The sequence below is a fragment of the Nannobrachium achirus genome (genome assembly GCF_963921795.1).
Source record: "Nannobrachium achirus genome assembly, chromosome: 11".
NCBI lineage: Eukaryota > Metazoa > Chordata > Actinopteri > Myctophiformes > Myctophidae > Nannobrachium > Nannobrachium achirus.
The window spans coordinates 34,850,162-34,922,250 of NC_137820.1; the positions used below are offsets into that span (position 1 = coordinate 34,850,162).

The 72,089-nt window shown below is 42.3% G+C and overlaps 4 protein-coding genes across 4 annotated transcripts in view; 3 read left to right on the forward strand and 1 right to left on the reverse strand.

Annotated features, from left to right (window-relative positions):
* Window positions 1–18,681: 18,681 nt before the first annotated feature.
* Window positions 18,682–19,953, reverse strand: LOC308294303 (mitochondrial chaperone BCS1-like; the record flags this gene model as incomplete). The annotated part of the gene is made up of 1 exon (XM_080737030.1): window positions 18,682–19,953. The coding sequence occupies one exon, from the start codon at window positions 19,951–19,953 to the stop codon at window positions 18,682–18,684; it is 1,272 nt and encodes a 423-aa protein (XP_080593156.1).
* Window positions 19,954–21,794: 1,841 nt separating this feature from the next.
* Window positions 21,795–23,069, forward strand: LOC308294746 (calcium uptake protein 2, mitochondrial-like; the record flags this gene model as incomplete). The annotated part of the gene is made up of 1 exon (XM_080737568.1): window positions 21,795–23,069. One exon carries the CDS (start codon window positions 21,795–21,797, stop codon window positions 23,067–23,069), a length of 1,275 nt encoding a protein of 424 aa, XP_080593694.1.
* A 1,967-nt stretch (window positions 23,070–25,036) lies between these two features.
* bcap29 (B cell receptor associated protein 29) lies at window positions 25,037–33,408 on the forward strand. Its single transcript, XM_080737031.1, has 7 exons — window positions 25,037–25,077; window positions 26,980–27,105; window positions 29,064–29,180; window positions 29,815–29,915; window positions 30,496–30,643; window positions 32,464–32,564; window positions 33,374–33,408. The coding sequence occupies exons 3-6, from the start codon at window positions 29,089–29,091 to the stop codon at window positions 32,546–32,548; spliced, it is 426 nt and encodes a 141-aa protein (XP_080593157.1). The 5' UTR covers window positions 25,037–25,077; window positions 26,980–27,105; window positions 29,064–29,088; the 3' UTR covers window positions 32,549–32,564; window positions 33,374–33,408.
* Window positions 33,409–56,229: 22,821 nt separating this feature from the next.
* The window catches only part of pik3c2g (phosphatidylinositol-4-phosphate 3-kinase catalytic subunit type 2 gamma), a gene marked incomplete at both ends in the record, with an annotated part of 30,356 nt that continues 14,496 nt past the window's right edge, over window positions 56,230–72,089 (forward strand). The window contains 19 exons of the mRNA XM_080737032.1: window positions 56,230–56,310; window positions 56,630–56,860; window positions 57,431–57,516; window positions 57,750–57,871; window positions 58,828–58,942; window positions 59,670–59,781; window positions 59,991–60,061; window positions 60,750–60,813; window positions 61,062–61,187; window positions 62,880–62,910; window positions 64,184–64,367; window positions 64,686–64,808; window positions 65,004–65,132; window positions 65,704–65,818; window positions 66,153–66,286; window positions 67,016–67,204; window positions 67,730–67,823; window positions 70,906–71,000; window positions 71,384–71,564. Coding sequence (XP_080593158.1) covers window positions 56,230–56,310; window positions 56,630–56,860; window positions 57,431–57,516; window positions 57,750–57,871; window positions 58,828–58,942; window positions 59,670–59,781; window positions 59,991–60,061; window positions 60,750–60,813; window positions 61,062–61,187; window positions 62,880–62,910; window positions 64,184–64,367; window positions 64,686–64,808; window positions 65,004–65,132; window positions 65,704–65,818; window positions 66,153–66,286; window positions 67,016–67,204; window positions 67,730–67,823; window positions 70,906–71,000; window positions 71,384–71,564 — 2,283 coding nt within the window. The remainder of the gene's footprint in view (window positions 56,311–56,629; window positions 56,861–57,430; window positions 57,517–57,749; window positions 57,872–58,827; window positions 58,943–59,669; window positions 59,782–59,990; window positions 60,062–60,749; window positions 60,814–61,061; window positions 61,188–62,879; window positions 62,911–64,183; window positions 64,368–64,685; window positions 64,809–65,003; window positions 65,133–65,703; window positions 65,819–66,152; window positions 66,287–67,015; window positions 67,205–67,729; window positions 67,824–70,905; window positions 71,001–71,383; window positions 71,565–72,089) is intronic.

A 72,089-nucleotide genomic window follows, 5' to 3' on the forward strand; every position in this document is an offset into this window, starting at 1 on the left:
TACTGTGTAGATTCTATATAGTTTCATCGTTTGACAGCACAATCGTCAGTGTATTTTGGATTCATGTCGATTTGTGTTTTCAGATATTTAACCACTTGAAACGTCAATACTTAATAAACTTGACCTTTCACTCTGTACTTAGTCTGCTCTTTTTCCCCTCTACACCAAACATCTTTGCCAAAAAATGCCGATCTACTGCGAGGCGTTGTGAGCTTGTAGATGAGCTATTTTTGGCTAAAGTTCTCAGAATATGGACGCTAGGGTTCAAGTGGTTAATATAAAAAAGTAGGGGAAAAAAGGTTTCTATCACACAAAGATTTTGGAGGACCCCCTGTAGTAACTCTGAGGACCCCCTAGGGGTCCCAGACCCCCTGTTGAAGACCCCTGGTGTAAAGTAACTATGGACATTTTACTCAAGTACTGTACTTAACCATTTCAGTGCTCAGAATCACCACTAGAGGGCGCCCAATGGCCATAGAATCCACCATAGACATACGCTGTATATGCACAAGCCGTGCGCAGCCATGACGCGCCTGAACACTTTCCTTTGTGCATGTGCATGAACAGGAACAGAATGAAGTTAGCTTGAAGTTAGCTATTGGCTACCAAGCATTTTAGAAGCCCTATTTTCGGCGATTTAGCCGTGATTAAACCTTGCACACCTCATGGATATGCATGGAACAGAGAAAATGAGCTCTAAAGATCCTGGATTGCATTGGAGTGGATGGCAAATATCGGCGGCGCGACGCTCTCGCGGGCCGTGTAAACAGATGACTAGAACTAGTTCGGGATTGGCACCCTGAACGTTAACTCATCTGCCGCCCAGCCCGTTTATAAACGTTCTATTTTGCCCAGCTATTTACCGCCCAGCCCGTTTATAAACGTTCTATAGTCTTTTCATTGTTTTACAATTGATGGTGCTCTCGTGCTGCCTGTGACTTAATACAGTAGGGCAACATCAAAGGGAACCAGGTCATTCACGTGAATGAAGAAAAAAGGTCAAAAAACTGCATTGAAATACATGTTATCAGGCAATCCAAATACAACAGAGAGAGAGGGAGAAAAGTCTGCAGCTTTTTGAAACGCGACAAGCCAGGCTAGCCAGCTAGCCAGCTGAGGAGAAAAAAGAAGAAAAAAAAAGATCGGTTGGGAGGCTCGGTTGAGATTTGAATATAGGATATTTATAGTTAGAGTTAGAGTTTAGATAGTTGATTGATAGCCTAGAGATGACAGTAGAATTCGTTTAGATTTGAGTGTATTTAGGTGAAGACACTCTGTATTTATAGTGGGAGAGGAGGAGTGAATGTGTAGAAAACTTAACCAGACGCGCACTCACACAGGGGTGTCACAAGGGGGGAGTGCGAGTGGAAACCCTACACTAGGGCCCAAGGTGGAGGGGACATAATTATTTTATACTTTAGCTATTGAAAAATAGCAGATCTACAAGCTCACAGCGCGGCACTCTGCGAGCTTGTACATCTGCTATTTTTTAAATCCCCCCTATGAAGAACAATCATGGGGGTCCCGCAGTGAATCCTTGTAGCCAGGGCCCAGATTTTGGTGCGACACCCCTGCACACACGACACGATACGACACGATGAAAACCCTACCTTATACACTGTAACCTCCTCCCAAAGTGCAGTCATCTGCTGTAGTGGCTCGTAAAGCTATAATCCATGTGGCTGAGTACAGTTAGTAAACTCAATGATCCAACGCGAAACACCGGTGTTGTCCCTGTGTTGTGTAATGGTCATCTAGCCTCTGTCTGGACAAGAAAGAATGCACCCCGCTGAAGATCTCTCAAAAAGGGGTAAATAAAAAAGTTGCGCGTGCGTTGATCCAGCAAATGTTCCTCTGCATCGAAAGTTACACATCTGATCTGTGTGTGTGTGTGTGTGTGTGTGTGTGTGTCTGTCATTAGTTTCATTTTCGCTGAAATGTCTCAGTGTTTCATTAGCTGAGAAATCACGTGACATAACACAGGCAGGGGCGTCAATTGGGTATGGCAGGGGTATGCAGCTGCCATACCTTGGCTACAAGGGGAAATCATAAAAATGTACTTTTCATCGTGCCTGCACGAGGGCACGCGTGCAAGACACCAGTCATGTTGCCATACCTTAGCTTGTTCTGAACTGACGCCACTGAACACAGGTTGTGGATGTGCGCGCGCATGTGGAGTGTGTGTGTGTGTGTGTGTGTGCGTGTGTTTGTGTGTGTGCCTGAAATGTCATAGGAGGAGCTCAGGGTGGTCCTTGTGCTTCGCGACGTTCGCGCGTGCGCGTGCATGCGCATGCATGTGTGTGAGTGTGTGCGTGTGTGTTGAGACTGAGTACACAGTGCCACAGTGCCAATTATTGTCTTGAAACAACAAAATCAACCCAATAAGAGACTTATTCATGTTATTTCATAAAAAGCCTTTTTTCTAGCCTTTTTAAACAAATTAGGCCATTTGGGGCAGGCGCAGTAGTCGCTAATAAATTCATTGAAAAATCATCATGGAACATAAAACTCTTGTTTATTTTTTTTTATAAAGTATAGATTTTAATCTTTCCATCGGTATACTCAATTTGTTCATAGACATAGAAACAAATTTTCAAAATATTACATTACAAATGAGTCAAAATGCTCCAAAACCCTGACATGTTTTGGAAGAGTTTAATAAAAAACGTGGGGCAGGCAATGTGTTAATAAGGTCCAAACTATCGATAGGCACAATAAGAGTTAAATACAATTTAGATTATTATTATTATTATAATTCTTTTCCTTACTGGAGTATTTCCAATTTTCAGTACTTTTACTTTTATTCCACTACAGCTCACTGGCAGATATTGTACTTTTACCTCAATAAAAGGTTCAGGTTTGAAAACTTTCATATACAAAACATACATTAACCACCCTATTTTATGCATATAGGCTATTTGAAAATAGCTGATCTACAGGCTCACAGCGTGTCGCAATGCGACACATTGCGAGCTTGTAGATCTGCAATTTTCAAACATTTGAGTACTTTTACTTTTGGTTCTTTAAGTATATTTTGATGCCAACACTTCTAGGCAAACGTAAACTGAACCTACTGTATTTCCGTTAGAAGATGCAAGCTCATGACGCATCGCATCCAAGACACGTTGTGAGCTTGTAGATCAGCTATTTACACAACGCAGAAACTTGCAGGATGTGGGACCTTTAGTATCTTTTGCCTTCACAATAAAAGCTTACCAGCTTTATGACAAGGCAGAAGCAACATGGGAAAGGATTATGGAATCCGTGGCATTTCACATTAGAAAGTGGGGCAGGAAGAGTGGTCACCTAAACATTGTGGGCACCTCAATGTTAAATTGGATGAAATTATTGGTTCTATGTGGATTGTGTCAATAATGTTGACAAATAATGTATTGAAAAAGAAAGAAAGAACTAAACTAGTACATTTTTGGAACCATGAACCTTTAGTTCAAAACTGAATTGTGAACTGAACTAGTTCATTTTAAAACTCATGAACTGAACTTTGAACTAGTTCATATAGAAAGTGAACTTTCCCAACTCTGCTGAAAATAGATGATCTATATGTTGTGAGACCCATCCAGTTTTACTGGATCTCTTCTCCACTTGTCCCTACCTAACATGTTAGTCAACATTTTTGTTAGTTTTCATCAGTGAAAAAAGGTCACATAGTTTTAGTCAACAAACTTAACCATCATCTGCAGTAGCTTCAAAACGGGCCTGATGTAGAAACCAGTGCAAAACGTCACCATTCCATTGTCCATATTGTTTTACAGTCTATGATTCCAAAGAGTCCGTTCCGGGCTTCGAGACAACTCAAACCTTAATGGCAGCTAGGTCCACATCATCACAAAACTGTCTGTTCCAAACAAACAGTCCGTCCCGACTCCCGGGTGTTTTCCTGTCCATCGTGGCCGTGATGACATGCAGGGACTGCGTCTGGCTCGCTGACAAGTTACTCTGATCGCTGTCTGCTCTGCTGTGTCCTCAGCCTGAATGTCCCCTTGTGGGCTCACACGCACACACACATGTACACACGCACACACGCGCGCATGCACACCCGAATGTTCCTCTGGGATCAGACGCCATTGACAGCACATGAAAGCAGTGACATGGCCGGGGCCTCGATCGGCCCCGTAGATGACAGGATCGCAATGTTCCCCGTTCAAAAGCCTTCCCCCGGGACCAAGCAGGCAGAGATAAGACTCCGCCATTCAATATCTCTGTCACATGCTGCTGTGCTGCAGAGCCCAAATGCAGACAGGTGGGCCTAGGATCAGAAGCTAGGACTTTTGTTTAGTTTAATACAGGTGACAGGGGAGAACAAAGACATAAAGCACGTGTCAGACAAGCTAGGCACATGTGACACAAGACAATGACTGACTCAACAATGACTGACTACTAGGGATACAAGACTGATATACAGTGGTGGAAAAAGTACTCAAATTCTTTACTTAGGTAAAAGTATGCTACCAAGTAGAAATCCTCTGTTAGAAGTAAGTGTCTGGAATTCAAAATTGACTTGAGTTAAAGTACAAAAGTATTGGTATCAAAGTGGACTTAAAGTACCAACATTAGAAAGTAGCCTACTCATTACGTAGAATGTCCCTTTGACAACTTTTCAAATGTGTAAAATGTATAATGATCTGCTCTTTTAAAATGGCCGAAATGTATATGGCTGAAGTGGTTAATGTAGGTGTTGTAATAATTATCAAAATCTACAAAGTACCGTTACTGTAGTGGAGTAAAAGAACAATGTTTGCCTCTGAGATGTAATGGAGTAGAAGTAAAAGTACTGAAAATTAGAAATACTCCAGCAAAGTAAAAAATTCTACTAGGGTACTTACTTTACACCTTGACCTAGACACGACAATCAGTTTGAAAACTTCAATTAGGACATTCTGCATAACGAGTACTTTCTACTTTAACTCTTATTCTGCCAGATGTTGTTATTTATTATTGGGTTTTGTGCCAGCAAAAGCACCTTACCTTTGCGATGATATAGACAAAGGTGTATTGTTTTTTTTTTTGAAATGTTCTCTTAAAGAGTGTGCCGTGGCTCTACCAGCAGTAGGGGGCAGCCTCATGCAAGAATTAATGTGAAAATGGTCTCAGCTCGACGCTTGCTTGTCAAGGCTGTTCAAGGCTGATGAGTCGCTACAGAGCAATAGATCCAGAGAAAAACACATGGAACAGTGTTGTGACTCCATTGATGTTAACGTCCAGTTGGATTTTAAGAGTACTTTTATGGGAGCTGTTTCAACGGTAGACACCCGCGCGACACCTCAACAGGTTACAGACATCAAACCAAGGTACAAAAGAACGAGCCAAAGAACGTACAATTGGCATTATCGGGCCGTCAAAAATGGGGCGAACGGGAACGTTCAAAGCAGTATAAGAGTTAAGTATGTTTTGATACCAATACTTTTGTACTATTACTCAAGTACATTTTTAATTCCGGACTTTTACTTCTAATGCTGCACTCACACCAAAGTACCATTCAGCCAATGCATTTCAATGAGAATGGAGCGGTTTCATGCCAGAAGAGGATTTCTGCCAAAAAAAACAAAAAAGAAAACGCTCCATTATCATTGGAATGCATTGGCAGAATGGGGAATCCACTCTCATAGGTACGTTGGTGTGGGTGCAGCCTAAGGGTGCCCTCACACCAAAGTACCTGTGAGAGTGGAATCCGCATTCCGCCAATGCATTTCAATGAGAGTGAAGCGGTTTCATGCCAGCAGAGGATTTCTGCAAAAAACGCTCCCTTCTCATTGAAATGCATTGGCGGAACGCGGATTCCACTCTCATAGGTATTTTGGTGTGAGGGCACCCTAACAGAGTATTTCTACATTGCTGTATTGATACTTTTACTTAACTCATTCTGTGCCAGCGCCCTCTAGGGGCCAAGGAATGCCAGGGTATCTCTCATAGGCGAGCGCTTTAGCTTCCAGGACCTCACCTTCCAGGACCTCACGTGCTCACGTTCATGCACGTCATGGAAATGTCCCGGATGATAATGCTAACAGAATGGCTATTCCCATTTTGTCATCTAAAAGATCATTTTTGGGCGATTTCGCCGTAAATAAACCTCGCGCCGCTTCCCTAAAGACACAATCCAGAGATATAAGCCTTCAAAGATGTGGTCTTTCATTGGATTAGGCGGAGATTGGCGATTTCGTTCGCAAATAACGGCCGGCCGGGAGGTTGCTAGCTTTCGGCTAGTAGCTAGAAAAATCAGGCCAGGCTTCAGAAGGCCTCTTATCATTTTATTCATTTAATTAAAAAAAGCCGGACTACTTCGGGATCGGCACACTCGTGTACTCATCGGAAGCGGCGCCGAACATTGGGTGAACATTGGGGAGCTCAAAAAAAAACATTTTTAATGGAATATATCGTCGGACAGAGTAGAATGGCTAACTGGCTAGCGGCTAGCGAGCCAGGACCACCCACGACTCTACAAGCAGCTCGGGGTAAGTGAATTAATAAAAAAAAAATTGTATTGGATTGAAATAAAGCCGAACTAGTTCGGGATCGGCACAGAATGAGTTAAGTAAAACATTTGAGTGCTTTTTTTCACCATTGAACAGCAACAGGCTCACTGTACCACCGGGTCAGCTGTCTCCCAGGGTGTCTGCTGAGGTTGTGAGGAGGAGTCTGCAAACTCATTAACCCCCGGGAAAGCAACTGGCCCAGATAACATCCTGGGAAAAGTCTGGGTTTCCGAGGCTAGGTGTTGAGGGACTGTGCTCATGAACTTACAGAGGTCTGGGTAGATTTTTTTCTTTAATTTCTTTTTTTTTGCGACCTTCAAGTCGCAATTTGTATGAAATCGTCCAACTCATGTCCGTCCGTGAGTCCGTGTGTCACAAAACACACGTCCGTGTGGAAGGGAGTTCGACCTAAGGACATGTTATCCCGTGTGGCATCGCTGTGTCATCGCTGATTGGCTCTCACGATTTGACAGTGGACTAGAGTTCTCAACAGGCCTGAAAATTAAGGCCCGGCCCTAACTGGTCCCTAACTGGGCCCTAACTGGGTCGGCCCGAGGCCCTACCCGGCCCGACTAGTTAGCATACATTTTATGCCCTACCCTACCCTAAATGTCGGGTCGGGTTCGGGTATGGTTGGGTTCTCAATACTCTATCACATAGTAATGGTAATAAAAAAATATATTTTATTTTTTCATTGAGACCGAGGCCCTACCCGGCCCGACTAATAAGCATACATTTTAGGCCCTACCCTACCCTAAATGTCGGGTCGGGTTCGGATATGGTCGGGTTTGGACAGTATTTGAGAACTCTACAGTGCACACAGAGACACAGTCGGTGAGAGGATCGCCACAGATACACATTGCGTGCTCTCGCCCATCTGGAGGGCCGGGACTCATGTGTCAGGCTGCTGTTTCTAGACTTCAGTTCTGCGTTTAACATCATCATCCAGCTCTTGCCAGTAAGCTGCTGCTGCCCGGATTAACACCAAACAATTCTCATGCAATTCTCACCCAATTGTGCAATTGGGTCTAGGGACTCTCTGACTCATCAGCCACAGTCTGTCAGAATCCATGGCAATTCGTCTTCTTCCATCAGCCTCCACTGGATCCCCTCATGGGTGTGTCCTGAGTAGGGATGGGACGATATGAACATTTTATGTCACGATTATTGTGACCCAAAAAAATTGTGATTTACGATATTATCGCGATAACCAAAATATCCCCAACATCCATAATCCTGGGGTGTAATATTTGCCAAAAAATAGCAGATCTACAAGCTGCTTGTAGATCGGCTATTTTTTGGAAAAGAGATTTGGTCGAGAGTGAAAAAAAGACTGTATCAAGTATGTTATTTCCAGGTCCGTTTTACCAATATACCGGATATGCGGCTCGGAAAATAAAAGGTGAATTGATCCCAGTGCAAGACGGAGGACAATTTCACGATAAACACAGAGAAAGGTCAATCATTAAGTAGATTTTCTCCTTGTTTGTGTCTCTAAAAAAAGCCATTATAGTATGAACATTGTGGGAGTATTGTGTGGCTTGTGACAATACACAATAGGGTCCAATATTTAGTTGGTGAAAGGTTCAGAAGCTGTGTTCACGTTCACTCTCCTGTTGGAAATGAATAATCCAACCTGCTTCCTGCCTCCTAAAAAGGTGTCCACCTACGTCACGCGGATACGAGAAGTAAACCGGAGATGGCGTGTCTTGATATTTCCGTCTTGGGCTGTAGTACATCAGCAGGTGCTGTATAGGAGCACTGCGGCCCGCATTATGGAGGACCAGCACTCACCCGACCAGGGATGTGTAGAGAATGTTAGATAGGCAGGGGCTGACATTTCCAGAAGGGCATTTAGGTGGAAATATCGAAAATGGCAGAACTCCAAGCTCACAACACGTCACGCTGCAACGCGTTGTGAGCTTGGAGGTCGGCTATTCTTGGTACTTGATACCAAACTGAACTAAGCATAATCAAGTCAATACTGGAAATGTGGCGTAATGGCATGGATTTCTACAGAGAGAGGGTAATTCTTTCAACGTAAGATGCAGCTTCAAGTTCAGGAGAGTTTGGACAAGGCAATTCCCTTGCCTTCGGGTATAGCATGGAAAGGGGGCACTTGCATTTCTTTCACCATAGTCAAAAACTGAATTCATGGTCTGGAGAGGGAACCTTTTACAGAGGAATAAAAGGGCAGGGGCTCAAGCCCCCTTTGATTTCTACGTGTGCACGTGCCTGCACCCGACCCATAAACTGTTTGACCCGCTCCCGACGGGCAAGAGGCTGCGGTCAATCAAAGCCAAAACTGAAAGGCTCAAACACAGCTTCTACCCGGAAACTGCTGAACTCTAAGTCACAATAAATGCATGCACTTTCGCAGTTCTTCCTTGCTGTGCTGTTAATATAGTATGGCACGCTGCCAAGTTGTTTGTTTTGATAATTTGATGGACGCTACTGTTTTTAATTTGCTGGTCAGTTTCAATTCACTGCACTACAGGATGTTATGCTTATTTTGTATTTATGGTCAGATAGTTATTGTATTGTCCACTGCTGGTCCTGAGTATTTTTGTTTAATGTGCAAGCATGTAAATCAGCATGTGATAAGTTCCTATCACACAAAGATCCCCCCGCCCCCTCTCCTTAGTATTTCTTAGGACCCCCTATAGGCGTCCCAGACCCCCTGTTGAACTGTACACACACACAGTTTGGTTCAGCTGTTAGAGCTCTCATGCTACCGCCTGACAGCCTAGCTCTGGAGGCCCCGCCCACTTCCTGTCCGCAAACAAACATCTGTGAGCGTCCGTGTCGCCTGAGGCGTGGGAACACTGGGGGGAGGGGGTCCGCCCACGTAGGGGGGGCAGAGCAGTGACCCGCACGCACAAACACACACACACACACACACACACACACACACACACACTCACACATCAACACATCCGAATGCAGGCGCACACTGCCCCACGCACACAGCCGCACACAAACACATGCACAAACACGCATGCAAGCGCACACGCACGCACACTCGTCACCTCTGGCACCTTTTACAGTAAATGCATCATCGTGTCTCATTCCGCAGATTAGTTTGTTTTGCATTGTGAAGAACCATTAATACTGCACCTATCACAACAAATGCACACATTTATTAATAGTCCATGCATGCGTGAATGACCACAAAGACTATGATTCCCAGAGGAGCTGTGGTGCTGTGGTACTCAAAGTGGGGTCTGGGGAGCCCAAGGGTACTTGAGGGGGGTCCCCAGCTAAATTAGTTAATATGGCATCACTATCATATCAGTTTAACGACTTTAACCCCTTTATACACTTAAAACAGACAGTAGGGTACAAGAGTACGTTATCCCGGTGAGGGCTTGACTTTTTCAGTTTCAAAAACAGAAATTCCCAGAGTGATAGCACATGTTATAGAGGCTATTTTGCTTTGATATAACCTGTTTGATATGCATTAGACCACAGACCTCCATTTGATACAATATTATATCTCTGGGACCGCAATCGATGTGATAAAAGAGTACAAATGAGGGTCCATTTGGTTCCATTTGTTTACAGTGCAGTGGGGTCCAACGGACCCCAGTTTGAGACCCACTCATAAATAGAGGGTTGAAGTGGGCTGGGAGAAATTGTGGAGTCCTGAGTCCTGAGACCCTTCCTCATCAATCACACGCAAGCACGCACGCATATATGTACTCACGCACGCACATTGACCTTGTGGGGTTTTCTTGCTAAATTCTGCTTATTTGTCCACTCGGTGCATTTCCTTTGAATCGCTGTCTACAGGGGAATGGAACCATTAACCTCAGACACGTACGCACACTTGTGTAAGCACACAACACCCACTAACACCCACGCTAACACGTACACACAAGTGTGCACGTCGCACGTAACACAACACCCACAAACATGTGTGTGCCTGTGTTTTGGACTAAAACAACACTCTAGGGCTGTCCATTCTGTCCCCGACCACCAAACCTTTCGTCGGAAAGGTCCGGTTCAACTACAAAATGACGTCACTCGCAACTTCCGAAAAGCATTACCCCAAATTTGAGTTAGAAAAGATGCACGTCAGAAAGTCGGACCTTTCCGACGAAAAGTTTGTGGTTAATTGGAGACAGTATGGACAGCCCTTCAGTCCTTAATTGTGACCGAAGGTTGCAGTTTACCATAAGAAATGTCACAGCTTGTCCGTGTCTGTGTAGACGTACGTGTAGACGTACATGTAGACGTGTGTGTACACATTTTTACATGGTTGTTTCCCTTGACACATGCACTGTAACATCACAGGTGACATCTCATCTAATGTAGAGGCAAGCATGCCTTCCAAGTTCATAATTAATACTATCTAGTAAGTTAGTTCATAATACTACCTAGAAGATAATTCATTTTATTACTTCAGTAAATATTATTCATTTGATGATAGGGTTAGATCTATGAATAAATATAAAATAATAATAAATATTATATATATATATATTATTATATATAATATAAAATAAGAAGCACAACACCAGGGGAAACTAGTACAACGCTACAAGACCAAAACATTAGACATAGAACTACAACAAAATATCAGTGTGGCACACACTTCCTTTAAATCAGGGGTCTTCAATGTTTTTTAGGCCAAGGACTAGCTGAGAATAAGACGGAAGTCCCCTTCCCTCCTATGTATTGTGTAAAATATGTCATGTCCCACAAAGTTGTACTGTAGTTATAAATAGACACATGAGACACTTTCTTACATAATATTTGATAATTTGGCCAATTTGGTTTTAAGTGATGTGTCAGAATAGTTTGGTGACTATTTGACAAACACAAACATATCTCTGATATCACAGCATAACATAACCTTTTCTGCAGTTTGAAATAATGCTGTGAATAGAATATGGAGACTGCGTGTGGTGTTTTAGCATCATCTGCTGGACATTGTGTTAAAGTGCTCCTAGCTCGAGGTTATCTTAAAGCAAGAACATTTTTATTCAAAAACCAGTTGAACCCCTTGTATCCCTATTCTGGGCTTGTCATGATAGTCAAATGTGGCATCAATAAATTAATAATAATAACAAAAACAACAACACCAATAATTACACCATGCTATCACAAATCAGAAATGTGCTTAGAGAGCACCCTGCAAGCAAGCCCCGGTTGGGCCTCTGCAGGCTTTGTGTGGGCAGTGAGGGCGATGCCAGCCTGCACTTAACCTCCACAGGCCCATAGTGGGATTGCCCAAATTAGGCCCACAGCTGTTGACTCATCATGGGCTAACCATGGGCGTACTGTGGGCAGCCCGTACGTGTGAAAAGAGCGGAAAATGATGTGGGCTGCCCACACAAAAACTGCATTGGGCCCAAAGGTAGAACTATGCTATGGGCCTAAACGGGCGTACTGAGGGCAGCCCTCAAAATTTGCCGCTCTTTTCACCTTTCTTTATGTATTCATTTATTGTTCCCGCCTTTTCATTCACTACCACTGGACAGCAGCTAATGACATGAGGAGATGAACCAGTGATTTGGACATTTGGACATGGCTGCTATTTAATGGTGAAATGGTACAGTAAGGACCTGTTTTTGACATTAATATAAGATAATAGCCAATAAGATAATAAGATAAATAATTTTCTGTTCTTTCATTTCTCTTAGCATTGTTCACACAAACCACAAAGGGTGGATATTGGCATTCGCTAACTTAGCTAACTCAACTTGCTAACTTTGGCCATAGCTGGCCAGCTGTTGACCCAGTGTTACACCAAGTTATTATTGTAAACTTTGTGAGCTTGTAGATCTGCTATTTTCGGGTACCAAATACATTGTGCAATGGAGCATAAATAAAGCTTAACCTTGGTGTGTCAAATACATATCTAGCTAAATTAGCAAGTTATAAAACAGTGTGGCAACAAGTGAATTATTTGTTACCTAGCTATAGTTTGGTTTGTGTCAAAACTAGTGAGAAATGGCTGACAATTTGTGCACACTCACACACCATCATATGTTGCCCTAAATATTTTTCTGTTCCTTACTTCTTTTCCTAAAGTTGGATGAGTTTGTCAAAGATAACCATATAGCATACATGGAATCTGACTGAGTGGGTCACGTGTTTTGATGGTATGTACTGTAATAGGCATTTTACTGAATGCATTTTACTGAATGTACAATAGTACACATGACTGTTGTTGGCATTTATCTCATATTAGATAACCACATTATCCCTTTGAAACAGACAGCCTTTAAAAACAGCTTGTAAAAACAGTTTGTGTCTCTGTTAAAACAATATTTTGCAGAGCAATGGATTGACACAGAGTGCTTCTTTCTCCTGGATGGGGAAAGCTTGGCATCCCTCATACTGTATATCTCCTTGGGCCACGGCTGAAATTTCAACGACACCTGCTTGAGGTACACCAGAGTAGGTCTAAAGAGACAAAATGTGTTATTAGTTAAGGTATTTGGGGATAAAGGATATTTTTCATTTTTTTTTCATCAAAACTGGGAATTGCACATTTCATTATCTATCAGGAAGCTGGGGCCTGTAGTTAACTTCTGGTCTAAGCCATGTGACATGCATTTTAAACATGGATCACAGCAGTGGTTCTCAACCTTTTCAGGCAACTGTGACCCCACTTTGAACTGGGGACCCCAACAAAATAATCACATTTGAATTGATGACCCCCTAAAATATTATATTTGAATTGGGGACCCCCAAACCCTGACAAGCACATGGACTGTTTGATTCGGTTCCATTGGTAATTATTTTGAAAGTGGCAGATCTACAAGCTCAGAAGTTCAACCGCAAACTGGTGTTGTGAGCTTGTAGATCCCCTGAAGGGTCCTGACCCACACATTGAGAACCACTGGATTACAGGGTGAACTATACTGTATAGTAAGTGTATGCAGTGTTTTGTGTAAATGTTTTTTATTTTTATTCTTTTTATTATCATTTTAACAATGTAGCTCTGACCCTGGTGCTAATAATTTTCTTTTCATACTTTTATACTTTTCTATTATTCTAGCCCCACACCAGAGCCTACTATTTTGCTGCAGCCCATATCAGCACCAGAACCACAACCAGTATTGCCTACAGACTAGCAAAGAGCTTTGGTGGAAGATGGAGCAACATTTGTAAGTTCACTTTGTCTGTGCGAGCAGCTTTGCAGCCTTGCTTCATTGACTGTAGGGAGGGGAGGGTGGTCTAGTCTACATTTTGAAATTAATGTTCTGTAGTTTTAATTTATTTTGCCTTCTCTTTTTTATTAAAACTATCTGTTAGATCTTCAGCAAAATAGATGATCGGAAATGTTTGTTTTGTGGTCTTCAGAAGAAGCTCTCCTGATCAATCTCTATATCAATGGTCCATACTGTATGCCCACCTGATGGAGGAGCGCTTCGGAGAGAAGTGAGTATCAATCAAGATTAAGCAATTTTTTAACTAGTGGTAGATACATTTCCACTTATGTGAACCACATACTGTAGGGTTCCATCCAAGCAATCCATTTCAAAAAGCTTTTACATAAAATATTTAGTAAGGACTGTATTCAATTAATAGTTTAGGTTGCTTAGTAGCATTTATATATCTATTGTCTACAGTAAGTCCAACTTCAGCTATGAAGGCAACCCTGGCATTATCGATAGTGGATCAATGTCCATGCCTGAGGGACTGCCAGGGCACATGCTATGTAAGTAAAGCTACTACTATATAGCCTGACTTAGCCAGATTATATACTAATGCCGCTAACTGCAGTATATATCACCTTGTTTTAACATGGGTGGATTGTCTAACTACTATACACTATATCCTATAAAATGCACAAAGCAAATTATGAACACACATTGTCAACTTGGTGTTGCTGCCTGTTGTTTCCTAACGTGTGTGTGTTCCTTTCGGCTTATTTCCTTTACTTTAAGATGAATGGTTCACCCCGGGGAGGAGTCATAAACCAGCATCAGGGTATCCGGAGGAGCACCTTCACAATGTCTGGAAAAGGTGCCGACAGCGCTAGGACAGGCAGTTGAATTCACCACAAGAGGGAAGAGACCCGAGTCATCCTGCCAGGTACAGCAAGATCAAGGTGTCAATACAACGTAGTATATTCAACTCACTTGCATTTCGAAGTGGATGACTGTATGCTCTTTGCAACAAAGAACTCTACATTGTAAACTTGGATGATCTAGTGAGAAGTGAGAATGTATTCTTTTCTCTGCTCATTACAGAATCAGATGTAACTGCAGAGCAAGTCCTGCAAATGTCAGAGTGGCTGAAAAACAACATACTAAGTTCGGCCGATACATTTTGCAGACCTCCATCTATAGGGTACAGTGGATACAAGAAAATGGGACAAAGCCAATCCAAGCCATAGTTGAAGAGTTCCTGCGTCACAGTTCCAAGGACACTCCAGGCACGGTGAGCTTTTGAATTAAATTGATATTAGTTTGTTCCTTAGGGCATGGTCAACCAAAGTTTAATTCTACCTGTGGATTCTGTCAAAGCTTTTCAATGGGAATGAAGTATAAACATGTTAGCACTATGTGTGTGTCTCACACTCTCACACACACACACACACACACACACACACACACACACACACACACACACACACACACACACACACACACACACACACACACACACACACACACACACACACACACACACACAAATGCAGATAATATAATAATTCAAATGCAGATAATATAATAATTATGTTTTATATATTTCCAGATGAATTCAGCCATGAGAAAGGACAAGCCTGGGTAATGGTTGTGAGCAGTACGAGAAGAAACATCCTGGAAAATGTACTCATGGCTCAAGTCACAAGGTGGGCTGGTGGTATAGGGGACTCGCCGTTGACGGCTGACTGGAGGTTGGTTGTTTTGTTGTTGCTTATAGTTTGTTAAAAAAAAAACGATTTGTTAAAAATGTGTGTGCTTTTGTTGTTGTTTGAAATCAATCACACAATCTTAATATTCTGGGTCCTTCGTTCCAGTTTATTGGTTGACCTTAATCACAATCCACCCCACCCAGATCAACACTTGACAATAAGCTGCATAGTTAGACTGTGCTATTCAGTTCCTGACATTGTATTTTCTCTTTTTCTTTTTTTTTTATTACCCACAGTTGCATGGTAGTGCTGAGGTCGGGGTATAAGGAGTAGTTATAAGGGATTTAATTAAGAGATGATGAATGTAAATAATGTTATCCTAATCCCTGAATACTCTAAAACAAACAAAGTAAAAGTACAAAAGTATTGGTATCAACATTTACTTAAAGTACCAGAATTAGAAAGTACTCATTATGCCGGATGTCCCATTTCACAAGTTTTCAAATGTAAGATCTTGAAAATTGCAGATCTATTAGCTCACTATGCGTCACATCACAGGCTTGTAGAGCTCTTTTTTTCAAATGGCCGGAATGTATATAGCCGGGCTGTGGTGGTCAATGTACGTTTTTAATAATAATCAAAATCTAAAAAATAACTAGTAACTCAATTTTTAAAATGATTGTAGTGGAATAAAAGTATAATGTCTGCCTTTTAAGATAGTGAAGTAAAAGTATTGAAAATTGGAAACCCCAATGTTGTTCTACTGAATGTATATGTTGTGTTGTTTTATATTTGTTTTGCATTTAATAAATACATTGATTTTAATCCCTTTGACTGGTGTTATTTATTTTTTATACATTTTAGATGAATAGAATAATAGTTTTTTTTTTCCTAAAGTGAATTTAAGTTACAATAGTTGAAATGGTTTAAACATAATTATTGATGCAATAGAAGAAATAGACTACAAAACCATTGTGGGCATATAGAGGGCCTAGTTAGGGCAGTAAATAGGGCTTCCTGAGGGCCAAGTGAGGGCTGCCTATTCAGGGCCCCAAGTGGGCCTATGCCGGCCCAGTGTAGGCTTGTGAGGGCAGCCCTTACTTAGCCCTCACAATGTGAGGGCTAAGTAAGGGCTGCCCACGCAGGCCCAGCACTTTGGGGCCAACACTTTGCCGATGTTCAAACCCTCTGGGGCCCAGTGTGGGCCGCCTACAGGGGGCCGTTTGGCCAGCCCTAAGTGGGCCTGGACAGGGCCAGTGCAGGCTTGCTTGCAGGGCAGGTCAGGTTACTTTTGATTGTTGAGGATATCACTGCTGTAGATGTAATGCACACAGCAAGCTGGCAACTCTCCCTGCTCTTTTCACCTTGGGGGCACAAATTTCCATTTTTCAGAAACTTTTAAACAAGACATATCAAGTCTTGCCTTTCCTTGCTTAAATGTTCAAAAGGTTGAATGTCAAAACTGGAGTAAAAAAAAAAAAAGCTTGAGTTGCCACAAACCTTGATGTTGAGTATATGCAACTATATGCAGGATGCATCACTGGGATCAAGGTCAATCATTGGAAGGAATGAAGCTGAAGCTCTCCCAGGGGGTCATACCAGACCATGGTGGTTGGCAACTTATTTCATGATTATCTTTAGAAAATCCAGGGATCTCCTGTGTGCCACTGCTGCACTCCATTCATATTTCATCATATGATTGTATTTTTAGCTATTTAAATTCATATAAATGTCTAGTTTGTATGAAGTCTACAGAAGACCACGCTAAACGTCCTAAGAAATCCTATAGTTGTGGAAATATGTTCAATTGGCATCACTCTAAGATGTGAACCTAAAGTGGCTAATCTTGGAATATCGATCTGTGAAGAAACACAAAGTTAGACGTAGGCGCGGTTAGTATCTCTCAAAAAGTCCTGTTACAATTACTTCTTAGTAATTGTAGTAGTACTTTATTCCAAGATAAGCCATTTTTCTGTTAATAGTCCCAATTGGCATCTTGGATTGATGCCAATTGAACATATTTCCGCAACTATGCTTTGTTAGGTATTCTAGTATTGAGTTCTGGAGACGTCATAGAAATGCTCTGTGAAGAAATAAATTATGTTACAATTACTTCCAAACTGAGCTAGTTTTCCTGGACTAATATGTATTTTTGTGAAAACTTGGGAGGCACTTCAAACCCATAGCGTTGAGACCTTGGGCTGTGCTGCCCCATTTCCCCCAGGCTGTCCATCTGTTTGATCTTCCTCTAGCATGTCAGACATAGGTAGCCGTCTTTCCGGCTCAAAGGACCATATTGAAAACTTTTTGTTCAGTTCTGTTTGTACTGTAGCTGACCACTAAACCTTCTCACATAAAAGAAGTTTGTGATACCAAGAGCAGATTTAGGTGTTATATGTCTCCATTGACCATGGTTTCTGATAACAAAACAAACCAAAATTAGGGATTGTAATGTAAAAGAAATTATGTAACATGCCTGTTTGGGATGGAGAAGGAGAAACTTTTTGTTTTTGGACCAGGAGGTACGTTTTCTTTGCAGGATCTGAAGTCAATAGGGTAATAATTAAAAGACTGCAATTCTAATTAATGGCCTAGACTAGGCTGTCGCTATTTACCCTACTTCTGGTTGCTATTTGACCTGATGTTATTACCTTTAGGAATTGTATTACCTTTGTAAACATTGTCAAAAATACTTAATGATTTATGTTGCTAGTTTAAAGTCTTCTGACTCTTCTGAGCATTAATCAGGCACTTAACACTTTGCTAGCCGGGCCGTACTTGCCCATACTTGTCCGGTCGGCTCAATTAGCCGACCGGACTTTTCCGTACTAGGTCATTAAAAATGAAATTAATGATAATTATTTATTTTTTTTAAACGGTCGCCGGTCCTTCTCTGTCTCTTTAAGGATCCATGTAAAGGGTTAAGGATAACAGGATCATGTGACCAGAAGTGCAACTCCAGCCTGCAGTCTGCATAGGCCGCCATTCCGTGCCCCCTCTATACAGGAGGAGCCGTTAGAGTAGCGTTTCTAGTCTTTTTCGATCAGACAAAAGTTGAAATCAAGGCTTCACAATGAGTGGATTACATGTGTTTAGATCGCTGTGCGTGGATCGAGGACGTAATGTACTTTCGGGCGCCGTTTTTCATCGCTGTTTCCCCCGTTTCGCCGCACGCAAATGAATGGAGGAGATCTCCCTGCAGCGTCTTGAAAGTAAGTCCGGCGCCCTCTAATAGTACTATATACACGTACCGATCGCTCGTACAGAGCGCTCCAGTACGTGTTGTTATCATTTGGGGCATTGTTTTTTTAAATAGAAGATTGATCGGCAGTACTTGTGTTCAGGGGTTTCTGGGGGGGCTAGGAAAGAGTTTTAATGTTCATCCTTCATTTTGTTCACGTTGTCTATAGATCCGGCAGGGTCCGTTTTGTATAACATAAAGTGGCCTTGGACCTGGGCTGCACTGATCTCATTGTGGGCGGCCAAGGCACACTGAGCAAACCGCTCTGCCTCGGCCGCCGGCCGCTCGGGGTAGAAGCGCTGGAACATCTGGCCGAGCTGCCAGCGCGTGCAGTGACCCACGTGACACTTGACGTCCACGCGGCCCGGCCGGATCAGCGCCGCGTCCAGCCTTTCTATGAAGTTGGTGGTCATGAAGACTATTCTGGCCTCGGACGAGGCCACACCGTCCAGCGCGTTGAGCAAGCCGCTGAAGGTGAGCCGTCCCGCTCCCTGGTAGGCCAGAGGGTTCCCTGTGGGCGCGAGCTCTCTGCTCGTGAAGGCCGCATCCACGTCCTCCAGCAGCACGATGCTCTGCTGGGGCGCCGCGCTCAGCAGGTGGTGCAGGCGGTCGTCGGAGAGGCTCCGGTCGCTCAGGCTCATCAGGCAGATGCTGTAGCCCAGCTCCCCGGCCAGCGCTGTGATGAAGCTGCTCTTTCCGCATCCCGGAGGCCCGTACAGCAGATACCCTCTCCTGTAGGGGATTCCTCGGTCCGCGTACCACGCAGGGTTCCCGATGAACTCCTTCACGTCTTCCAGGAGACTCTCGGCCACGCCCGCCTCCAGCACCACCGAGCCCAGGGGGCGGCGTCGGCGCGGGACCCCGAACGGCCTCCACTCTGCCCCCATGGCTGTGTAGATGGGCATGCGACCCTCCTCCTGCTGCAGAGCCAGCTCTCGAGCTTCTCGTAAGATGTCGGCGAACAACCGCCTGTCCCTGCCCAGAGCGGTGAAGGTGATCGACTCCCACGGAACTTTCGTCTGGAGATCCACCACCGCCGTTTTGTCTCTGGACCTCTCCACTCGGATCCACTTGTTCCCGTACCAGATGATGTGGTTCCCAGGACTGGGGTGGAGGTGGAACTGCGTTAACAGACGTCCGCTCTCGTGCTGCGAGTAGGACGTCTCCACGCTGAGGTGCTGGGTCTGTCGTGCATTCTTGGAGATCCAGCTCAGCAGCCAGCGGTAGCTCTTGTCCCCGCTCTGAACCTCCAGGGTCATCATGTAGTTCCGGCGGAAGAAGATCATCCCCACCTGGGCTCCCTTCCGAGCAGCAGCCAGTACTGTTCCCACACCGACCAGTCCAAACCCCGCCCCGAAGTAAGGGTTGTCCTTCAGGCTTTCTTTAATATCAGACCAAAACATTGTGAATATACTGCTCAAAGACAAGGGGACTGGTTGTCTAAGGACCAGGACCGACTACAGGGTGTGTCTGATTAGGACCTATGTGGAGATACATGTCTTCGTTGTGACTAACAGCAAAATAGTACAGGCCTGATTCCTGCAGCTGGTTTGTGTTAAGAGGATTGTTGATGATTCATTGGGGTCCGTAGATGGAATATGCCATGTCACTGGAACTGTGACCATATATTCATATATTGTCTGACGGGGATGCTCTTGACATCAAAATGATGTCAGGATGAAGTCGGCCACATTTTTATATGGAGTTCCTTAGGTCAGCCATGTCTAAATATGGTGTCTCCGATGCTGATATTTGCCAGCTCCATATATGGAGTTTTCCGTCAGTCGTACTAGGGATGTCACCGAATAATCGATTTTCGAATATTCGTTAGATTAATCAATATTCGATTTTAATATTTCATAATCGATTTTTTTTTTTTTTTTTTTTTTCGTTTTTTTTTTTTTTTTTTTTTTTTATACTATTTTTTGGCTTAGTTAGTTAGTTTCAACCAAAATATAGAATATAGGCTAACAATAGTATTAATGATAATAGTAAATGGCCATTGATTTATTATTCACACCAGCACCAACTGTAAACTGTGTAGAGTGAAGGAGCACAGCAGAGTGGCTGCCTGCTACACACTCCCCTCCCCCCCTGTCTCAGACACAGGTGTGATTGATTCAGGCTTGATTGTTTGGTACTTGGTGGCCATCATCAAAGAAAAGGGAAAACAGCGTCCTCTGTATTGTAAAGCATCACAGAATCTGTTCTTGAGAGATTAGGTGAACAGTACACTGGCACACTAAAAAGAAAGATGAAGAGTAGTAGTTAGGCTACCAATTACCTGAAGAGCCATGTTGTACATATGTAAATGTGCATTGAAATCCAGTAAAAAAAAAAAAAAAAACGAAAAACAGAAGAAAAAAAAAAAAAGTTTTTTTTTTTTTTAATAAAAAAATAATAATAATTAATTATCGATTTTCGAATAATATTCGAATATTGCTATAGAATAATCGATTTTGATAAAGGTCCATTTTTGACATCCCTAAGTCGTACCCATATGGAGTCTGTGCTGTCAGACCAGCAGTGATAGTAAACATACAAATCATGAAATTACATTCAGCGACTTTCAACCATTAGAGGTTCGGCCTGCTATGCGGCCCTTACACCTACACTGCACCAACAATCTGACCAATATAGTCCGGGGATTTAAAAAAATATGTAATTGTGTAGGCATTATTGAGGAAAAGTTGACAAGTGTCATTTTTTGAAAGTTCAATGTGTCCCAAATAAGAATCCATTGTATGCCGGTGAAATAAGGGTCTTATTGTTTTATTAATTGTATTAATTACTTATTTTTACATACTAAGACCCAGTGCAGTACAGTTATTCTTCTTTCGTGTATCATCGTCCTTGATATGTAGGAGTGTAGGAGTCTCAGAAGTAATGTTGGAGAACCCAGACTTATCAGTGATTTCAGTCATCACCAAATTTGGGCATTGTTTCAGCATGCAGATGTTACCATGGCAGCGACACATGCGCAGGACAGGCGGCGGCATCAGTGATGTCAGAAATATGGGCACTGTTTCACCCTTTTAAGCCCATATATGGTGTTCTGTGTCCTATGCCCATATATGGTGTTCCATGTCCAGGCCAGTATGTGACGTCAGTACTATGACGTCAGAGCACTGTAGACAGACAGACGTTTCGTAAATTAATAGTTAGATAGATTAGTTATGTGACTTCTGTTGTTGTGCAGGTTGGAATTCTCTGAGAGTTTGTCATAAAACATTAACTTTAAAAGATGGCCAGATGGGGCAGGGCTGCTGCTGTCTTGCGAAACCTTTTGAGGCCTCGGGCTCTTGTGGGAGTCGTGGGGCCGCGCCTTGCCGGGCTGCGTGGTCCAGTTGTTGTGGTGGCCTCAGTGGTCGCAACGACCGGACTGATATATTATTATCATCAGAATCAGAAGGTACAAGGACCCTTTTGCCATCAAAAGGAGGAACCGAAAGAAGTTGCTGCAGTGCCCCAGCTGTCTGCTAGAAGGATTCGTTTCAACCAGTTTGCATCAATGACATATGAACAGGAGCCATACATGACGCCACGGGACTTCCTCTTCTCAATGATGCTGGAGGATGTTGACCGAAAGCTGCTGAAGAAAGATTTAACTAAAAAGGATGTTGATGTGATGTTGAATGTTGCCTCACAAGCACAAGCTGGCAATGCTCTGTTCAGAAACATTGGAGACAATGGTTTGATATCTTATACCGAGTACCTGTTCCTGCTGACTATTCTGACCAAGCCAGGCACTGGATTTCATATATTTTTCAAAATGCTTGACATTGATGGCAATGAGCAGTTGGACAGAAAGGAGTTTCTGACGCTCAAGAAAATCGCTGGAAAAAGAAAGGACAAAGTTCCCAAGGACAACCCCACACATAAACCTGCTGATGAGGCAGATGGCGTGAACACTACACTACAAATCTTCTTTTTTGGGAAGAATGGGGAAAAAAAGTTGCCATATAAGGAATTCCGCAGATTCATGGAGGACCTGCAGTCTGAAGTACATGAGATGGAGTTCCTCCGGTTCTCTAAGGGCATGGACACCATGCGAAGGGAGGACTTTGCTGAGTGGCTGCTGTACTACACCAATAAGGAAGACAATGAGGCCTACAGGGAGAACATGAGGAAGAAGATCCCTGCTGGTCAGAGCATCACATTCGATGAGTTCAAAGCATTCTGCCTCTTCACCAACAATCTGGAGGATTTTGCCCTCGCAGTCAAAATGTTCAGTCAGGCCAATCGTCCCATTGGAATGGCCCGGTTTAAGCGAGCTGTGAAGATTGCAACAGGGCATGACCTGTCAGACAATGTGTTGGACACTGTGTTTAAGGTCTTTGATATGGATGGAGACAATTGCTTGAGTCATACAGAGTTCATCAGTGTGATGGAAGACAGGATACTACGGGGCCTCAACGTGCAGCCCCAGCATGGCTTCTCCGGCTACTGGAAGTGTGTGAAGCGAGAAACGCTGAAGGGTGCCCAAGAGGCTCTGCTGGAAACAGGAAGCCCCTTCTGAGGCGTCATCTGATAGTTGATAAAAAGCATCCCTGCTCAACATATAATTTGTAAATTTATATGTAAAATAAAATAAAATAATAATAAATAATATAAAAAATGGTGGACTCTCCTGGGGATCCCGTCCCGACCCACAGTTTTAGAACCACTGCTGTTACACCACTGGTTTAGACAGTTATTTTTAGAATGAGGGGGTGAAACTAAAAGCTGTAATGTGAGAGGAGGGGTTTCCCTGTATGCCATGGGAAAATAAAATAAATAAATAAGAAAATCTTGTCAAAATGATTCAAAAAGGTCATAAACACTGTCCTAAAAGAACAAAATTATATAGTTTGATGATTTATTCAGCTGTCATTCTGTCACCAACAACAGCATGGCTTTATTTAGGAACATGCCACAATGTTCATGGTATTATTTTGGCCTTGTTAACTTATATAAGCCATCATTTCCTCAAATGGATTACAAAACTTTGCATAACATGTAAATGAACATAATGGTGTAGCTTAACATAATATTAAACTGTATGTGGAATAATACTGACATGAGATTGAATTTTGTAGAGTTAAATGTGAGTTTTATAGAATATAAACCATGAATAATGAAGGGAATATAACTACCCTATGTCTGCTCAGCAGCAGCTGTGGGGGCGTGGCCACACAGCCCTGTCCTGTTCAGTGTTGCCAAGTAAGCTTATTATAAGCAATTTTGGTCTAGTCTTTCATTAAACATTGGTAGTTGAGTTGTTATTGTTAGCTTGTGTTCCTAACGTATATTATCTTATGTTGAGCTTGCTTCCTAATGTTGTTTTAAACCAGTGGTTCTCAAACATTGTCATGTCAAGGACCCCCTTATAACATTTGTGTTGCTAAAATGTTTCAACATTTTTGTTAAAGATTCTTTAAAATAATCAGCTTGCTTTGTGAGCTTGTAGATCTGCTATTCTCAAAATAGCCATGTTTGTAAAAGTGATTGTAATGCTATATATCAACTCATTTTACTGGGGAACCCCCTGTATGTCTGTGAGGCCTATTCACTTCTTTTTTGGGCTTGTTTTCGTTGTCCTGGTCGCTTGTTTGTCTCTCAGAATCTGGCAACACTGGTCCTGCTCATAGGCCTACAACTAGTCTGGTAAGATTCTAACTGAACTAACTCTGGGTTTGTTTGTGTCTGTTTCTATTCAATCTATCAACCTAAACAGGTGATTTCAAACTATTATGTCAACTACTTACTTCATGTTTATTTGTACTTGTTATATTTCATATAAGAGGTCTGGAAAAGCAACAGCCAGGCATAGGCTAATGAATGAATGAATGCTTACCAGTGGTAGACAGTATAGACTTATTTGATTAGGCCTACTGTGCAGGGATATTTCGCTTTAAAACATGTTTGGGGTCATTTTAATGCCTACTCAGGCTTTCGTGTTTTTCACCCAGACAGATTTTATGTTTAGATACTTAATATTCATTTTATCGGACACGCCCCCTTCCAATAAAAAAAAACATTGTAACTTCAAACTCTGTTTTAACCAGAAACAGATCTACAAACTCACAACATGCCGTGATGTGATTTCAAATTTAGGCATTTAGCAGACGCTCTTAAACAAGAGCGATTTACAAAGCAAGGTAATTAATCTAAGGAAAATAACGTAGGTAGATAATGTGTTGTTGTGTTTATCTGTTTCATGAGTTAAAAAAAGGATCTCAATTTAAATAAGCCATGGGCTTTCTTGGACCTAACCTTTTAGTTGGCACTGTACCAGTGAACTTTACTGTCATGAAACTGTACCTTTTCCCATATGCAAACGTATGATAAATTCTTCAATAAAAAAATCCTAGAGAGGTCATCAACTGTATACTGGCAGCTAGGGGGCAGTCGCCGCAGTCCTGGGGCTGAGACAGGCATTACATGCAGCATGCACGTCCAAATCTATGGGATTTTAATAATTGGTTTCTTATCAGTGCCGTCAGTGCATGCTGCCATCATGAGCAAAAGAGCAAATAGCTGAAAAGGTGAGCGAGAGCATATTATATAGGTCAAGTGTTTCTTATTTGACAGAGGACAGTCTCATTTAAGGACAGGAGAAGATCAAGTTCTACCAGCTACACTTGTTCGACGTTTATCAAACTAGCTGCAATAGTTGTGTTTTACATTAACTCATTAAGACCCGTGGCCGATTCTACAAATGTCGTTCTCATCTCAAACTTGTTTGTGCCATTAACCCTAGAGCACTAACGCCAGGGGGATTTTCACCCGGACAATTATGTATTGTGATTGATTTTAATAATGTTGCTGATGCACCCTGTAGACAATATGCCTTCCGGTGTGTTCCAAGATTTCTAGCGGAAGTCTGCGTTTAACGGACGTTACGTCATACGTTGCGGGTCTGTTTACATTCCCCAGCGAAAAAACTAAAATAGATTGTAGCTTTTAACTCACTCTTAATAGGTGTAACATTGCTTGAATCAATGTTTTTGTTTGTATATTGTTTATTGCGAGCGCAACCGACGGAGCAGGAGACGTAGACCAGAGTTAATTTCATGCAGGGAATACGTTTGCAGGAACACCGCACCGTGAAAAAAATACAGCTTCCGGTGAAATTCCTACGGCGGAAGTTGAACGCTTTCTGCTTTCTATTGTCACCAGGCTTTTCTCTTCGGAGATGAGTAAGCCTGGCTACGCGAGGCTATTGCTGATGTCTGAGGTGGATGGGTCCTTTTGAAGAAATCCCATTCTCCCACGTCTCACATGTCCCAGGAAGATCCCATGCAGCCCCTTTACTTTTTTTAGGAATATTATTTAAACAATACCCAATTTTGTTCACTGATTTTGCGGAGAAGATTACCTCAAGCTGCCACGTACTTTTTTTATGGAATATATATTATATTGGGTAAAATATATTATAGTTAGTGATGTTGTAACAAAAAATAGCGTAGGTGGTCTAGGTTTAAGGAACCCCCCCCCCCCCCCCCATATGAAAATGTTTTGTGCCCGGGACCCCCAGAAGACCATGCGTAAAAAGGAAATGTGATGTCTCCCTGGGACCCATAGTGGCACGTTGTGAGCTTGCGGATCAGCTATTTTCACTACTCTTTAAATAATAAAAAAAAGAAAGAAAACAAAGGAAGGCAAAACAGTTTTATGTATTACTCAATTACTCAATAAAAAAAGAAAGAAAGAAAAAAGAAGGTTGAGTTTTTAAATAATCATGAAATACTTTTGACATTCGTTCTAATACATAAAACATTTCTGCCTTCATTTCTTTAATTTATTTTTACTTTGTATCCACGGGTTTCCAACGCCCCATAGTGCATTGATTGCGCAGACATTGTACCGAGCTTCCGGCGCCGCAGCCAAGTGTGATTTACAAGCTCACAACGGGTTGCATCTGTGACGCGACGTGAGCTTGTATGTCTGCTGTTAAACCGGAAGTGTGGTCCAAATAGGTCCAAATAATCTCCAGTAAACTCCCGCGGAAAGAGGTGGATATATTATCATTATTATTATTATTTTAATGTAGGAAACAAGAGGGGGGGGGGGGGGGTGATATTTACTTGCGACCCATAGAAATTGGTCAGGGACCCCTACCCACTGTTTGAATCGTTACCGCATGGCATTGAGAGATTAGAGAAACAGTGACGTAAAGGTACGCCGTTGTACACGATGAGTGATGAGATAATGACAGGATCTGAAGAATGCAACCTCACAACTAATGGCTTTGTCCTCAAATGTCCCGCACTCACAGTGCTGTGTGCACAGTACACACGCCCTCGTCTATGGTCCCACTTGGAAGAGGCCCAGCCTCTGAAGCACTGTTAATTTTGACATCTCAAAATGTTTAGTCTTAGTCTAGTCTTTGTCGACTAAATATCAAAATCTTAGTCTTAGTCAACAAAATTAACACTGCACTGAAGGAGGGAGGTCTTTACAGGGGACGGGTGGTGATTGTGTGGTTGGCAGTCTGCTCAAAGCTCAACGTGTTTGCATGCTGCCGCTGTGCTGTCTCACGTCTTTCGAGGACTCCTACACTTTGATCAGAGGTGAGCAAACTTTTTTCGGTTTGGAAGTCTGATGGTGAGGGCTGTGTACGGAGGCTTATTTCCATCGATTATGGCTGTGGAGTGTTATTGTAGCTGCTAATGCTATTGTGTTATTATTGTGCACTTTTAAACACTTCAATCGACGGAAATAAGCTTTACTTGTTCGTCCAGTTCTGACTTCCTTTGCCTTGATAGCAAACAGCTCCTTCAACAGATGACCTGCTTCTGTTTTGTTTTTTTTCTTTTGTATATATATTTTCCTGCACCACACTGCATACACTCCTTTAATCCAGTGGACTGTATATGCCGATAGTGCCTGTTGAGATCGGCACATTTTCTGGGGCAACCTGCCAAGATCACACATGTCACACGTCTTATTTTTTTCACTCTCAAAAAAGCGCCTGCAATGTAGTGCATTTTGAAACTTCATTGCAGTGCACATCATGGGGTGATCACTGCAAAAAATTGTTTATTTTCTGTTTATTTTGTTGCTGAGTGAGGTCAGCAGACAAAGTGACGTGAGTGAGATGAAAAAACCTGGGTGAAATCTGCCAATCTCAATAGGCACTAACGGTATTGTCTGCTAAATGCCTAAATTATAGATTGTAGATTGTACCCTAGGGATCCCGGGACCCCTGTTGAAGTCAGTGTGTGTACTGTGTAGTCAGCTGGCACAGGGTCTCTGCGCAAAAACTACCAGACCGAAAACCCATTGGACTAAGTTGAGAACTTCACAATTAAAGTAGGTGACACTGTGATAGCAAGAAAAAACACATCTTCTACCTGGGTTGCATCCTGGAGGCTAACCTATCTAGTGAAAAAATGACTACCAAGGTAATCAATAAAGTCAACCAACGAATTTGTTTCTTGCAAAGAGTTGCCCCGCTGATCAATATTAAATCTCGAAAGACCCTAGGAGGTGCTCTTATTGGGCCCCTCATTGATTACGGAGTACTTGTCTGGTATCGCGATGCCCCAGCTGCCAAACAGCCCAGAACAAACTTATCAGGGTCGTGCTTGGTCTTCCTCCTCGGGCCCACCTTACCGATCATCACCACGAAAGCGTGGGGTGGCTCAAAGTAGCTGACAGAGTACAACATCTTGCAATGGTCCTGGTGTACACGATACACTACACCTCCAAGATACCCATGTACCTAACAAACTACGGTACTTCCTAAAGGTCAAGGATGTTCACGATCACAACACCAGAGGCAGCTCCACTAATAATCATCAACTTAGATTTAACACTAAACAAGGCTCTAATTCGTTCTCCTGCTATACCACCAACATGTGGAACGCCCTTCCACAAGCCTTAAAGGAGAGCAAATCCCTAGCCTCCTTCAAAATTGGTATGAAAAGTCACCTTCAGGCGGCTGCTACCCGTGACTTGTAAATAGACTAAGCCTGGTCCCAAAGCGACTGCAAATGATCGCTGCTTGATTATGCTCCAAACTGTGAGATAGCTGATGTAGCCCCTCCAACTGTACACAGTATATACTATGTTCCCCCTTTTCAACTGTTTTTATTATATTATGACACTTGCTTTGGCAATTTAAAGTAAACATATGTTTTCTCATGCCAATAAAGTTCCTTTGAATTAGGGCTGTCACGATTATGACATTTTACACTCAAATTGTTTATCGTTGACAATTATATTTCTGTTTGGCTTGTATTTGAAGTTGCACATGGCAGATATGACACATAACCTAAATATACAAAGAAATGACTGACATATTTGACAACTTTATACTTAAAAAGAACATTCATTTTGGAAATTGCCGATCTACAAGCTCTGATATGCGACACGTTTGCTGTGAGCTTGTAGATCTGCTATTTCCACTATTTTTGATAATAATGACGATTATGTAATAATTGTGACAGGCCTACATTCAATTGAATTAAATTGAGTTGAATTGTATACTAACTCGTTCATGTGTTATTGTCTGTTCTCTTGTCAGTCAGTGTGTCAGCGTCTCTGTCAGCATGGGTCTCCAGTGGACCGCCGTGGCTTTCTTCCTCTACGTGGAGATCTTCCTCATCCTCGTCCTGTGTCTGCCCTTCGTCTCTGCCAAGAGGTACCGTCACAGTCACACCGTCAACTTTATGGTCACATCACAGGTTTATGAATGTAAAAGAAATGGCCTGAATGTGTTTCCGTGCAAGCTCAGAAACCTGTCTACTACAAGTGACATCATTATCGATGGGGATTTCAAGTAGGGATGGGACGATATGAAGATTATTGTGACCAAATAAATTGCGATTTACGATATTATCGCAATAATCAAAATATCCCCAACATACATTATCCTGGGACGGAACATTTGCCCTAAAAAATAGCAGATCTACAAATAGCAGAGCTTGTAGATCGACAATGTTTTGGCAAAGAGATTTGGTAGAGAGTGAAAAAAAGATGTATGGTAGCTCGGCAAATAAAAGGTGAATTGATCCCAGTGACGGAGGATAAATTCACGATTAATGTAAATCTCCATGATACGATTATTGTTTTTTTCATCACGATAAACGATAATAACGATTATCGTCCCATCCCTAATGTCAAGCGAATAGAATTTACAGCCTTCTATAATAATAATAATACAAATTATAATATGACCAATAAATGACCAAATCTGCCTACTGATGATGTCACTGGTCTGTCTGTCTGTCCTATAACTGTCAGTACAGAATTCATTTGAAATGTTCTGCCTGTAGGTGGCGCTCTGTGTTTAACTGGAGCTTGTGGAGCTGGTTGTCTCCGTACTGGAACAGGGTTTTCTTCGCTATGATCCTGGTGCTCATCATCCTGTTTGTAGGTAAAGTCAACAACACCAGTTCTGTTATCACTATAGTATATCTATATACTATGACACCAGTATGTTCACTATGCACAGGACCCCAATGGAAACAAGCCATAGTGCTTTCTCGGGTTTATCCTTTTAGCATCCTTTTGTATGGAACTGTACCTTATCTTCTCTTCTTTTTTTTCTTCTTTTTTTTTAAATCAATCTGCTAACCAATCAATCAATCAATCAATCAATCAATGGACATTTTGAACATTTTGTTAAAAGGATATTTCACTTTGGTCATTTTATTGTATAATCAGGCTTTTGTGACCACCCTGGACAGATTTTAAGTTGCTTGATTCAGTATTTAGATATTTGATATTAATTTTATTAAATCTTTTATTTATTTTTATAATCTTTTTGGGAAAATGAAAAAAATATATATAATAAAACCAGAAAAAGGACGGGTGTTTTCATTGAATCTTCCATGGTTAAAATAGTTTCAAGTGTGAGTGTGTGTGTGTGTGTGTGTGTGTGTGTGTGTGTGTGTGTGTGTGTGTGTGTGTGTGTGTGTGTGTGTGTGTGTGTGTGTGTGTGTGTGTGTGTGTAGATGCATTGCGTGAGGTCCAGAAGTACTCGGGGCCACAGCAACAGCTGGAGGCCAAGCTGAACCCCAACCTGTTCGACCACCTGCACATGAAGCTGTTCCGGTCCCAGAGGAACCTTTACATCTCCGGCTTCTCACTCTTCCTCTGGTTGTAAGTCATCTAAGGGCCCATATACACAAGACACCGTTTTCACCAAAAACTCACGCTGCAAAGCCGACAGCCACGGAGCCTGCACGCTATTGAATTGTCTGCATTTTAGCATTTATTTGAGTATTGATGATCCATAAATGTACATATTATGTCACTAGCCATCTCCCTTAATGCCTTATGCCAAAATGAAACAGACAAATTGGACATTTGTCTCAGAATAATGTATAGTTAAGACCTTATGTAGATTTTACATTCTCTTTTTTGCATTTGCAAAGATTCACTATAGCAAACACTATGCCAGAATAAACATACATGTGTCAATATTTCAAGTGGGGAACATCAACATTTGTTTACTACACATCTTGAAGATTGTAAAAATGCAAATGTTAGAAAAAATACATCAATAGGGTGCATGGGGGAGGAGTTGTTGTGATCCAGTTTAGGCGAATTTTAATTTTGTTTGTGTTTATTTGGGTTTTAATGCACTAAACATGATGGAACCATGGCAAATCTTCATATCAATCAATTCATCTTGCAAAGACGAACATAAAATGGGGTGAATGGTTTCTGTCGGTTTTATGGTTCAGGAGCTATGTTGATTTAAAGTTATTTGTTTTCACAGCCAAAAATCCAGGACGGACACAACATATGGTTAAGAAAACATATATGGGACAATAATTGGATCTGGGAACATCAAAATTCATTAACTAGACACCTTAAGGATTCTAAAAAGGTAGGTTAGAAAAATATATCTCTCGGGTGGCCTACCTTCCTACCAGACTATATGTAAACAACAGCCGTGATAGGAAGCGGAACAGACATGTGTCACTCACTACCAGATAGTCCTTGAGGGGGTTCCAGGGTCCCCGACAAAATGATGGAGAGTTGGTAACCAAATGGAACCTTATAGATCTTTAACTCTTGAGAGTGTAAAATGAAAGTAAATGGATCCTTACGGGTTCATTTGGTTTCATTTTACACTCTCAAGAGTTACATTATGATTAAACATCTGCATTACTTAATTTACAAGAAGTCTACCCAGTTAGAGAATGTAGAAAAAATGACGCTTGTTATCTCTCCTATGGTACCAACATCAATACCATACATACAATAAAGCAGCAAAAACAAACTATATCCACAAGTTTCCCAAGGAGTTTACTGGGGAAAAGGGGTGTGTGTTTAATGTGGGCTTAACGTCCTCCACACAGCTGAATCAAATCACTTAACAAAGCACCAAGTAACGCAGAGATTCAGGTGCCACAGGCTCATATCAGCAACAGCAACCAGTAAGAATGCTAAGAGGAACAGGAAGTGATGCCCACATTTCACATGGGACACTGGAAACGTGTGGATATACTGTACGTTTTGGGTCCGAGAGGCTAAATGTCATCAAATGTTGGTCTGTGGCTCAAAAGCTGAATAAATGCCTTCTTGATATGAAAAAGGTTGAAAACCACTCATCTAGCACACTGTGCATGGTCGGGACCCAATTGTGGGTCGCGGGCTTGCGGCCCATTTTTATTTATTTATAGGCCTTTCCCTTTATATAATTTTTTTGATTTCCTATAAATTTAGTTTTGAACTATTATTAGCCTATTTCAAACCATTAGCTTGTAGATTGGCATTTCTTTTCTAATTATTATTTTAATTTATTTATGGAAATCCTTATATTTGTTTTAATATGTATACAATATATAATAAAAGATTTTGAAATCGGGTAGCCTACACTGTCAGTGACTCTCCTCTCCTCTCCTCTCCTCACCTCAACTCCCCTCACCTCACCTCACCTCACCTCCCCTCACCTCCTGTCCTCTCCTCAGCGTTATGCGTCGTTTGGTGACCCTGTTGGACCAGCTGGCTGCGGCCACAGACAAACAGAAAGCAGAGCAGACCCATGAGGACTAGCCTGCACGTCAAACAGGTGGGAGGAGCTCCTCGTTGATTGATTGAATACTGTATTAGACAGAAACAAGTACCATTAGGGGCCTGGTTGATACGTTGATCACATTGTTAAAATACAAACAAAATGAAACGATACATATCAAAGAAAACATGATGATGATTGTGATGCTCTATTAACTGGGGACTCCCTGGAAGCCCCCTAGGACCCCTGTGGGTCCACAGACCCCACATTGTTAATGCAGCATCTGTATACTGTATTTGTTAATGACGCATCACAGTCATTTCAACCACTTTATCCATGTGTATGTTTACTATTAAAAAATAGCATATCTACAAAATCACAACGTGTCACTTTGCGCTGCTTTGTATACCTCCTTATTTTTTTAAATAATGAATGGAACAATCTCGAAAATGTTTGGGACATTTTAAATATTAGTTAGTTTCTTAATACGGATCTCCTCTTCTGGGGTCCCTGAAACAAAACATTCTCAGATGGGGGTCCGTGGCCACCTGCATGGATCTGACATGAAAAACGTTTTAAGAACCAGCTTCTCTAGGTGTCCATGGCCTACTACTGCCAGCCCATTAAGACCTGGAACACGTTATTACTTTAACCATTATTTTATGATTTAACTATGAAAAAATATACAGATATACAAGTTGAAAATCGTGAAAACTTGTTTGTGTGTTTTCATCTCGATGCCTGTGTGTGTGTGTGTGTGTGTGTGTGTGTGTGTGTGTGTGTGTGTGTGTGTCTGTGTGTGTGTGTGTGTGTGTGTGTGTGTGTGTGTGTGTGTGTGTGTGTGTGTGTGTGTGTGCCCCCAACAGAACGCTGAAGACAAAAAGACTCTGTAACGCTGGACCATGATGATGATGATGATGAGGAGGAAGAGGAGGAGGAGGAGGAGGAGGATGAAGGGTGGGCTGGATTTACTGCGGTTGGGGGGGATCATCCTTGTAGATCTACGATTTTACGTAATTTTTGTGTTTTTCTAGTGACAATTTTGGAATATTTGTGAGCGTTTTTAAAATTTTTATCATGTTTAACTGGGAACCCCCCCACCCTGACAAGAACATGGAAATGTAGGCATTACATTTAGGTTGACTCGGTTGCACTGATAAATATTGTGAAAATAGAGGCACTACTAAGGGGTACTTGTAGATTGGCTATTTTGACAATGTTTGCCCATTTCAATATTTGACAAATTTGTATTAACAAGGTTTTAAAAGTAATTAAATCGTAACTTTGGAAATGTGCAGATGCCCTGTATACACCTATACTGTATGTTGGCTTGTTTACAGTTTGCTAATCATCTGGGGACCCCCCAAAATAATTTGGGGGACGCCCTGGGGATCCCGACCCCCAGTTTGGGAACCACTGTTCTAAGTTAAGGCTGCGTTTCAGCACTTAAAGTTAAAATATCTATCTAATGTCATCTATATGTCCTATCTAAATGAACGGTGTGATGTCATGTCATTTTCAACAGTATTGGTCCATACAACAAATATATAATCAACCAAAATAATAAGCTTATATGAATATATATATATATATATATATATATATATATATATATATATATATATATATATATACTGTATAGAGAGAGAGAGAGAGAGAGAGAGAGAGAGAGAGAGAGAGCTGGTGTGAGCCATTTTATTTTTCATGCCAAGTCTGCTCTAGCCTAGTAAACTGACTCCTCCCATCTTCTGTTCTAAGGCAGGAAGAGACTGGTTTTGAGGCTGCTCCAATGGCCAATATTTTTTCAGTTTAGTGTGACATGGTTATAGCACCCTCTAGTGGATTAAAAAAGTAATGACTAAACTCCCATGTCCACCAATGCATAGGCCTCCTGTCCTGCCAGTTCCTACCTTTAAGTTATAAGGAACTAGCCCTTTTATGAGCTCCGAAATGATGTGCAGTGTGTGGGTTATGGGATGTGTGCACTGTGCACACAGTATATGAGGGATGGAAAGTAACTTTAACTGGTGTTTGCATGATAATATGTAGGCGCATCAATGTAAGAAATACCCGTTTCGTTTAATGGCTACAGAGATACTGTGTGCAGAATAGATAGTAGATACACCATAAAAATGCTAATATACAGCATATGATTTGTGAAAGTGACAAACGGGCTTCACAGTTATGTTAGGTGTGTTCATATGCTAATGGTGATGCAATTTCAGATCAATTGCTCCAGCCACTGAGGAGAAACGCTGTTTCAGACAGACACTCAGACATTCGGAAAATTATATGTTTGATGTATATGATGCATAGGCCTACTGTAGCTAACCCTAGTCCTCTGTCGTTACTTTATTGTATTGTGCTTTTCTCTTCAACATGTTGCGGGCTCACATGACCATTAGCTAATCTACTTTTCAGTTCTGCAGGGCCTGGCTTGAGGCCTATACCAATCACTAGAAGTCTCAGGGTTTTTTCACACAGACACAAACATTTCAGTGTCTCCCTGAAGTTGGTGTTAAACCACACGGGAATGCGTCAGGAGAATTGTAACATATTTTTTATTGTCTGCTATTGTGCAAAATGACTTTGTGCCGTACGTGTCAGAGTGAAATTTGAGGCATCCTGTTTTTCAGGTGTCTGGCTTGTTGTTGTTTACAATGTGTCACCTGCAGATTTTTATGATGGAGGTTTTGGAAGTGCATTGAGTTATAAGACACAGGGACATGGAAGATTAGTTCATGACTGAGTTTAAACTCCAGAATGTGCTTAAGGTGACATTCACATAGGCAGCTTTTATTGCGATTAAAACGAATCCTGTAGCGTATTGTCTGAAAATGTGCATAGTTTGGGCATGTGTGAAGACACATCTGTATTCTTTTGCGAATCAAAGAAACGAATGCAAATCCCCCAAAAAACTGTGGTTTCGATTCGATACAGCATGCGGTTGGTGTGAATGCATCCGCCTCAAATACAGGCAATGAAACATTGTGGTATATAGAGCGTTGTACGGGTTAAATATATAATAGTTTAAATCCCCCTCCCGACCATCCGTTCCCATTAGATTTCTGACCATTAGCCTACGGCCCGTGGTCGTCCCCTCAGTGATTTCATTTCTGATCACCGCTCCCTTGATCGTGCATAGTTTATTTGTGAGGAGTTGCTCACAGTCAGATAAAAGGACCGCAGGTAAATAGGCTACCGCCTGTGGGGGTAACGGGTTCTGCGGTAACATTGTGGGTTGAACTTGAAGAATGAATAAACACAGGGAGATGGCAGCTTAGATAAAACATACATGTCCCGTGGACAGGCGTGGTCTAAGCCATTCCTTGTTGCGGTTGACAAAGTGCAGTGTGGGTGCAAACGCATTAATTAAATATGCAAGAATGTTGCAACTTCACCTCTCCAAATCGCACCAACTATAAAGAATTATATGTGAGAATGTGGCCTATGACTATGCCAATTAGTGGTCCAGTGTCTTGCTCAAAGACATTTCGACCAGGGACCTTCATAAGGCCGACCTGGGGCCACTCTCGCCCCAAGCAGGGATAACAGAGTTAAGCCCTTTGCACACAGGCGCGTTTATCCGTGCGGATAAAACGGACAATTTCACTTTTTTAAAAGAAAACAATGATTCTCTACGACCTCATGCACACCGGATCCGAATTGGCCGTGCGACGAGTGGCTGCGGCCGTGCGTCTTTTTCTCGATCGAACCCAGTTCGATTCGTGCGTCTTGTCGCATGCGGTAAAAAACTCTTCACTCCTTTTATGACTCCTTTTGGGATCCGCAGCGCCGATTCCGCACAGCATTGCACACCAAATCCAATGCGTTTTATTCATGCAGCAAACGAAAAAAACGCAAATGTCCTGTGTGCAAAGGGCTTTACCCACATGAACCCTAGTGTCCCTATTCTCAGGCAAACATACAATATTCTGTTAAATCTTCAGGTCACAGCGTTGTGAGCTTGGTAACTAACTCAGTAACTCAGTGATTCTGGAGTAGATTGAACTCCTCTGTTGTGCACTACACGGTCAGTCATTATATAAGAATATAAGAATACACTTTATTTATAAAGCGCATTTCAAAACATGGTTACAAAGTGCTTTATGTGTCAACATAAAATACAGTACACCCAGAATGAGTCAGCTTTTTTTGGATTAGCAAGTCTATTGACTATATTGTTTTTCGTGCTTGCGTGTGTTTGTTTGCTTGAAAGAACAAGTGATCAAGCATATACATTAATTGATTTATGTTTTCCGTTTTAGTTTTATTCACAATCATTACATACTGTAGGTAATCGCCTTAATTTCAATTCTTTGAGATAATCGCAAAACATTTATCAAATCATGTAATTTATTCGTCATATCTGCCCTTTTGTCCCTTTTTAGCCTAAAAACCAATGAGAAATATCATTTTCATTCATAATGTTCCAAAGTTCAACGCAGCAACACAATTAAATCGTTAATCGCAATTATTTGTGTCACAATGAATCATCAAATTACATGTTGCAATCGTGACAGCCCTAATGGCCACATTCAGAGCTCATTCCTTTCCTGTTTGGCATTCCTGCTTCCCATCATCTCTAACAGTTTGTTGCTAGGGTGATTTCCTCATACTTTCCTCATACCAAGCAACAGTACATAACTTGGTTGCCTGAATTGGGTCTTTCTTACTTACTGTTCATCACTCACCAGACCATGTGTCTCTTTTCAATACCATTCCTGTTGCTGTTGCTCTGCGGGGCTCAGGCGTCCCACTTTTATGGAACGGTCATAGCCTTTGACCCAAAGGACACGCACCCAAATGGAGCTGTCTCGGTAGGTACAGGGTGTCTTTTCTTTCTGCATTTAATATGCATTGATTAACATTGATAATGCTAATTGCTAATTTGCAATTCTCCAGTCCAAACTAAATCCCTGTTCTGTAATCATTCAATGTTTTTATCATTATTTCACTCCAGTGTAAATGTGTTTATTTTGTGACTTAATGGTACAAATGAATGTACTTAATGTTCTAACCTTTTGTCAATACGCGGTGTGAGCTTGAAGATTGGCTATTTTCAAAGATTTTATACTTTTACTTTTGGTACTTTAAGTACATTTTGATGGCAACACTTTAATACTTTTACTCATGCTTTTCATTAATTGTAATAATTTAATTAAAAACATCATTAAGCCTAATCTGCATTAAAATATAGATTTCCCCAAAAATATTGTTTTTAATTACAATTACAATCAATGGAGTTATCTTGTAAAATTCAGAGAATTTCACTTACGCCCTTTGTGCCAAGCCCTCGTAATGTATGTATTATAAGTTGCTATTTATCATCAGAATGGAGACTAGTTTTTAAAGGTTTTTAAAAAATAACAAGTTTTTACATACACTTTGTTCATATATTTTTATGTTATATTATCAATAAAATCTTGTATAGTGTTTTGCCAATTATTTGGGAGCCCACTTAGAATGGCCGTCAGGATATTCTAACTTAATATCCTGACGGCCAAAACCAATGGGGAATCGCTGACCTAATTATCTCAGGGGTGCCCAAAGTGCGGCAAGGGGGCAAATTGCGGTGTTCATAAACGGCTCACCGGCACCGTCAAACAAGAATATTTTCCCAGGGTATATTTTGTCAGGATTATTTACCTTGCACGTCTGGTTACATTTGGTAATGTGAGATAAGGCTGAGTTATTTGTGTTTTGTTCAGAGCACACACCTGACAAAAGACCATTGATATTAAATACTGATGCAATACAGTATGTGACTTTGTTATGGTTAGGGTTAGGGTTAGGGTACCTTCCTGAGGTACATTATGTCAGGAGATGTAGTCGGCCCTTAACTCATTTGCTGCCATTTTAACATTGTACTGTATGGCTTTTCTGCCATTTTGTACAATGATATATTTTTTTATATTTACATTTTTCCTAAATTCTGTATTTGCACGACAATGTCATACAGTAATGAAAATGAAAGAGGACAAGCTCTAGTTTCACCAAAAAAATATAATTTTGTATTTACAATGTACCATTTCAAAACCCTTGTTTTTTGATTTTCCGAGCTTGAAAATCTAATGAAAGGGAGTTATTTAGGTTTTTGTGAATGTCTTTTTTCAAGCACATAATGCACTTGATATGTATTTATGGCTTCAGGCACTTAGCAGATGAGTGTACTAGTGTAATAAGTGTAATTGTGTATAACTGGAATTGTGTAATAGTGCTGTAATAGGTCACCTCTTGCCCTTAGGGCGTCTTACTTCACACAAAGAGAAATACGCTTTTTATATTGGACTGGCCCACGATGGTCTGCAGTACCTCCTCACACACACACACACACGCGCGCGCACACACACACACACACACACACACACACACACACACACACACTTGACACTTGCTTGGCGAGAACTACGTCGTGCTCAGCGGCGTCAGTTCAGAAAAAGCTAAGGTATGGCAACATGACTGGTGTCACCAGTCATGTTGCCATACCTTAGCAACAGGCACGATTACAGTACATTTTATTATTTTCCCCTGTAGCCAAGGTATGGCAGCTGCCATAGCTTGCCATACCCAATTGACACCTCTGGTCGTGCTCTCGTGCCAATAAAGCTCCATCGCCATAGGCCAATCAATCAATCAATCAAAGCCGTTGCTGATCCGGTCTGGGTCTATATCGGATACGGAAACGTTTCTTGCGTGTATGTGAGTTTGTACAAAACCGGATACAGTAGGCGGGCTTCAGAACGGATCACTGATTAGCCAGGATTCCACCACAGCATACAGCTCCAAGTTTTCCACGGGTACTGCCCTGGCTGCTACCGTCCGAAACGGCCCACAGCACAAAGTTAGGATGAAAGTGAAAAAAGAAATTTACAGCAAATGGAACGATCGTCGCCCTTCTTCCTCATATTCGGCCTCACTGTTACTGGGATCCATCGTCATCGTATGTTTCAGACAGCTCATTATACAAAGGATCGAGGCGACATAATGCTTGGGATTGTATGGACACACCACACGAGGATATATTTTTACCGACGCGATTTCCGTGAGCCACCATGATCAGGCACTGCTCGCAGGTTGCTGCAAGATGGGTGGACAAGATGTGACCAGCGGCGAAGGAGGAAGGGGTCCCCCGGGGAGCCCAGTCCAGGCGACCATTGACTTTTTGTCTACTATGTAGCTGTCCGGAGACTGGGGAGATGTCGCTCGTCCATCATCATCTCGACCGGAGCGACTCACTCCACAGAGGTTGGCCAGGGAGTCGGAAAACAAGTCTCTTTTATATTAGTCCATTGACCTCTTTTGCCACCCCCGGGACCACGAAATCGGTGGATATTCCAACTCTGAGGAAGCCGCGGTACGTATATGTGGTGTGTCTGTGGTGGTATTGATTTAAAGCAAAGGTGTCGGTTCTGGGCCCTGGGTACAAGGATTCACTGTGGGCCCCCCATGAATGTTCTTCATATGGGGATTTAAAAAATAGCAGATCTACAAGCTCGCAGCGCGGCACTCAGTGCCGTGCTGTGAGCTTGTAGATCTGCTATTTTTCAATAGCAAAAGTATAAAATATCAAAGGCCCTTCCACCTTGGGCCCTAGTAACTCAGCCCCACGTTCTACTTCCCCCCCCCTTGTGACATCCCTGCTAACTGTTGTTGTGGCTGCGACAAAAGTCGCTCCTATTTTGTTGTGGATATTTCTGGGGCTTTATGGAGCTGTGTATATTGGCCCATGGCAGTTCAACTTCAGGGCTTTTCAAGTGAAAATGTCACCGGATTGTGTTTGATTTATTTATAATGGTCTCTATAGTTAGATCGAGCTGCACTGTTGTAGCTACTGCCTCGCTTGGGGGGCATTCTCCATTCTGACATCTTGCCATTCAGAGATTCACTTGGCATTTCCATAGATGTTAGGTCAAGGATTTGTGTAGGAATGGGGGTGTGTGTGAATGGCATGGCTGCATGTTGGAGTGAGGAGGCTGAGAAAAAAAAAAAAAAAAAAGAACGGCGTTGTGCTGCCTGTAGCCAGCCAGGCTGCAGCGGTGCGTGCGAAATGCCATCACTGTTCCTTCACTGTGGATTATGGGGAGAATTATACACTTTTATTGAGATTTATACATTTATTACACTCTTGTTTTCAAACACACTAGGTTTGATGTGTGATATTTTGGTTTCCCTATATGATAGAAGGCTCGAACTTTTTCAGGGGCTGGGGAAGAGTGTAATTTAGCATTACATAATTTAAAAGCACATTTACGGGATTTACGGGCATGGCAGGGCCGTACAGCGGAAAATTTACGGGCGCTACGGGCATCGCGGCAAATGAGTTAATATGTGCCCCCCTTGAAAAAGGTTTGGACACCCCTGCATTATCTCTTCTTCTCAGCAGTGAAAATCACATACATTAATAACTTCAACCCTATATACATTTAAGCCATTTGAAAATAGCCGATGCGATGCATTGTGAGCTTGTAGATATTTTCAAAAGATTTTTATACATGAAAACTTGTTTTTGCATTTAGATGCCAATATCTTTTTGTACTTTTTTAATTCCGTACATTTACTTTGAACAGAGTATTGATACTTTTACTTAAAGGGGCCTGTCACCTAAACGGTTTGTCACTTTAAGAATCATCTTAAAAAAAACAAGTTAATATTTTTATGATGTCATTGTGGGGATGTGCACTTATAAGCCAATCAAATGAATTGTCTGTATAGCCTGACTGTATGACTACTTACTGTACTGGTCAGCTGTTGTTGGACAGATTACGCCCCGGCTCCACCGGGCGCGTCGAGCGTCGCGTCAACGTCAACGCTGGGAACGCTCCCGTTTTAATTAATGAAGGGTGCTCCACTGCCGACGTCAACGTCAGCGTCGACGCCGTCATTTTGGTGGAGCCCTAGGGTTACACTGAGACAGTTTCAGACTGTTTGAGGATCCACACGGGAGAGAGACCACATGAACTACTGTATGATACTATTATAATTTCGGGGCTGACAGCGGACCTTTCAATTTTAGTACTTTTTCCACCATGGCTTCTTGAAGTTTTTCTTTCAATGTATTCCTGTGTTCTATAACAACTTAATTTATGATACGATCATATTTACAGGTGGTCCTGCGGTACAAGACAGGCTTTCATTCATGCACAGATGCCTTGTGGGTATGCAACAGCGGGTCGTGTGGCAGTCAGACAGCCCTGGAGGAGAACACAGTACAGGAGAACACAGTAGAACAGTGGTGTCAACGAGAAGGGATCATGAGTCGACTGCTTAGCAGCAACGCTCCCTTCCAGCTGAAGTGAGTGAAGACACAGCAAAAAGCAATTTGATTTTAAACGTGATTTTCATCTTTTACTATATGTAGCTGTTGAAATAACATCTATTAAATCAAGGTCTAGTCTTAGCTTAGACGTCTAATAAACGTTCAAATCTAGACGTATATTAGATGTATTTTAGCTAGACGTCTAATAGACGACTATTGCAATGCTCAGTGGGAGGCCTTTGCACACAAGGTCCGGTTTTCCGCACACACATAAAAAGAGGAAAACGGACCATAAATGAACACATGGTGTCTCTATGACCTCATGCAAACCGGGTACCAATTTTGTCCGTTTTTTTCTGCACAGAAAATTGGACCCCGTGTGCAAAGGCCTTAATGCTCTACATAGGTTCAATCAGTGTCACTTCCTAAAACAATGGTGATTTCCTAAATCAAAGGCCTTTTGGGTGAAACGATTAAGAAATAATGTATAACAGGCCCAATAGTCTGTATTCGGTTAATTTTTTTAATTCTGTTTTCTGACAAAATCCCCTTTATTGTTACTATTATTACTATTATTATTATTACTGTGCTATATCGTCCACAGGTTAGAGGGTGGTAACTGGATAAGTAACCCTGTAAATAACATAAGATCGTGGAAAGCTGTAACGCTGGTGGACCTCAGGACCAGATCAGACACTGGGAAAGCCAACAGGTCTCCTCAGACCACCATCATACCGTCACTACGGTAATGTAAAACACTTCCCTTTTGCCTTTAAGAGATATTTTTCTACTCAGGCTTTTGTAAACACCCCAGCCAGTCGCTCGATTCAGTATTTTGATATTTGTTATTCATGTTATCCTTCTATACATACCCATAGTAACTTCAAACTTAAACCATGTTAGATTAATCAAAAACACCCGTCCTTGGTTCTGGTGACTCAAAATACGAGAAAGGGGGCAGAGGTTTTTGATTACTTTTTGATTTTGATTACTTTTTTCATATATATATATATATATATATATATTAATGCTGGGACTTTAACTGATTAATTGCGATTAATTAATTACATAAAATTAACGCATTTTAATCGCACTTAGTTTTTGCACCACAGAACCTTCAGTTTCGGGCATACCGATCATAGCGATGCACCAACCAAGAAGAGACAACAAACGCAAAGGGAGAAGTAGCCGATCAGAGTGCTTTGCTTGGCCCAGTGGATGCGAAATTTAGATTTAAAAAACTCACTCGTTGATTCACTCATACAACAAAATGTGTTTTACTTGAAAAAAATGCTTCTCGGGTCAAATATTAATATGTGATTAAAATGTGATTAATTGCGATTAATTAATAAAAGTGAAATATCCCTTTAATACTCAATAATTAAGCAATATTACACGAGAGGGTGTGGGATAACTGAATTATTTGCACGACTGTGATGCGTCAGGAACGAGCCGTAGGCGAGTTCCGCCGAGCATCACAGGAGTGCAAATAATTCAGTTATCCCACACCCTCTCGTGTAATATTGCAATTATACAACAACCAACAAACAAAACCCATCAAAGTATAGGCTATTCACACTGTGGGGCAATTCACAATTTAAACAATCGCTAATCTGATTCCTTGGAAGAGTTTGACTGACATTAAATAGTCCCTGTTGTTGATTAAAAAGAGCTGCTGTGAGCGCAGTCACCGAGGCAGCAATCACCGCACAGCTGAGCTGTCAGTTCCAATAGGCTATGCTCCGCCGTACGACCGTATCGCGCAGCGAAAATAGCCGATCTACAACAACGCGTTGCTACTTGTAGATCGGCTATTTTCGCTGCACGATACCATTGTATGACAACAACAAGTCCCGGAAACATTTCACAGCCCAAGTAGTTGTCCTGGCTGTATTGAGTTCAAACCTTAACTCTAACTTGTCGAGCTCTTCCTTTGCACCGCAAGCTGCTACTGTGTTTTTTCCTCCAGAGGGCGCAGCTGTGCCATATATGGGATAATCAGGTGCAGTGGCGGAGTGATACATTCTTCATGTGATTAGGCCCAGGTCTAGCAGTGCATCTGTGCTCGTTTGATGCACGGTTGGAGAGCCTGTTTTCCATTGAGAGCCGGACTACTTGTTGTATAATAGCATGTATACCATCTCACTCTCTCTCATTCCTTATTTTCTTTCACACTCTCTTTGTCTCTAAGAGTCCCTTCTAACTGTGTGAGGAACTTCAACCTGTTGGCTTTTGACCCGGATGGAGACCAGGTTAAATGCAGGGTTGGTACAGGAAGTGAGTGTAACCCCTGCACTCCACCTTCTGTTCTCAGCATCTCAACCGTGAGTCTCATACACTCATATATTTTTACCCTAAAATACTGACTCTAATGTTAGTGTTTCTTTTCTTTCAGTCAGGACCGCTTTTTACCAATCCTGGGCCACAGCGTTTGTGTCACGGGCGGTAGAAAAGACCGCGTTTTGAACATGGAGGTGATGAAAAAGCTAGATCAGGAGAAAAATGCACCAGCGTAAAACTGCTGCGTGTGAGGGGGGAGAGCAGGTCTGTGTATCAAAAAGTGTATCAAAAACGCAACAGGGTTAAGGCAGTGGAAGCTTGTGATTGGCTGCAGGGAGACTACACTTCCTGGTCACGTGATACCGCGCTGCATTTTGGGAAATGTAGTGTTTTTCCCATATAGTTTTTTTGAAGCGGTGGAAACCGCTTCCAATGAATGGCTTTGTGTGTATCACGCCCATATATGGTCATTTCAGTCCAGAATGAACAGGCTTTTTCAAAAACAGAATGTCCGTTTAATTACCATATATGGTGATCTCAGTCCAGAATGAACAGGGTTTTTCAAAAACAGAATGTCCGTTACCTTATGTCCATATATGGTCACTCCAGGCCAGAATGAACAGGTTTTTCCTGTCCCGTACGTGTAAAATATCAGTCCAGAATGAATAGGCTTTTTCAAAAAGCAAAATGTGTGTCCCATGTCCATATATGGTCATTTCAGTTCAGAATGAATAGGCTTTATATGTCCTGTACATCTAGAATATGTGTGCGGTGTCCCTCCCGGTCAGATGAATGGATACTTTGAGGATTGGTCAAGCTTCACATGATAATTTGGCCTTCAGGGTTTATCTGTCTTATTTAAACACTTTATATTTATTTATGTATTTATTTAATTACAAATTCTTATTTTAATGTGTGTTTTAATCTATTTTATTTTTTAAACCTATTATACCAACTGTCATACCAGCTCTCCAAATACATTCAGAATAGAAGTTTTATCTGTCCACCGCTTCAATTCGAACCGAGGTTTGATTTTTTTTTCTCATTGGTTTTTGATCACCGCGGTAGTCCTTCACTGCGGTAGCAATGTACAGTACAGTACAGTACAGTATAGATACTGTACAACGTGTCAAACGCGTCGTGGGCCTCCAGAGACATCAAAGAGATTGACGTGTTTCCACCTCATCAAATTAGTTAATATATAGGCCTATTTAGTTACAGTTTTTTTTCTTCTCCAGCCTTGCCATCTTTCTGCTCACTTCTCACTATTTTTCAGTCTTGCACTTTGTCGTATGCTGCCCCCTCTGGCGCTGTTAATGGCCCATACATCGTCCAGATCTATATGGAGGACTTTCCCAACCAGTCTATCACCCTCACACAGACTGATGGATCTCAGACCAGTAGGACAACAAGCAACGCTCTCAGCAAAATACCTCTGCAGTTTGTTGTCAGGGGTATAAAACTAAATTCTTAGTTCATCTATACATTTAGAGTTGTTAATACATAAATACAATAGATAAATAAACACAACTAAATCAAACTTACTTAACAAAATAATCTGATATACAGCCATACATTTGTGTATTTTACTTGTTAATTTACCCTTTGTGCTCAGTGGATGGAGCAGTAGCCAGCTGTACAGAGGGACAGTATCTACCCAGGTTCCTGTCTCCGACCCCGGCTAACAGAGCACAGCTATACGCCTTTGTTGGTCAGACTCTGGAAATCACTGTCAACCCAACGGCAACAATCTCCACGTGAGTCAAACACAGCAAGACGTTAGAGAGCTAACCTGAGTTCCACACAGATGTTAACTAAATCTAACCTGACTCCACCAGATGGTGGCATATTGAGTTCCTCATACTTCCATCTGGAACCTCTCAGAGATTGGTGCTACACCGCACAGCGCCCGGATCGAACCTATCAGCGGCAGGACTTTCTTAATTCCTTCAGTCTTTTACTGAGGCCAGAAATCTAGTATACCCTACCCTGAACCCTGGATAAGTTCTAGTGGCAACTTCTTTATTCGTTCTGGAAGAATCCCGACTACTGTACCTCAGAATTCTTGAACTTCCAATGGACCAAATGAAACCATTTGAATTGTCCTTTCCTATCCTGTGGTGATTGAATTGTTAATGCACCAAATAATGTATCTCAGCTTGTCCTTTGGTGTATCTAAATGTTGCTAAACATCTGATGTATCAAATGAAGTAATGCAAAGTAATGTACCGTTGTTTTGTTTCTGAAAGCCTGAAGATGTAATTTAAGACAATCTTTGGTGGCATTGTAGGGTGTCTAATCTGTGGTTCAGTGGACCCCACAACATGAACCTGACTGGGTCAGGACAGGGACCGTTCACCCTGAGATGGACGCCATTGCAGTCAGAGGATGGAGAGCATCACCCCGTCTGCTTTGTCTCTCAGGCCACCTTGAGGTGAACACTCACTTACATCATCTGTCTTTTATGACCTTTTACATTTTTAAACATTGCTGTTATGGCTGTGTCATTGTAATAGAGCTGCATGATTATGGCAAAATGTATCTAAATCAAATTTACTGTGGTCGTTTTTACATCACAAGAAAACAAAACTATATGTTTATCAAACATATTTGTTTTCCCCAGTACAACCAAGTATGACTCGGAGCTTCGCTGTGTCATTGTCAGTGTCTCAAATGGTACGTGAAGCCACACCTCTCCACACCCCACTGTACCATTGTTCACATTACATCAGTGATGATCTGTTGTGAGGAGGCTCACAATAAATCTGTATGTTTATGATCCCCCCCCCCCCCCCCCACCTGCAGAACCTACAACCACAACCACTGAACCGACAACCACAACCACTGTCCCGACAACCACAACTACTGAACCGACAACCACTGAACCTACAACCACAACCACTCAACCGACAACCACAACCACTGAACCGACAACCACAACCACTCAACCGACAACCACTGTCCCGACAACCACAACCACTGTCCCGACAACCACAACCACTGTCCCGACAACCACAACCACTGTCCCGACAACCACAACCACTGAACTGACAACCACAACCACTGAACTGACAACCACTGAACTGACAACCACAACCACTGTCCCGACAACCACAACCACTGAACCGACAACCACAACCACTGAACTGACAACCACTGAACTGACAACCACAACCACTGAACCGACAACCACAACCACTGAACTGACAACCACTGAACTGACAACCACAACCACTGAACCGACAACCACAACCACTGTCCCGACAACCACAGGAGCGACAACCACACCAACTACAACACCAACACCTACTACTATACCAACTACAACACCAACTACAACACCTACTACTATACCAACTACAACACCAACTACAACACCTACTACTATACCAACTACAACACCAACTACAAAAGGGACATCTCCACCCGTAACAACCCCACCGCCCGAAACAGAACACACAACTGACATTCCTGGATCTCGTAAGTGTAATAACATGTTCTTTAGTTTTTTCCTTCCTTAAAATGTCTCAATAGAGCAAGTGTGGAAGTCATGGTGGAAGTGGTGATTCTGCCATTATATAAGAAAACTGGTCCTGCTACTTCTATTTCACCTATATTATCATCACTGTCACATGGGTTACCTGATATTGGTTTGTGTAGCACGATGGATCCTTGGACTTACATAATGGTAGACTATTGTTTGTTCGTATTTTAATTAACAGTGTGATTTCTGAGACCTGTTTCACAATGCTTTGAGATATATGATACTTCTCCACTCAATGAATGGAGCAACTAATAATGATGGCTGACAATAATGTTATTATTATGATATTATCGTGATTTATATCGCCAGACCAGGCAGCTATAGTGCCACGGGCTCCCCCAAAAAAGGAGATTGTTCGGTTGGATGCACCCCAAATTATTCTACCCTCATCATCAACAATATCATTCCGGTCTGTATTCTAATTCCGGGATCTTTTACCTGTAGGTCACGTCATCGGTCTGAGGGTGGGGCTCTCCTCATTGGCGTCTTTAACCGAAGAGGACATCGAGAATATTGTGTTGCCACAGGTACTGTAATCACACTGATACATGATGAGAGAGAGAGAGAGAGAGAGAGAGAGAGAGAGAATGTAATTATGATTCATGATTATTCATAGGGGCTTGCTGATGTTTGACAGGAAGTGATTGAGATTGGATTTTTGGGAACTTCTGACGTAAAAATATGTTTTGCGTTTTGTGTTTCTCCTTTATGACCATGGATGGATATGCTATAGGAGTGTGAACATTTTGTCATTTTGTGTTGTCTTTAACAATTAACTTTACAAATGTACAAATCATATTTTCACTGCACGTCTTGCAAGCTATTTGACAGGACTTTGATGGCACTATAATGATTATCGGACTGAAAGTTACCTGATAGTATTAACTTACTGAACACGCAATGACATGATATTTATCAGTCAAACTATTTCTCCAGCTTGACTTCCTTCCAAGTACACCATCGAAACCAGATGAAACAAAAGATAACACAGCCGTTATCGTAAATCAAAAACATTTTTTCCCTCCACTTCCAGCTTAAAGAAGAACTGGTCAAACTGGGGCTGCCAGCAGACATCATACTAAAGCTGACAAATGTTATTAAAGACAAGGAGTGACAACTACAGTTACAGCACCCCCTTCTGGTCACCTCTGTTTGGTCTGCCTCTGTAACTTCACACATACATGGAGCTTGGAGATGATTTATTATTTCAAATTTGAAAAGTCTTGCTTTACTGTAGATAAACAATGTTAAAATGACTAATTCAATATAGGCCTACTATTGTCATACACAATGGGAAAACTGCAGAAAAACATTCAGATTTTATATAATTTTTCATGTAGACTACACATGTATTGATCAAACTGTTCAAATTATTATTATTATCATTGTTAATATTTAGAGTTGCTTTATTTTTTATTTTATTTTTAACAATTCTATGTAAAATGGAAATAAATAAAATTAAATAATAAATTGTTCATATTTAGTGTTAAATCTCGAGACCTGTTAAAAGAGAACCTTACGACACTCTTTGATCTCGCCACAAGAAGTCTCACACAGAACATGTTTTGTGCGTCATCAAAAACCCATTATGAAGGTTCAATGTCTGAGTATACTGTAGTGTTGTTGGCCACCAGATGGCAACCTTTACTTCTTCATTCTTCTAATGTGTCGTTATCTCCTCTGAGCACATCAAAACTACTTCCAAATCAACTGTAACTTGGTTTGGGCAAATAGTGCCCAAACCTGGTAGACTTACTTTTTCTCTGGTAGACTATACCGGCTGGCACCCCTACTAATACAAAATCAATTCAGTGGAAAGGAAACCGTTACAATGTGTCCGGTCAGAAGTCAGCTGAGAAAGATGGTGAAACCGCACATAAAATCCAGAATGTTAAATAAATCAGGTCAACAAAGTATAGTTTAAGATTGTAAAAGTGTCCGATTGAATCAACCTGTACATCATTGTGTGTCACTTTGTCTGAAACAACTTGATAATGAATGATACAGACACTTTTCCAGTCTAGATGCTTGTCCAGTTGTCCTTGACTCTCGGCAGAGAAGAGGGAGACAGTTGCCACATGATGGCGCATGGAGGGCCACACACAGGGCAAGGTGTTGATTGAACAGCATGCTAATGCACACACACACACACACACACACACACACACACACACACACACACACACACACACACACACACACACACAGACACACACACACACACACACACACACACACACACAAAATATACTGTAATGTACAATTGACTCAATAAATCTATCAACTAAACCTGCAAAATAATGAATGGAGAATATTTTGTTTGCAGGATTATTCCCCCATCTCCATACTAATGATAAGCTATTAGGGGTCAGTGCTGTCGCCTCAAAGCTAGAAGGTTCTGGGTTCGATTCCAGCTGGGGACCATAGGGCGTTGGGGGTGCGTCATCAGTGCCTATAGGGTATATGGTACCCTCACAAAAACATGCAGTTATCCTGGTCTCTATACCGCCTCCCCCTGGTCAGCTGGTGCGCTTGATGGAGGGGAAAGGAACTGGTTGGAATAATGCGTTCCTTCCACGCCCAACGTCTAGCCAGGGAAACTCCCCCCTGTCAGATGAAAAGAAGCTGCTTGGATGTATGAGGAGTCATGCATAGAAGGAAGCTTGAGGTCAGGCAGTTGTCTCCCCAGGTTGGCAGAGGGAGTGTAGCCCCCAGGAATACATTAGATAATTGACAAATTAGATAGCGAAAAATGGGTCACAAAATTGTGGTATAAAAAAATAAAAAATAAAATGGTAATGCAAAATTGGACATTGCATAAAGCGCTTGTGGAGGTCATTTTAACGTCTACTTTGGCTTTTGTGTTTCCCCTCAAGATTTACCTTGCTTGATTCGATTAAATTAGAATAGATATTTGACAGTGTTTGTAACCTTCCATTCACTTTACATTCACTTAATGCAGATGGGAGAGAGACAGACAGACAAACAGGGAGACAGACAGACAGACATACAGACAGACAGAGGGAGAGAAAGACAGACAGGCAGAAAGACAGAGAGGATGATGGGAAGTCCTAGATTTCAGGTTGAACAGGTTTCGGGCGTCGTTCAGTCAGTGCACTGAGGACACGACATCTATCACAGTCTGCCTGCCCGCCTGGTGAGTGCATATTTACTTTAAAATCTACTATCTGAGGCTTATTAAAGGAGTAGTTCACCCCGAAAAAGTATTTTCTTTCAATTAACACACCCAATCAAGCCTTTAATTCATTGAGAATTTTGTTTTTGTTTTTGTTACATTCCTAACATAATTTGATGACTGGCGGAGTCTCAATTGACGTGCATTTGAATCTCCTCCTAATTATTGGCTTAGGAATGTGACAAAAACTTGCTTCATGGGGTGATTAAATTGATAGAATGATGTCATTTCTTTGGGGGAACTACTCCTTTAAGACCTGAGGACCGATTCTACAAATTGCTTTTAAACCAGTAGTTCTCACTCTTTCAAAAAAAAGAAATCCCTAAAATGTACAAACATAGCAGACGTACAAGCTTGCAGCGTGGCACGAAGTGGCATGCTGTGAGCTGTAACTCTGAGGACTCTATTTTGATTGTCTTAAGTACCAGCTCTTAGGCCTTAATTTAAAGATCTGTCCATACTGTCTCCGACCACCGTACATTTATTCGGAAAGGTCCGGTTCAACTACAAAATGACGTCACTCGACGTCACGCATCTTCTGAAAAGCATTACCCCAAATTAGAGTTCGGAAAGCTGCATGTCAGAAAGTCAGAACTCTCCAACGAAAGGTTTGGTGGTCGGAGACGGTATGGACAGGCCTTTAAGTTAAGGCATAAGAGCTGGTACTGAGAGTGCACAAATGGAACCAAATAGAATGAAATTTCCATTTGTACACTCTCAGAGTTAAATGCACACTAAGGATTTTTACAGTGCTTTTAGTGTAGGCCAATATACTGTATAGTAAGTCTGCTCTATTGTTTTCATTCTACTATGTATTGCTTGTACTGTGTTAATAAAGTATTTCTAAAGCACTCCGTTCCATAGTCTATGTAAACATTTACATGTGGCATTATGTATGATAGATTATGGTTTTATTGTCACGTTGATCAATAAGCTGATAAATGTATGTAAGGGTTCAAATGAAAGCTTTGACATTTATTATTATTGTGTTCAATGTTTACACTGGAAACAGGGAGTGCTGTGCTCATGTTATGGTCATAGTGACACACACACACACACACACACGCACACGCACACGCACGCACACGCGCACGCACACGCGCACGTGCACACACACAGACATGCACGCACGCACGCACACTCCCTTCCTCTCTCTCTCTCTCTCTCTCTCTCTCTTCTCTCTCTCTCTCTCACACACACAGACACACACACACACACACACACACACACACACACACACACACACGCACACACACACACACACACACACACACACACACACACACACACACACACACACACACACACACACACAGAGAGAGAGAGAGAGAGAGAGAGAGAGAGAGAGAGAGAGAGAGAGAGAGAGAGAGAGAGAGAGAGACGCCCTGTGTTACCTTTTGAAAGGCCAGTTAATTATTAGACTAACTGAACTCCTAGTCTGTCATGGTCAGAGTGTGTGGAACGCGCGGCAACTTTTAACACCACAACATTCTCACTTTTTTTAAATGTGTGTGTAGGCCTGTATACATATACTGGTGGCCTGACTGTGGGAGAAGAGGACATCAGCGGATCCTGGAGTTCGAACCCCTTCTTCTGTATATTAGCACAAAAAACAACTGTGGAGAAAGTGGTAAGACATTGTTTATATTTCAGTTTCATCTAGGGTTGCCAACTCCCAGAGTTTCAAATAAGGGAACACACTATACAAACACAACATGGCTTACATACACCTGCATTAGGCTACTACATCACAACTAGCATGGTTGTAACAAGTTCTATTCTATTCAGACCATAATCACAAGGACATGAAATGCAATGCTTCAGTCATACACCAGATATGTATTGTGTATGTATGTTGACTGTGGAAATGATACTTACCGGTAATTTATGGACTCCATGGCTAAGAGAGTCTATAGCAGAATTGAAACTCTCAAAAAAATCAGCAAACCTTGACTCAGAAACAATGTTAAAAGACAATAGAAAACATTTACAGCGCTGTAACAGTCACACACAAATATATACGCCCTACACCAAGACACAGACAAGACAGACTGACTGGCTCATCCCTGACTGTCCAGTCATAAAACAAAGGCTGTCTCTTAGCTGTGCACCCTCCTTGAATACCAGTCTTATCTCAGCAGATAGCAGACTAAAACCCTGGTTCTCGGTTCATAGCTTTTTAAGAAAACAAACTCATTGATGTTAAGCAATATAACTTTCACCTCAATGTTTTCACATTTTGCTAACAACTGCCAATGTAAAACTGCAAAAATAAATAATAAATTGCTTGATAAATGATTTGAACCTCCACAATGTAGTGTTTATGCCATTATGACATCGACAGGTTTTATAGCAATTGTTGAAATGAGGCCTTAAATGTGATATGTTCAACAAGTTCTAATCGTATATGGGGTTGGTGGGTACTACGGACATCTGTGCACATATTTTAAGTTGAAATAGTTTCTGTTGCAATTTGTCCTAGGTTAACCCCTTATTATCTATAGAATGCCTGTACTATTCTTGTTTTGTAGCAATTTGTAGAAATATTACCCCCTTAATTAGTGAATGTTTAAGCATGTTTTGGTGCCATGGCATTTGTCAGAAATCTCATTGTTCCTACATCCCATTAGTCAGAATCTGGTGATGTTAACTTGGTGAAAAATACTATGCTATGCCTAAACCTAAATCTAACCTCCGTAAAACTATGCCTAAACTTAACCCAAACCATGACCCTAACCCTAACCTCAGTAAAACTATGCCTAAACCTAACCCTAAAATCTAACCCTAACTAAATTCGGACTAATGAGATGTAGGACTAATGAGATTTCGGACTTATGGGCAGTCCCCTTACTTTTGTATGTGTAGGCCTGTATATATGTATAAAAAAAGAATTGCCAATTTAACACGGCCCACTCTTCCTTGGTGCCCACCTAACCTGTTACCTTCAAATCATGTCGTCTATATTTTACCTTATTTCTCACCATTTTCCAAAGCATACCGGTATACCTGGTTCTCATGTGCCCACTCTGCTAGATACCTTAAACTAGTTTAATCATATTGGCATACAGCAACAGTAACAACCATTAGGTTTGAAAAACAAAATCAACATGCTTATGTTATTTCACATATCATGTTTGTTAGCCAGTCGCTTAAGTTGGCAGTACTGTAGTAGGCTACTGTGTCAGTGCTCCCGGTCCCATGGCTTCTATGCTATTTGTTGGTTTAGGCTATAATGGATTCAATGTCTAATCTGTTTGTACATCATCTTCTGTCACACGTTATAGGCACGCTTATTTTTTTCCCCGCTCAGTGCTATACTTCTGACATCTCAGTCTTTTAGTTTTAGTTTTAGATATTAAATGTTCTGAGCCGGGTACTGTCGCATTGCTCTCAGAGCAGAGTTGAAGCTGACAGCAAAATCGCCGTCATTTCTCTATTAAATTCGCCCTGTCATTAAGTGTGCCTGCCATGCAATGGCAAAACACTTATTGTAATCCGCCATACTTAAGTAAGTAATGTCGCCACAAAATTTCGGCACGTAATAAGTGCCGCACGATTTACGCCACCGCCGCAATATATACATCAAAACGTGCGGCTCGGCCGGGAATGGGGTGCTATTATTTTTCTAAGAGAAAAGTTGTATCGTTTAATTGATATTAATTTATTAGTGAATTAATTTTACCCATTGACTTATAATGGGAATCGCAAAAACTCACATTCAATATTTTTTTTCTCGCAAACCATAGGGGCTACAGTTTCAAAACTTGGAGAGGAGATTTATAATGATATCAAGGATTAAATAAAAAATAATTTCGTCAGTTGGCCTCATGGTGGCGCTATAACAGTCCACTTTACCTTTCGGCCTGTAACTCTTGAACCGTGGGTCGGAAAATTAAAATTCCTTTTTCCCTGGATTCCTTGGGTCATGACGCATCTCCTCATATAGGCCACGCCCATTTGCGTCAGGATAGATTTTCCGCCATTTTGAATTTTCTTCAAAACACACTTTTTGCTCCTTTTCCTACATATTTTCTCCAAATGTCACAAAAATCGATACACACGATCTATGGACTCATGCGATAAACTTATTTAAACGATATTTTGATAGTCCATACCGTTCTTCCTTAACAGGGTTCCAAAGTTAGCGGGAGGAGCCCGTTTTGTAAGAAGTAGCCATAAATCACAAACGAAACATCCAGTCAACACCACATTTTAACCACAAGTGGGGGGCGCTATACTGAACATATAACCAAAAGCATTTCCACTTCGACCCATAGGGGGCACCACAAACGTGCAAAACGTAACCGTTTCATGCCAAAACGTGTTTTTCAGGGGACTTAGCGAGCTGCAGGCACACTTAAAATTTCTAAGAAATTTTAAGTGTGCCTGCAGCTCGCTATCAAAATATCGTTTAAATATGTTTATCGCATGAGTCCATAGATCGTGTGTATCGATTTTTGTGACATTTGGAGAAAATATGTAGGAAAAGGAGCAAAAAGTGTGTTTTGAAGAAAATTCAAAATGGCGGAAAATCTATCCTGACGCAAATGGGCGTGGCCTATATGAGGAGATGCGTCATGACCCAAGGAATCCAGGGAAAAAGGGATTTTAATTTTCCGACCCACGGTTCAAGAGTTACAGGCCGAAAGGTAAAGTGGACTGTTATAGCGCCACCATGAGGCCAACTGACGAAATTATTTTTTATTTAATCCTTGATATCATTATAAATCTCCTCTCCAAGTTTTGAAACTGTAGCCCCTATGGTTTGCGAGAAAAAAAATATTGAATGTGAGTTTTTGCGATTCCCATTATAAGTCAATGGGTAAAATTAATTCACTAATAAATTAATATCAATTAAACGATACAACTTTTCTCTTAGAAAAGTAATAGCACCCCATTCCCGGCCGAGCCGCACGTTTTGATGTATATATTGCGGCGGTGGCGTAAATCGTGCGGCACTTATTACGTGCCGAAATTTTGTGGCGACATTACTTACTTAAGTATGGCGGATATTCATATTTATTCCCCGATCTTAAAATACGGGACAAAGTGCGTCCCGTATCACAGCTTCATCACAGATGTTTAAAAAAGACAGGCACCATTAAAAAAAACATAAACGAAACACTGAATTGTTTCGCTGATTACAATATAAAACTTTAAAAAGAAAAAAAAATGACTTTCACTCCAGTAAGTAGACATACATTTTCTCCATAGCCTAAGTTGGCCATTTTGTCATTTCGTACTCCCAGGTGTGCATTGTAGACACGTGTGGCATCGTCACAACATGTTCCCTTAATCAGATGAGTTCATGCATGTTAACATTTCTCTTGCAGTAATAACAACCGTTACAGACACACTGTATGCTTTGGTAAAAAAAAAAAAAAAATCAACAAACAAGCATCTATCAGACTGGCTGCTGCGGGAAGTCACGGACCCGGTCAAGATGGACCCGCCCGGCGGACATTACGACCAGACGCTGGGCCGACTGGCCAGACGCAGCTTTCTTCTCCACGACTACCTGGAGGTCAGTGTGCTGGACAGTGGTGGAAAAAGTACACTTTTATGTATTACTAGTCCTGTGCCCGGGGGGGTGTGTACGTGTGCACAGTATCTAAGGGATTGAATGTAGGAGTCTCAGAAGTAATGTTGGTGTTCCGTGTCCAGGCCAACCTGTGATGTCAGTATGACGTCAGAGTAGTATGCAGACAGACAGATGGTCAGACGGACGGACAGACATTCGCTAAATCAATAGTTAGATTTTAAATTAACCCATTAAGACCTGAGGTAGATTCTTAAAATGTAATTTTAAGTGAATGTACTTTTCCACCCCTCCTGTGCTGAAGGTGTTCTGTGAAGACGAGGGCGTGTACGAGTCCATGGGCACGGCGGCGGGGGATTTGAACCAACAGCAGCAGCAGCAGACGGAGCAGTCCAACGGCGGGGCACCCCAGCTCTTACCCAACCGCTCGGGCACCCTCCCACCCCCCATTCCGCCCCGGACAAAGAGGTTCAGCTGTGACCTCACCGTACCGGGGATCAAGCTGAACCGAAGCAACACGGAGGTGGACGGTCAGGTGAGTAAAGGGCAGTGGTGGAAAAAGTACTCACATTACTAAAAGGAGTAGTTCACCCCCATAAATGACCTTTTTTTTCTATCGATTACACACAAGCTTGAGTTCAATAATATTTTTATTTTGTTTTTTGTCGCATTCCTAAGCCAATAATTTGATTATAATAAATCTGCCCCCATTGATTCCGGATGGAGAAGCAAATGTATTTGGGTTTCCATCCGGAATCAAGTCTCCATGGGGTGAATTAATCGATAGTATCAATAGGCCTACTGCAATGTAGAAATACTCTGTTACAAGTACAAGTCCGTAATTTAAAATGTACTTGAGTAAATGTACAAAAGTATTGGCATCAACATGTACTTAAAGTACTCATTATGCTGAATGTCCCATTTCACATTTTCAAATGTATAAAAATCTTTTGAAAATAGCAAATCTATAGAAGCTCACAATGCGTTGCATCGCGAGCTTGTAGATCGGTCTGGTTAGCAAGGCAGGAAGCACGTGTTAGCAAGGAAGTGAATTGATCCATTGACTGAATACTTCATTAACATGATTATTTGATTTGATTGACAGGACAACGATGCGTGGAGCATCGCCCTGACCGATGCTCCTCAGGGCAGCACCCAAGACCTGACCTCCCTGTGCACCTTGACCTCCAGGTACTGTCTGTCTATCTGTCTCCCTGCTTGTTAAGGTATGTCTATTAGACAGTCTATTTGTCTGTCTGGTTGATAGATACCGGTACATTTTCACATTTCAAACATTTCTGTGCGTGTGTGTGTGTGTGTGTGTGTGTGTGTGTGTGTGTGTGTGTTCGTGCGTGCGTGCGTGCGTGCGTGCGTGCGTGTGTCAGGCTGGTCTCCAGTCTTCCTCAGACAGACGGGTGCAACAGCTCGGGCGTGGTGCGGAGTCGGATTCTGTCCATCCACCCTGCCTTGCTGCAGAGAGCCCAGGCCACCATCACCGTAACGACCGACTGGGACACACACCCCCAGATCCCCATCCCCACACCCTGTGAGAGAAACACACACACACACACGCACACACCCGCGAGCGCACACACACACACACACACACACACACACACACACACACACACACACACACACACACACACACACACACACACACACACACACACACACACACACACACAGGGAGGAGTGATTGTGAATTCCACATGAGTTCTAACCTGGCGTAGCCAGGCTTACTCATCCGTGACAAGTTCGTGACAAGCCTTGTCACGAACGATGGGAGTTCTGCCCTGTGAAGTTCCCTGGATGTTTGGTGTTCCTGCAAATGTATTCCCTGCTGAAAAATATATAATCTGTTCTACTTCTGCAGCTCGCAATAAACAATATACAAACAAAACATGGATTCTGCACGGCTAATTCGGATCCGGTGTGCATGAGGTCGTAGAGAATCATTGTTTTCCTTTAAAAAATATTAAATTGGCCATTTTATCCGTGCGGATAAATGCGCCTGTGTGCAAAGGGCTTTAGGGTTAGGTTTAGGCATAGTTTTACTGAGGTTATACTATATTATTGTGCTGTGGTGTTTCCTTGCAGAAAGAAACACCCCCCTGTCTGTATTTTGGTTCTGTTCCACTGTTTTTGTTGACATTCATCCCTTGGAGGGACATTTTTGTCAGGGGGAGCTGGCCAGAGCTCTTAATTGCTATTTGAACTTCAAAGGGGTTGTGCACTGAGGTAATAGATTGGTCCACTAAAGTGTCAAGTGCTCGTTAGTGATCTCTCTTATCAATGAAAGCATCAAAGACAACTACCTGTTTGATGCCTGTCATAGAGCGGAGGGGGAGGGGGAATGTATTTGTATTCACACAGACTTGCCTCGTCCCCCTTTAAGGTTAGGTTTAGGCATAGTTGCAAAAATGACAACTGTCAACTGATGTGGGATCCATAATAGTGCTTGAGTGAGTCACCTGTGACCTTTGACCTTCTGACCTCCAGTGAACCGTACGGTGCGGAGCCTGATCGAGACGATATTCCGTCTGCTGGACATGGATGTGGCCACTAGCGGGCGCTACGTCCTCAAACTGTGCGACTCCGAGGAGTTCCTGCACAAGTAAGCGTGTGTGTGTGTGTGTCCGTGAGTGTGTGTGCGTCTGTGTGTGTGTGTGTGTGTGTGTGTGTGTGTGTGTGTGTGTGCGTCTGTGTGTGTGTGTGTGTGTGTGTGTGTGTGTGTGTGTGTGTGTGTGTGTGTGTGTGTGTGTGTGTGTGTGTGCGCGCGTCCGTGAGTGTGTGCGTCTGTGAGTGTGTGTGCGCGTGTGCATGTGTCCACAAGTATAGTGGACTGCTTATGACTATGCTTAAAATAGAGCAGTTCATAAAGCATGATGAGTGCTCGGGTGGTGCCAGAATGTTTGACAACAAAGTTTGATTACGTTTTAGTTGTAGTCTTAGTCTAGTTTAGTCTAGTTAGTCTAAATCTACAGTTGATTTACTCGACCAAGCATAAAATGTCTTGTCTTATTTCTACTGAAACTCTTCTCCACTAGTCCCTCCCTGACATTTAGTCTGTTTTTAGGTGACTCCGAGATTGTCCATTCATGGGTTGCATTTGTAGTCCTACACCGGCCATGTTGAGGACCAACAAAGGTGTTTTGATTGGCGTAGAACATTTGTTCTGTGCCAATCAGACAAATAGAAACACCTGTGTTGGTCCTCAACATGGCCGTTTAGGACTACAAATGCAACCCATGAATACAGTATTTGTCATAGCTTCAGTCACCATAGTTTAGTTTTGGTTTGGTTTTCGTCAGTGAAAAAAGCTAATTTCTATTTATTTGCAGTGATGAACTGCTGGGTTTGCATGAGAGCGTTCAGATGTACCACAAGTTCAACATGGACGTCCCCGTTCGCCTGCTGCACACGGACCAGCTCCGACACACACTCCACCGAAATGTAAGCAAAGATTTTTAATTTTAGAAGATAGCGAAATGGGACACAAATCCTACAAATGGTCAAGTGGGCGCCGGCGTCCGTGTGTCTAAAAAGCAATTTTATTGGGAACATTTTGGGAATATTGTATGATTTTGTTAACATTGTGCTTTAATCCCAGTCATTAACATTGTGCTTTAATCCCAGTCATTAACATTGTGCTTTAATCTCAGGCAGAAGATGCAGCAGCTCCGTGTCATCTCTACCAGCTCCTGGGATCAGCCTGCGCCCTCAACGTCTCCAGGTGACACCGACACTACGTTTAGAACAGTTCTTTTCACTTCAAGGACCCCCAATTTAATCTGTGTTTGGCTGCAGACCCCCATCTGAAATGATTTTGTGCCAGGGACCAATCAGAGAAGATTTGCGCTGATCTAGAAGCTCACAACACGTCACGTTGTGTGGATTAGTATTATTATTTTTCTGTTCTTATTGATAGTTTATTTTTTAAGTGAAGACAGATCGTGAAGAGCAAGAGAGATATGGGGAGAGAGAAACAGCAAAGGTCTTGGGGAACGGGACTCGAGTCACTTGAACCTGCGACACGCTGTTAGGCTACATTAGAGCCTAAATGCCCGGGCCGCTAAGCCAGTGGTCTGGGACAGGTGTAGTGATTTTAAGTGTTAAATAGCACTATATTCTTATCTGATATTAAACTTTGCTATAAAGTGTCAGTAACAGGAGTCTGTCTCTCGAGCGCTTCGTTAAACAGAAGATGCATTTCCAGGTCGGGGATACCAATGTTATCCAATCAGTATAGAGAACTTGGAAAGGATACAGGATAAAAAAAGAGAGAGCAGGAGGGGGAATGTAGTGCACACCTTCCTCTGTCAGCCTGTTCTAATTAATTAACCGGTCTGTCTGTCTGTCTGTCTGTCTGTCTGTCTGTCTGTCTGTCTGTCTGTCTGTCTGTCTGTCTGTCTGTCTGTCAGGTTGAGCATACAGGATGTTCTGAACAGCTACAGCAGAGAGGTTAAACAGCTTCTGAGAAGTAAGGTGAGTGAAAGCTTCACCAAAGATTTTTAATTTAGGAAGATACACCATCCCAATTGGAGCCACTAGAGGTGACATGGAACACAAATCCCACAAATGGTCTTCTAAGTGGCGCCTTGAATTTAAGGCATTGGTCGAGGCCTGAAAAGCTTGAGACCCACTGTGCTAAATGCCTACATTGTGTTGTAGTTGCCATAGTGATGTGGTGGACCCGGGATCATGTTAACACATAGTGGTGTTTGCGTCCCCAGACAGGGCTGAACATCAACGTGTTGGTGGACCAGGTGAGGACCGTCAGCAGTCTGATCTGTGGGCTCTCCTCCCAGGAGCTGGAGGAAGCAATCGGCAGACTGAACCGAGTCAAACCCACTGCAATGGTAGGAACGCACACATGCACACACTACGTAGTACGTAGGCACGCACACAGTCAGGCAGGCAGGCTCGCATCTCATAAAAAATAAAATAGTTTTAGAAATCTTTTAAACAAACAAACAAACAACTGGACCATTGGGAATAACTCGTCCAGGATGTCACGAGGAGATAAATGCAGCATCGACGTAATTGTAATCACTTTTTTGCATATGAAACATTCTAACTACACAGAATGGTCCCTGGCACTAACTATTTTCAGATGGGGGTCCGCAGCCATATACATATTAAAGGACAACTTTGTTTTTTTTTTACAACAAGGGTTCATATTTTAGATAGTCATTAGAGAGAAAAAAAGATGAGTGTTAAAATGTTTTAATTTGACTTCTTTCTATTGTTTTAGTGATTTTAACGATTTTGATTTGCATGCAAGTGGCTAAATATGTATTTTTAGACACAAATAAGCCCATTCCCAAGATGCACCGCAATCTTTCATGGGCAGATGTGACTTATGGAGGCTGGTGTAGTAACAAATAAATTGCTGGCTTATTTTGTCTAAAAATACATATTTAGTATTTTTAGTACTTGTACTCAGTGAAATCAAAATACTAAACTCGCTAAAACAATAGAAAGCAGTAAATGAAAACATTTTAACACTCATATTTTCTTTTCTCTAATTACAATCTAAAATATGAACCCATGTTGTAAAGAAACAAAGTTGTCCTTTAATTTGGGGGTCCTTGACATGAGACATTTTGAGAATGACTGGGGTTAAACATTTCCTAGCCGCAGGGTTTCTCAAAGTGATCCTGTCCTGACATGCTTAGTGGTGCGGGTGTTTGTGCGTGTGTGCGTGCGTGTGTGCGTGTTTTAATGGTTCCTCGCAGTGACGTCAGTGTTTTATAGCAGCCCTCATATATTATGTGCCGCACCTTGTGTTCCACCACAGATATGCTGTTTACCTCCTCATTCGATCAAGCTGTGTACTGGTGGTACACGTGCCTTTACTTAAATAAAAGTAGCTATACCACATTTTAGAAATACTCTTGAGTGCAGTAAAAGCCATTGTTCAAGAATTGATTTAACCCATTAAGACAGGGGAAGCCTATTGTGTTATACATTTATGTTATACCCGGGGAAAGCATCTCATACGTAGCAACAGGAATATTTTCAAATAGTATCTTTTTTTTCTCCTTCTGGAAACGTAGGTAGGATGTAGAAGGCACAAAATGAACTATAGATTTATTCAACTAAAATCTTACGAAATTTAGTCGACTAAAACTAGACAAAAACGAATTGAAATTTTATTCAAAAGACCAATGACTAAAACTGCATAAAACATTGCTGTCAAAATTGCTGCTCCAATCCTCACCAAATACGGCACAAGCAATATAACAATAATAAATAGTTCATACTCCTTTGTGGTATTTGTCACTGTAGGGTTCCCACGGCCATTCAATTCCTGGAATTACATTGTTTTTGGCTATTGATTTTGTTCATTAAAAAACAATCTACAAGCTGATCTATGTGTGATATGAGCCACTTGTTGTGCGATGATATGTTATCTCCTCATTCCATTGAAGCTGTGTGTGTGTGTGTGTGTGTGTGTGTGTGTGTGTGTGTGTGTGTGTGTGTGTGTGTGTGTGTGTGTGCGTGTGCGTGTGCGTGCGCATGTGTATGTGTATGTTATTTCCTCTTAGAGTCATGAAGAGATGTGTGACTGTGAGACCGGTAAGTTTGCTAACATTTCATCTCGACTGTAAGTCGCAGTTAACTATGAAAATCGGCACAACTTGTCTGTCAGACGGTGGGTCAGTCTAACCAGTGTGACTGCCCCGACACGTGTCACACTTGTAAATTAATTTTGTCCTTGTCCCTTGTATGCCCATATATGGAGATCCCTGATGTCATCAATAGCTTGGAATGCCCTTATATGGACATATTGTGTGAGTCTTGTGTGGTCTATAACATAAGACACTATGATGTCTTATGTTATACCACCATCACCACACAGTGATCAATGTGTGCTGATTTTATTGTCATGTTCTGTTTTAGTTTTCCCCACCCTTTCCCTCAATGTTTTAATTTTGATTCCAATTTCCCTCATATTGTATTCCCTCGTCTCTGCTGACCCCTACTGGTGGGTTAGTTGGCTACACAGGGGAACTAGCAAGGTGGAGACACAATGGGTTTTTGCCACAGACAAACTTTGTTTTTATTTCTATGTTTTTATTCATATTTGCGATGCGATGTGAGAGTGCAGACTCCTGAATTGCTGCCCTCCATGCCCTTCTGTCTGGTCTTGAGCTCTGCAATGTTGTTAGCTCTGCTGTCTGTGTCTCACTACGTAGGTGGTTCTCCTCTTTCCTTTCCCTGGGTTGGCTCCCTCTCTGACCTTGTCTATGACCCACGGTAGACCCCCGTAGAGCATTGGTTCTCAAAGTGTGGTCCGGGGACCCCCAGAGGTCCTTGAGGGAGTTCCAGGGGGACCCCAGTTAAATGATTGTTAGGAACCAAATGGACCTGTATGCATCTTTTTTCAAATGGAGATCAATCAGCGGGCTAATACGTGTCAATTTGGGGGTCCTTGAACCAGTCCGATCCCGGGCTCCCCCAGAGTTAGTGTCGAAGTCCTTGAGCAATGTTATGCAATTGTTTATTTAATAATGTAATTCACTATTTCGGGAATTACATTATTGGCGATCCTTTTCGCCCCCAAACAAATTGTGAAAATAGTTGATCCACAAGCGCTCAACTTGTTGTTTGGCGATGCGTTGAGAGCTTGTGGATCAACTATTCTTGGTATTCTAGAAATAGGGCTATGGAAACTTATTTATTTTTTGACACCTCTGTGTGTGTGTGTGTGTGTGTGTGTGTGTGTGTGTGTGTGTGTGTGTGTGTGTGTGTGTGTGTGTGTGTGTGTGTGTGTGTGTGTGTGTGTGTGCGTGCGTGCGTGCGTGCGTGCGTGCGTGCGTGCGTGCGTGTGTGTGTGTGCGCGTGGTAGCCATGGTGATACTGCACCAGGCGCTGAGGGCGGCGCTGCAGGTCTTCTTCCACAACTTCCAGTCGGACTTCAGGGGTCAGGAGGTCACGCCCCGCCCACCCAGCCGCGACGCTCTGCAGAACCAGGAGATCCTGCAGTTCAACGTGGCCGCGCTGTACAAACTGCAGCCTGGATGGATCATCGGGTACACACACACACACGCACGCACACTTTACAATTTAGGCAATTAGCAGACGATCTTAATCAAGGGCGACTTTTTATTTTGTAGTTTTGACTACATCTACATTTCCTGTATGCTGTTATTTTAATGTTTATTTTTTTGTTTTGCCTATTACTCCTTTCCCTGTTTACTGTGTTTTATGTTGTAGTTTTGACTACTTCTCCATTCCCTGTTTGCCGTTTTATTTTGTAGTTTGGACTAATTCTCCATTTCCTGTGTGTTGTGTTTTATTTTGTAGTTTCGACTAATTCTCCATTTCCTGTGCTGTGTTTTATTTTGTAGTTTTGACTACTTCTCCATTTCCTGTGTGCTGTCGTTCGGCGGGAAGAAGATCAGCGACACGGCGGTCTCGGAGAACATCAGCAGCGCCCTGTCGCTAGGCAACAAGATCCAGTGTGACCGCTTGTAAGGACAGGATAGATTGAGATGTTTAATAATCTGATCCAGCGTTTGTTTGTTTGATTATGTTTAATAAAGATATAATGTGTGTGTGTGTGTGTGTGTGTGTGTGTGTGTGTGTGTGTGTGTGTGTGTGTGTGTGTGTGTGTGTGTGTGTGTGTGTGTGTGTGTGTGTGTGTGTGTGTGTGTGTGTGTGTTAAGGATGGTGTTTCCAGTCCCCATCAACCAGCTTCCATATGAGTCCATGTTGACGTTTCGCCTGCTGGCCTCTAAACAGGGCAAGAGCCCTGAACTGCTGCGATGGGCTGTGCTGCCCCTGTACAGCCACAGGTACCGGTAATAGGGCATTTAAGCCAGGATGGTTTTCAGGACGGCTCCGCTAGGCGGAAGTACAGTACAGATGATATTACAGATGATAGTACATACTGATCCATTTCCGGTTACCAGAGTGGTCTGCCGTAGCCGTCATTGCTTAAATTCCCTAATATGACTGATTCATAGATGAACACTCTATTAGTCAGAAATGTACAGTGGTGGGAAAAGTACTCAACATTTTTTACTTAAGTAATAGTATCAATACTGCAATGAAGAAACACATACTCTGTTAAAAGTAAATGTCTACAATTCAAGATTTACTTTGAGCATCAAAATGTACTCAAAGCATCCCTATTCTGGGGTGAACATTTGCCGAAAATAGCCGATCTACAAGCTCACAACGTGTCTGATGTTTGGTGTATAGGGATAAAACATATCAGACACAGTACAGAGCCAAAGGACATGTTTACAAGTGTGTGTGTGTGTGTGTGTGTGTGTGTGTGTGTGTGTGTGTGTGTGTGTGTGTGTGTGTGTGTGTGTGTGTGTGTGTGTGTGTGTGTGTGTGTGTGCGTGTGTGTGAAATCAGGACTCTGGTGAATGGCACAGTTTTACTTAGCATGTCCATGCCTGCTGACCTGCCTCCATGCCCCACCCCCGCCCTGACGGACAGCCACAGACAGCCAACTGGAGTGATCCTACAGGTCTGTGCTCTACTCTGCTCCCTGCTGGACATATCATCTCATATCATCTCATGTCATCTCATGTCATCTCATATCATCTCATGTCATGTCATGTCATGTCATGTCATGTCATGTCATGTCATGTCATGTCATGTCATGTCATGTCATGTCATCTCATCTCATCTCATGTCATCTCATGCCATCTCATGTCATCTCATGTCATCTCATGTCATCTCATGTCATCTCATGCCATCTCATGTCATCTCATGTCATCTCATGTCATCTCATGCCATCTCATGCCATCTCATGTCATCTCGTGCTATCTCATGTCATCTATATGCCATGCCATCTCCAGCTGGATTTTCCAGACCAGACAGAGTGGAGATACCAGAGACCTGCAGCTCACCCAGACTCTGCACTCTTCAGTCCACCGTGTGAGGAACTCCGCAAGAAACTGTCCGAGGTCTCCAAGAAGCACTGCCTCTGTTTGTGAGTCACTGTCTCTGTTTGTGAGTCATGTCTTTGTTTTGGTGAGTAACGAAAGTGTACGTATTTATTGTTTTACTAGAGACGAGAGAATGCGCTAAAATTGTCCAGTTTCGATAATAAATCCCATACAAAGTTACATTGTGTTCAATGAAGGCTGTTCCAGACAGTGTTTTGAACAGAAGAGAATGGAACGTGTTTTTCCCAAATGATGGGAAAATGTGTGAACTATTCCTTTAAGCCTCAGCAACCATTAGTTTAAAGAGCGTTCACTGAGTACTGCTGGGCTGGCCAATTAGAAGTGAGAGGCCAGCCCGAGACAGTTTTGATATAATGACTTCCGAAATAACGGGAGAGTTAGAATTCTCCAATGTGCAGACAACCCAGTTGGCAGGACATTGTCCCCTGTCTGTTGTTGAACGACTTAAACATTGTGAAATTTCAGGCTTGTATTTTGTATTACTATCATTCATTTGCTGTTCATATTCATGATGTGGGGAATATTCCCTTTTGTATCCTGATAAGATGTAAGAAATAAATACCGGTATGCTGAGTTTAAGCTAACTTGGAGCACTGTCTAACTGTCATAAACTGGACTTTTAGGATAACTGAACAGAACGAACCGTTACAAAGTGCCTTTCGTCATATTACGTCCCCGGCAATGAGTTAATTTAGGCCATTGCCGTTCAGCCTATCAGAGAATGGGATTAATTCCAGGTGACTGCCTTTCAGCCTATCAGAGAATGAGAAGGCCTTCCTGTGGGGGAAGCGCCACAGCGCAGACGGAGGGAACACCTTCCTGCACCTGGTGCTCGGTGGTGCCCCCCGCTGGACGCCCGACGACCTGACAGAGATCTACACCATCCTAGAACACTGGGCTCTCCTCCAGCCAGAGGAGGCGCTGTTCCTGCTCACTGACAGGTAGGTTCATGAGAAGCATGACCAAGGATAGGGCAGATGTTCTACGCCATAGCATGTGCCTAGATCAACGTTTCTCAAAGTGGGATATCACATTTTGAGGCCAACATTGGGCAGACACAGATATGATGTAGCCTGGGTGCCAGCCAGCTCGCTCCGTTCCGCGATTTGTTTTGTCTCTCCGCATCACAGTCTGGAAATGATTCCGTTGACTCATATTTCTGAACGTCAGTTGTGACGTAGGCGACCTCGTTGCTGATTGGATGTTGTTCCAACGAATCAGAGTAGGGTTAGGGTAGCTACGTCATCAGCCAGCCAATACACACACTGGTGTATTTGTCCCGCCCCGCACCACAGACCAATCGAAAGCCACAGTTGTGTTCCAGACGCTTTCTATGTCCCACCTCCCCTTGGAGATATGAGGCTTTCCATGCAGAGAGACAAAACACTTTGCGGAATGGAGCGAGCAGGCTGGCACCCAGGCTAGATATGATGATATGATGATATGATGTTTTCTCTGTCTCACAGTTTCCATGACCAGACAGTGAGGGGTGCTGCAATCCAATACTTTGAGCAGATCTGTGACCGAGACCTGGAAGAGTTCCTGCCGCAGCTGGTCCAGGTAGGGTTGTCACCCGGTCCCTTGAAATAAGGAACGGCCCCTTATTTGGAAACTGTGAAGCATATCCCTTATTGCAGGGGACTTCAACAAGCCAAGAACCCCTTAGTTGAGAGAGACATGAAGCAGGGACGCCCACAACCTGTTCAAAGATTCCATATAGTTTCATTGTTTGACAGCACAATCATCAGTGTATTTTGGATTCATGTCAATTTGTGTTTTCAGGTATTTACTTTAACTATCAATATTTAATAAACTTGACCTTTCACTCTGTATTTAGTCTGCTCTTTTTCCCCTCTACACCAAAGCTCTTTGCCAAAAATAGCTGATCTACATGCTCACAACGCCTCGCAGTGCGAGGCGTTGTGAGCTTGTAGATCTGCTATTTTTGGCTAAAGTTCTCAGAATATGGACGCTAGGGTTCAAGTAGTTAATATAAAAATCGCACCCGTGCGAAGTGAGCGGTGCAAATATATTTAGGGAGATACATTGTGGACAATTTTCAAGCCTTGTTTTTCTTTAAATAATCATATATGCTTTGTGTGTCTTCAATCAAATGGCCGTGATCAATCAATAGCTGTTCTAACCATGAATTAGCCGAATTCAACATGAGCAGTTTAGTATTCACAATCGCCAAGTCAGCATTTATCAGCATCGTCAAGCTAGCATTCACAATCACTGGGTTAATAATTAATATTCACAATATACATCATCAATATAAACCAATTCCATTCAATCATTTACATGATGTCATTTCTACATCACAATAGATGATATATAGGAAACATGATCAGACTTCCAACAATTAGGAAGTCTCCATAATAGGGTTAAGGTTAGGGTTAGGGTTAGGGTCAGAAGACAGTGTTGTTAAAGAGGTGGTGCCACAGTTTTGTACTAGTATAATACCTGATGATCGTATTTTAGGGGGAGTGAAATCATGGCACTTCATCTTTAAACCTGTATCGGTTTGAAATTTAGTGCACTGCTAACAGCCAGTTAGCCAGCAAGAGGAGCCTCGGGCAAAGTCTCTGCCAGAAAGAGAACAGAAGGCAGGGGATGGGATAGACGTTGCGTGGCCTGCCTGGCGGAGGACTGTCAGCTAGGTCCCGAGATCTAACTAGGAGCTTTTGAGGGGGGGCTATTGGTCCGTGCACGTGCACTGCTGGCTCACCTGCTCCAAGGAACCTGACCCACAAAAGGCCACCCTGGCAAAGTTGGTACATACGCCAAATAACGGTTCTGCTGAGCTCGTGGCTCTCCAGAGGGACCAGGGTGAGGATGGCGAGGAGATTCTGTCCTTTGAGTTTCAGAAGATCCGCTACGTCTTCGACCGAGAGGAGAAGAAATGTTTCCTCCCGGTGGCGTTCCCCATCAGCCACCCAATGAGCCACTTCCAGGTGTGGCGTGGCTACCAGGAGGAGACAGACCTGAGAGCGGCAGAGAAGCGATACGGCACCAACCGCGCTGAGATGATGGTGCCTGATTTCCTGGAGCTCTTCAGGGAGAGAGCCACCGCCCCCTTCTTTGTGTTCCAGGTGTTCTGTGTGGGGCTGTGGTGTCTGGATGAGTACTGGTACTACAGTGTGTTCACACTCTTCATGCTGGTGGTGTTTGAGGCCTCGCTGGTCCAGCAGCAAATGAGGAACATGTCTGAGATCCGCCGCATGGACCATAAGGACCATAAGCTGGATTTTGCCATGTCTACATACCGGTACCTAAAGATTAGAATACATGAGGATAGTGCATTCTAATGACCCTGAAAGGTCATGTTCAGATACTTTGAAGACAAAGTCATTCGAAAAGACAAGTCTGGCATGTGGCAGAGTGTTATTTCTGTTGGGACGATATTTGATGTCTTCTTGCAAAATGATGGCTGAGAAGCCCAAGACCAAAGAGCATGAAGAGCAGCTGGAATGTCATGCACAGTTTCTATTGCTTTACTTGACAATGACAAACGGATCTGTAGAGTTGCAGACAAATACTGGACTTGTTTGGTGGAGACTTTCCCACATCTGCTGTGGAGTGGTTCTAGACATTCTAGACATCTTGCAAACATTCTCTCTGTCACTCAGTGCTGACATCCGCAAGGATCTGCCAAACATGACATTATTATAGGTATCACCTTCATGATCACTGTCGCAGTTTAGCCAGAAGGCCGGCAAGATGAGAGACCGATGTACAAAATTCAACAGTAGTTGCAGATCCAAAGAGGAGAAGGAGGTTCTACTGTATTTTCGCTCCCATGAAGTGTCCAGGATATGGGGTTGGTTAGGCGTGGTAAAGCTCGTACTTCGATCTACATGATAATCATAAGCTGTTTATTTATATTCTTTGAATTTCAAAATTGTCTAGAGCTGGATATCTCTATAATACATGAAAACAAACCACACTTTTAGACAGGGCCCTGTGATTAAAGCGCTCTGTCTAAAAGTGTGGTTTGTTTTCATGTATTATAGATAAATACATGACTCATACAATTGAGAAATTCAAAGAACGTCCTGACCTGACTCCTGTCCTGTCCTGATCTAATACAATTTTGAAATTCAAGGTTAGCACCGCTCAATAATTTTTTATGACGTATTTAGGCGGCCTAAACGCGTTCTAAATCAGAGTTAACCAATCGGGTGCCTATGTGACTATGACATCATGGACAGATCAACAGAATCGAAGTGTTTCATTGGTCTAGCGGACTCATGTCATCATCATTTGTGACATCATGGTTTTGGTAAAAAAGCGGTCTATAGGAGCGGTTAGCACCGCTCAAAAAAGGAGGAAAAAAAGTTGTATCACTCAAAGATTTGGAGGACCCCCTGTAGTAACTCTGGGGACCCCCTAGGCGTCCCGGACCCCCCGTTGAAGACCCCTGCCTTATTGCTAGGGTTCCCATGCAAACTTTTCAAGCCGCAACACCCCAAAATTATATTGGAAAAAAAAAACCATTTGAACAAAGAAACAGCTTGTCTGTCTGTCTGTCTGTCTGTCTGTCTGTCTGTCTGTCTGTCTGTCTGTCTGTCTGTCTGTCTGTCTGTCTGTCTGTCTGTGTTTCTGTCTGACAACAACCAAACGGTGTGTCCTTGTCCCCCAGGCATTGAAGAATGAGTGGCAGTTGGATGGTCCTCTGGTCAGCCTGCTGTTGGCCAGGTCACTGAAGAACATGAGGATCGGCCAGCAGCTGTACTGGTAAGGATCGCATATCGCCTCTGTCGGGGGCAAACCTCATTATGTTCAAAACTGTAACTTGTCAGGATTCAGATTTTTTTTAAACAGCTTTTTAATATTTGCTAGCTCAAAACGTGTCACTTTGAGCTTGCAGATCAAAAAAAAAAGTACATAATATTAACACATATATTTATCAGGTACAGTACATGAGGTTTAGACATTGAAAGTTAAATGGATCATTCATATTTTGTGTGTGTGTGTGTGTGTGTGTGTGTGTGTGTGTGTGTGTGCGTGCGTGCGTGCGTGCGTGCGTGCGTGCGTGCGCTGCTGCGTGCGCTGGTGCGTGCGCTGGTGCGTGCGTGTATTGTATTGTATTGTATTGTATTGTACTGTAACGTGTGCAGGCTGCTGCATGACGCTCAGGGAGATGCTCGCTACCAGAGCTGGTACTGTAAGGTCCTGGCCGCTCTCAGACACAGCGCTGGACGCGCACTCCGCCAGGAGCTGGAGAACGAGGCCCGCCTGGTGTCCCTGCTCATGCAGACCGCTGAGAAGGTCCGAACCGCCGACAAGACCCGACGCAAGGTACCCCGCCCCTAAACCCCTAACCCCTTACCCAAACCTCTTACGTTACAATGGGCTTCACCAAAAAGGGGGGATCTTGAATCACGTCATATAAGAACTGTGATAAACAAATCATCCGGGCATTTCTGTCAGGGGGTTGTTTCTGCATCGTTTATGATACCCAGTAAACACAAGCCGTCATTTAGCCCAATGGTTATGTTTAGCCCTCATTTGAACCGTCTATCGTCAGTCTGTCTATAGACCGATTGTAGCTGATTACATTTAATCCATTATTCCATACTTGTTGATTAAAAAAACAGCTTTAATATCCACACCTGGTTTTCAAATATTGGACTAAAGTAATTTTAAGAACCAATTTCACTATATAGTCTAGTTGAGTTGTAGCCGTCATCTGAACGCTTCCATAATAACGATATATTACCGTTCAGGACAAACGTGTGTTAGACCATCTTTTTTTTTAAATACATTTTTATCAAGTTGTTCATTATCGGATGCTAACAGTATCTCCCGGTTTTACCTTAATAG

Coding starts and splice junctions, on each gene's coding strand:
- bcap29 (XM_080737031.1), top strand. CDS start 29,089: ATGGGTCTCCAGTGGACCGCCGTGGCTTTCTTCCTCTACGTGGAGATC. Junction 29,181..29,814: donor CCCTTCGTCTCTGCCAAGAG/GTACCGTCACAG, acceptor TTCTGCCTGTAG/GTGGCGCTCTGTGTTTAACT. Junction 29,916..30,495: donor GCTCATCATCCTGTTTGTAG/GTAAAGTCAACA, acceptor GTGTGTGTGTAG/ATGCATTGCGTGAGGTCCAG.